Source organism: Primulina tabacum, chromosome 13 (genome assembly GCF_025594145.1).
Source record: "Primulina tabacum isolate GXHZ01 chromosome 13, ASM2559414v2, whole genome shotgun sequence".
NCBI lineage: Eukaryota > Viridiplantae > Streptophyta > Magnoliopsida > Lamiales > Gesneriaceae > Primulina > Primulina tabacum.
The window spans coordinates 23,790,263-23,862,351 of record NC_134562.1 but is presented as its reverse complement, the minus strand read 5'-3'; the positions used below and the strand labels follow the sequence as shown (position 1 = coordinate 23,862,351).

At 38.1% G+C, this 72,089-nt stretch overlaps 1 protein-coding gene and 1 long non-coding RNA gene across 3 annotated transcripts; both read right to left on the bottom strand.

Annotated features, from left to right (window-relative positions):
- Window positions 1-28,789: 28,789 nt before the first annotated feature.
- LOC142522867 (uncharacterized) lies at window positions 28,790-29,778 on the bottom strand. Of its 2 annotated transcripts, XR_012814541.1 has the most exons (3): window positions 29,697-29,778; window positions 29,428-29,599; window positions 28,790-29,342 (listed from the first exon to the last, which is right to left on the bottom strand). It is a non-coding gene; the product is annotated as an uncharacterized LOC142522867 (long non-coding RNA). The 2 variants fall into 2 exon arrangements; XR_012814540.1 differs by having other exon boundaries at window positions 28,790-29,599.
- A 17,333-nt stretch (window positions 29,779-47,111) lies between these two features.
- Window positions 47,112-51,408, bottom strand: LOC142522553 (protein LAZ1 homolog 1). Its single transcript, XM_075626002.1, has 9 exons — window positions 51,136-51,408; window positions 50,465-50,879; window positions 50,313-50,369; window positions 50,059-50,167; window positions 49,528-49,712; window positions 49,363-49,451; window positions 48,835-49,090; window positions 47,727-47,978; window positions 47,112-47,625 (listed from the first exon to the last, which is right to left on the bottom strand). Exons 2-9 carry the CDS (start codon window positions 50,678-50,680, stop codon window positions 47,329-47,331), a joined length of 1,461 nt encoding a protein of 486 aa, XP_075482117.1. The 5' UTR covers window positions 50,681-50,879; window positions 51,136-51,408; the 3' UTR covers window positions 47,112-47,328.
- Window positions 51,409-72,089: the final 20,681 nt, after the last annotated feature.

Genomic DNA, 72,089 nt, shown 5'->3' with positions numbered 1-72,089 from the left:
ACTGCAGATGTGGTGGTCAAGATTCAAAACAGAATGAAAACCGCGCAGAGTCGTCAGAAGAGCTATGCTGACAAGAGGAGAAGAGATCTAGAGTTTTCCGTAGGTGATCATGTTTTTATAAAGATAGCACCTATGAAGGGTGTTATGAGATTTGGGAAAAGAGGCAAGCTGAGTCCGAGGTTTATTGGACCGTTCGAGATTCTTGACAGAGTTGGGACACTAGCTTATCGTGTTGCCCTCCCGCCGAATCTGACCGGAGTACACAATGTGTTCCACGTCTCGATGCTGAGGAAGTGCTTAGCGAATCCTTCGCATGTATTGAGCTATGAACCGTTACAGCTTGCTCCAGACCTGTCATATGAGAAAAGATCTGTCCAAATCCTAGACAGACAAGAGCGGAAACTTCAGGAACAAGGTGACCAAGTTGGTCAAAGTCCGGTGGCTAAACCAATCGGTGGAAGAGGCCATTTGGGAGGCAGAAGCGGATATGAGAATTCGCTACCCGGGGTTGTTTGGTAAGATTTAATTTCGAGGACGAAATTTTTATAAGTGGGGGAGGAACAGTAGAGCCCAAAATCAGTACACGTAAATCCCATGCATTTATTTAATGATTAAATCTTTTATTTAAGTTTAAAATGATTTTAGTGGTCACGACTTATTTAATTTGCATTATTTTAAGTTTAAAATGATTTTAGTGGTCATGACTTATAGAATAGACCGGTGACGATTTTTGGTAATTTTAAAACGTGGTAATTTATTTTAAGTTAGGATTGGGGCATTTTTAAAAGATTTATAAGTTTTTAGCATTTTTAAAGTCTAATTGAATTATTTAGTAATTTTAAGATTTTAAAACTTTTAAAGATTTACTAAATTTGCATTTTTATTTTTAATTAATAGACTTTTAGTAAAGTTAGTGGTTGATTAACATTTAATTAGTTGTTAAATTTTAATTTAAGCAATTTTATTCCCCTAAATTTTACCTAAACTCACGCACACACACACACATTTACACACACACATATGTTTCAGTACACACAATTCACAATTCACATTTTTATTACATATCTTTGAGAGAAAATATTAGGGTTCTTAGAAAAGAACAGCAGCCGCCCCTTCCTCTCAAATTCCAGCAAGGTTTTGTTGTGTTTTCTTCAAAGAAAATCGTTCCACGTTCGTCCCGGATCAACCTGGCATCTTTCTCCGCGTCGATATCGTCGTTTCGGTACTTTTAATTATCAAAAGGTATGTATAATCTCTGTTGTTTCTGCATCGATCTCATTATATTACGTTTTTTGATGTTGATTATGCATGAAAACATGTGTATGTTATGTGAAGTTTGAGCATAAACTTGTCGAATCGATTTTTGAACATTTTTTAGATCTGAAATTTCGTTTTTCACTGTATTTTGAATTACTGCAATTTGTTGGTCGAGATTTTGGAAAAACTTTCAACATATGAAACGTAGAACTTTTTCATACCTTAGATTTGACATAAAATTTGAATTATTTGGATAAAAATTGAGTGAGAAATGATCAATTTCGTGGGACTGCTCAAACTGTGTTTTTTGAAAAATTATGTTATTGACGTGCTCTTGAGAATTTCTTGTTGCAGGCTTCGTGGGGAATCGTCGGAGGTTCCTTGCTGTGTTTAGGAGTGTCCATTGGGTTGATCATGTGAATTTTGAGGTGTTGTCTCGGGTTTGTTAAGTTGTGCATGCATTAGAAGTCATAGGGAACTCATGTGCAGAATTTTGGGGTATGCTAGCGCAGAACTAGCGCCACAGCGCCGCACTGCGAGCGTCATAGCGCTGCAGGTACATTCCAGCAAATGTCTAGGCACTGCAAAGCAGCGCCGCAGCGCTGCTGGTACGGATCAGGCAGCGCCTAGGCGCCAGTCTAGCGCTGAAGCGCCTAGGCGCTGCTTCGGGCAGATTTTTGACTTTAAATCTAGGTGTTCTTGCTTCCTTTGGGTACTATTAAGTCTTTATGTCCTAGTATACTAAATGTTAATTTAGAGGTCATGAAGTTTGATTTGGGAACGTCGAACTATGTTTTAAGCAAGGTCCGTACCTTCAATTAGGTGAGGAAATTCATACTTCTTGACAAGATTTGTTTCGGGGTTGAGTCGGGGGTTAGTATGTTGTTTATTACGGTGAAGTCCCGAGCATTTGTAGAAGGTCATAAGTTAGTAATTCATTGGGTGATGCATTTGATAGGCATGATTGAATTGTGGAATTTAAAGTTCATGGTAGCATGTTAGCATGTGCATCAATGTCCCGAACGAGATCCAACGAATCCCTCAATGCCAAGTAAATATGTTCGACGTGCAAAGAAAATACTTTTAAGTTTTTGAGGTATGCTAAATGCCTTGTGACCAATTATGTATGGGATTGGAAAGCGGTAAAGTATGACCAAGGATCAATCCACCCTGTTAAATCATGAATGGGTTTAGATCAGGATTGAAAAGCGTTAAAGCATGAACGGGGACCAATCCACCCGTTAAAGCATGAACAGGGATCTCATGTATGTAGCAGTGGATTTTTCCCTGTCAACCCAGTACTGTGGTTTAGTCTGATCAGGAGATTTATGGTATGGGTTACTCGCTTTGAAACATGCCTATACGCAAAATGATGAAGTTACGTATGTGCAAGTATGTACAAGTATGCAAGCATGTTTAAAAATTTTTTTATGACAATGACACGTCTATGTATGTATGTACATATGTTCAAGCTTTTGATATGCAAGCTCAAGTTTCAGTATGTACTTCCTATTTTAAAGTTGCTTGTGATTTTAATTACGTATTACTTGTTACTTTCAGTTTATACGTGTTGAGTCTTTAGACTCACTAGACTTGATCGATGCCGGTGAGGATGATTTCGAGGAGACTAGGGGTGGGGACCAAGGAGCTGACTTGGACTGAGCAGGAGGCTAGTGAAACGTCCTGCCCTTTTTATTGCTTTAAAAGTACTAGAATTATTTTTTTTTTTTAAAACTCACTTAGCATCGGCCGAACCATAAAATATTTTTGACATCATTTTAAAAATAAACATCCTACTGCTATTTAAAAATCCAAAGGAAAATATTTTAAGGCATAAAATCGTCAAATATTTTACCAAACCTAAAAAGCAATAATTTGAAAAGAATAGCCCATACTAAACCTCTCAAAACTCTCTTAAAAGCATGAATAAATAATATTAAAAATCTTTAACTTAAATCATAAAGCATAATGCGGAAAATGTAGCGCTGGTCCTCGGGTTGTGTGCGCCTTCAGTCCAGTCAAATCACTCATCAAGTCCTCCCTCAATACCACCTGCATCCATCACACCTAGTGAGTCTAAAGACTCAACACACTATAATCTTTATAACGAGTAATACGTAATACAGTCAACATATAACGGTGAAAAATATATGTACTTAAAATATCGTTTTCATGAAGATGCATAAACATAAACATTTTTGTAAATATTTTCATGATGCATAAAACTTTAAACGTAAACATTTTCATAAAATACTTTTTCATGACATGCAATCATAAACCTTAACCTTTTCCCTTTTTCCTCAACATGACATGACATAAAACATTTTTCATGATCATAAACATTTTTCCTTTTCCTTTTCCTTTTCTTTTTTTCCTTTTGTTGAATTCAGATCGTTAATTGTGACTTTCCTGATCATGCTCATGAGGGTCGATGGATCCATCTACATAAAACCACAGTACTGGGCGGCGGGGGACACCAGCAACACTCTCACCGGTCAACTGGGCCCTGGCCTATCATGATTCGAATAGAAATACGCTCGTCGGGGCTCCCTCTGGGGCCTTTTCCCATAAATGGGCTCCCTCTGGGGCCTTTTCCCCTCACGATATTCCCATTCTTCCGTTACCACAAAACCGTTACCACATATCCGTTACCACATATTCGCAATGATGGAAACACGATCGTCGGGCTCCCACTGAGACCATAACCCTCACGACGTCGCCAACATTAACGAATTAGTCACAATTATTTCACATCCTTCAATATTTTTCATTCACATCACTTTAGAAAAAATCATGAATATCATTACGTTTTTCATTTTTGAAACCAAGCATGCAACATGTATTTTAAATGTCTTCTTAAGTCATAAAAATCCCTTAGACATTTAAAAATCATAATTTAATCATGAACTTTTCATAAACATTTAAAATGACATATTAACCTCAAAACATTTACAATAACATTTTGACATATTAAGTCATAAACATATAAAGTTCTCTAAATATTTAAAAGATCATTTTAATATATAAAATTCCATAAACATTTAAAATATCATTTTAGCATAAAACAATTTCCATAAACATCCATAACTATAGAAATTAATCATATTAGCACATAAAACAGCAAATAGGGCACTGCCATGACGTTTACTAATTTCTAGGTGTATAATGACCGTTTTACCCCTAGACGTAAAATTCCTCGGTTTTGACATTTTCTTAATTCCATTGGTTCTAACATGTCACAAATAATTATTTAAGCCTACATGAATTTTCTCATATTTTTATTTAGCTTAAAACGAGGACTTTTAAATAAATCTTTAAATGTGACGTATTAATGCATTTTAATCTCGAATTAAACCAAACCTTAATATAAAATTCTCAAATTAAAACTTAGGCTTCTAATAATTATTTAAGCTTAAACCCTAATTTTTCATAATTTTATTAAGCTTAAAACTAGGCGTTTCAATTAACCCGTTAATTAGCGTTTCGTGCGGCGATTAAATCCCGAATAAATCCAAAACTCGTTATTTTGATCTTAAATTTTAAACATAACCTTTCTATGATTTATTCTACCCTTCCAAGTCATGAGCCACCCCCGTGGACCCATGGAATCAATTTTGGCTTAATTAGTCTCGTTTTTTGACCCTTCGACGAACACACCGAGCCATCTCCTAATTTACTCGAGCCACGCCCGAGCCGCCTTGAGCCAAAACCTAGCCAACCCATCTAGGGACCCTACTGTGCAAGCCCAAGCCCTAGACCAGCCCCTTAATCCCTCAAAAAGCATGCTGCGAACTACACCAGATTGCATGTGTGTGTGCGTGTGAAGAGTCCTACACTTGCCAATACTCCTAGCCAACTAGGACACCTCCATCTGGTTAGCCCTCGACCCATCCTGACCCTAACCAACCCTGGACCACGAAAAGCCCCTACCCAGACCAGCCCAAGCCCTGGACCCCAAGCCCGAAGCTTCTGAATCTGTAACACAACCTGCGCGCTAGCTGCTCTCTCACGGCTCCCTCACGGTTCCATCTTCTCCTCAAGCCAGCAGTGACCCATGCCTCTCTAGCCCCTACCCCAACCCTTGACCATCTCCCTTAGACCCTATCGGACCCACTTGGCTCGCCCCCAGGCCAGCCGCAAGCCCCTAACTTTCCCGACCAAAATCTGCGCGTGACTTGGGCGAGAGTCCCACTTCACGTGGGCTCTTCCCCAGCCCATGGCTCGACCCCTAGCCCTCCTAGGACTCTTCCTAGGATCTAACCATGACCCCTAGGACCCAAACACCAAGCCTGGTCGAGCCCCCTTCCCCCATGCATAAAACCGAACCCTCTTGAATTTGGCACACCCATCAACCTACGATTCAGGCCTTGTGTTTCAAGTGTGCAGTGTTCTTGACGTGTTTCTTGCCCCTTAATCTTGTGTAAAAACTTGCTTAATCATATCCTAATTCATGGCAGCCCCTTAAGATCATATTTAACATGATTTTGGATGCAAATACAAGCTTTAAAATTGACCCATGCCACAAAAACGAAATTGTTTCATGATGCACTTATTTCTCATGCAAAAACTCAATTAAATAAAATACTATGATGTGATAGATGTTTGAAAGAAAGAATATGGCGTGCCTTTGCGTTTTTAACGCACGAATATCCGTTGACGAAGCGAAGAACGGCGACGAGAAACCTTGGGTGAATTTTCCTTCAATTTCAAAACTTCCCTTTTGCTTGTTTTGGTGTGTGCCGTGAGATAGGTGGAGTTGGGAGAGAATATTTTTCAGAAAATAAAAGTGGCCGATTGTTTTGTGTGCAAGGTTTAGGGTTTTAGGTGTTTTAATCTCAAATAAACTCTAATTAAGTTACTAACTAGGCTTTAGGCCTATCAAGCCACAATTAAGCCCATTAGTCTTTTAATTAGAATTAAATAAAATATATTAGTAAAGTTTTGGTAAAAAGTTTATGAATTAAATAGCCGGGTTGCCAAAAAGTTCGCATTTTAGTTGAAAAGCCAACACCGATAAAATTTACGTCCCGGCGTATAAAATCACCTCTAAACCCCCTATTTTCAAAAATATGAAAAACCATCAACTTTGTTTTAAATAATTAAAAATAATTATTTAACAAAAACATTTTACATTTACAGCCCTCGGTCCCCATTCCTCGATCGTCACTTGAACATTCCTTAAAAATACCATTTTAATGCAACCATGTAGAAAAATATATTTTAAACATGTAAAAATGCACCACATAATTAATTAATGCAATTAAATTATTTAATTAAAATACAAGAGAATTTAATAATCGCATGCACATGGTTTGCGTGGACCTTAAAATTTTCGGGGCGTTACAATCTTCCCCCCTTAAATTGAATTTCGTCCTCGAAATTCGCTTATCCTAGATAACCCAAAGTTTATGCTTAATTCTAATATCCAAAAAAAAATCCACGCTTCCGCTGCGCTACTCTGATCAAACTTAAGTTCTAGAATGTCCTTACGTCTTCTTGATCCCAATTAAATTTTCCTTCTAAATCCTTATTTTCAAATCGCAACTTAAAAAGACCCATAATCACTTAATGCTATTACTATTATAACCTCGAATTTCAATTTTGCTTACAATTCCCAATATTAAAAGATGGATAATCATGCTTATCGTATATTATTTTCCTTATTTTATACCCAAAATATTAATCAACTTATCAAATTTCAATCTTAAAATCCCAAACGCATCCGCTAACGCTTAGATTTTTCTAGCCTAATATCGATTCATCCTTAAAAACCCCTGATTAAAATTCCTTATAACACTATATCCAAGATATCCCAAGGTTCAAAATATTCTTAAAAGTCTAAATCCTCAAAATTCTTATCATTTAACCCATTCAATTCTCGCTTATTGCTAAAACCAGTCCCCAAATTCCGTAATAATTACAAAATCAATTCTTAATTTCCTCAAAAATTATCTTAATTGGTCCTTAATTTCAAAAATCCTACAGTTAACCCATAAATTCTCGGTATTCTTAATTTTCTTCTACAGTTTTCCCATGACATAATTTCAATAAACTTAAACTTATTTACCCAAAAAATAAATTTCTATAACCAATCTTACTTTTCATCAACTTAAAATCCCAATTTATCTATTTTCTTATTTTCAAAGTCGTTGTAATCCTCGAATAATTATTCCTTATGTCTAATTCCCAAAAATTAATTCAACTAATAACCACGAATCATAAATATTTCCTTAGAAAATCTATGTGTCCCAAAGCATTCAAAATATTCACGATTAACTTATGGCCCAAAAAAATAGAACGTCAATACTAAAACCCAAAATCAACATCGTCCAATTCCACCACGAAGCCAACATGCGTTAAAATAAAATAATTTTTTTATTTCATATCGTATCATGTATAAAAATTCTAAAGCATGTAAGTCATACATTATCATGAAGCTATTAAACATGTGACGTGAACATATAATTCATTTACTTATGCATGTAACATCATAAAATCATATAAAGCATGTAAACTTACAAGTTTGAGGCTTGACGACTGATCTTCCCGGCGCTGATGGTGGCACAACCCTTTACAGGACCTTTGCTCTGATACCAACTGAAACGTCCTGCCCTTTTTATTGCTTTAAAAGTACTAGAATTATTTTTTTTTTTTAAAACTCACTTAGCATCGGCCGAACCATAAAATATTTTTGACATCATTTTAAAAATAAACATCCTACTGCTATTTAAAAATCCAAAGGAAAATATTTTAAGGCATAAAATCGTCAAATATTTTACCAAACCTAAAAAGCAATAATTTGAAAAGAATAGCCCATACTAAACCTCTCAAAACTCTCTTAAAAGCATGAATAAATAATATTAAAAATCTTTAACTTAAATCATAAAGCATAATGCGGAAAATGTAGCGCTGGTCCTCGGGTTGTGTGCGCCTTCAGTCCAGTCAAATCACTCATCAAGTCCTCCCTCAATACCACCTGCATCCATCACACCTAGTGAGTCTAAAGACTCAACACACCATAATCTTTATAACGAGTAATACGTAATACAGTCAACATATAACGGTGAAAAATATATGTACTTAAAATATCGTTTTCATGAAGATGCATAAACATAAACATTTTTGTAAATATTTTCATGATGCATAAAACTTTAAACGTAAACATTTTCATAAAATACTTTTTCATGACATGCAATCATAAACCTTAACCTTTTCCCTTTTTCCTCAACATGACATGACATAAAACATTTTTCATGATCATAAACATTTTTCCTTTTCCTTTTCCTTTTCTTTTTTTCCTTTTGTTGAATTCAGATCGTTAATTGTGACTTTCCTGATCATGCTCATGAGGGTCGATGGATCCATCTACATAAAACCACAGTACTGGGCGGCGGGGGACACCAGCAACACTCTCACCGGTCAACTGGGCCCTGGCCTATCATGATTCGAATAGAAATACGCTCGTCGGGGCTCCCTCTGGGGCCTTTTCCCATAAATGGGCTCCCTCTGGGGCCTTTTCCCCTCACGATATTCCCATTCTTCCGTTACCACAAAACCGTTACCACATATCCGTTACCACATATTCGCAATGATGGAAACACGATCGTCGGGCTCCCACTGGGACCATAACCCTCACGACGTCGCCAACATTAACGAATTAGTCACAATTATTTCACATCCTTCAACATTTTTCATTCACATCACTTTAGAAAAAATCATGAATATCATTACGTTTTTCATTTTGGAAACCAAGCATGCAACATGTATTTTAAATGTCTTCTTAAGTCATAAAAATCCCTTAGACATTTAAAAATCATAATTTAATCATGAACTTTTCATAAACATTTAAAATGACATATTAACCTCAAAACATTTACAATAACATTTTGACATATTAAGTCATAAACATATAAAGTTCTCTAAATATTTAAAAGATCATTTTAATATATAAAATTCCATAAACATTTAAAATATCATTTTAGCATAAAACAATTTCCATAAACATCCATAACTATAGAAATTAATCATATTAGCACATAAAACAGCAAATAGGGCACTGCCATGACGTTTACTAATTTCTAGGTGTATAATGACCGTTTTACCCCTAGACGTAAAATTCCTCGGTTTTGACATTTTCTTAATTCCATTGGTTCTAACATGTCACAAATAATTATTTAAGCCTACATGAATTTTCTCATATTTTTATTTAGCTTAAAACGAGGACTTTTAAATAAATCTTTAAATGTGACGTATTAATGCATTTTAATCTCGAATTAAACCAAACCTTAATATAAAATTCTCAAATTAAAACTTAGGCTTCTAATAATTATTTAAGCTTAAACCCTAATTTTTCATAATTTTATTAAGCTTAAAACTAGGCGTTTCAATTAACCCGTTAATTAGCGTTTCGTGCGGCGATTAAATCCCGAATAAATCCAAAACTCGTTATTTTGATCTTAAATTTTAAACATAACCTTTTTATGATTTATTCTACCCTTCCAAGTCATGAGCCACCCCCGTGGACCCATGGAATCAATTTTGGCTTAATTAGTCTCGTTTTTTGACCCTTCGACGAACACACCGAGCCATCTCCTAATTTACTCGAGCCACGCCCGAGCCGCCTTGAGCCAAAACCTAGCCAACCCATCTAGGGACCCTACTGTGCAAGCCCAAGCCCTAGACCAGCCCCTTAATCCCTCAAAAAGCATGCTGCGAACTACACCAGATTGCATGTGTGTGTGCGTGTGAAGAGTCCTACACTTGCCAATACTCCTAGCCAACTAGGACACCTCCATCTGGTTAGCCCTCGACCCATCCTGACCCTAACCAACCCTGGACCACGAAAAGCCCCTACCCAGACCAGCCCAAGCCCTGGACCCCAAGCCCGAAGCTTCTGAATCTGTAACACAACCTGCGCGCTAGCTGCTCTCTCACGGCTCCCTCACGGTTCCATCTTCTCCTCAAGCCAGCAGTGACCCATGCCTCTCTAGCCCCTACCCCAACCCTTGACCATCTCCCTTAGACCCTATCGGACCCACTTGGCTTGCCCCCAGGCCAGCCGCAAGCCCCTAACTTTCCCGACCAAAATCTGCGCGTGACTTGGGCGAGAGTCCCACTTCACGTGGGCTCTTCCCCAGCCCATGGCTCGACCCCTAGCCCTCCTAGGACTCTTCCTAGGATCTAACCATGACCCCTAGGACCCAAACACCAAGCCTGGTCGAGCCCCCTTCCCCCATGCATAAAACCGAACCCTCTTGAATTTGGCACACCCATCAACCTACGATTCAGGCCTTGTGTTTCAAGTGTGCAGTGTTCTTGACGTGTTTCTTGCCCCTTAATCTTGTGTAAAAACTTGCTTAATCATATCCTAATTCATGGCAGCCCCTTAAGATCATATTTAACATGATTTTGGATGCAAATACAAGCTTTAAAATTGACCCATGCCACAAAAACGAAATTGTTTCATGATGCACTTATTTCTCATGCAAAAACTCAATTAAATAAAATACTATGATGTGATAGATGTTTGAAAGAAAGAATATGGCGTGCCTTTGCGTTTTTAACGCACGAATATCCGTTGACGAAGCGAAGAACGGCGACGAGAAACCTTGGGTGAATTTTCCTTCAATTTCAAAACTTCCCTTTTGCTTGTTTTGGTGTGTGCCGTGAGATAGGTGGAGTTGGGAGAGAATATTTTTCAGAAAATAAAAGTGGCCGATTGTTTTGTGTGCAAGGTTTAGGGTTTTAGGTGTTTTAATCTCAAATAAACTCTAATTAAGTTACTAACTAGGCTTTAGGCCTATCAAGCCACAATTAAGCCCATTAGTCTTTTAATTAGAATTAAATAAAATATATTAGTAAAGTTTTGGTAAAAAGTTTATGAATTAAATAGCCGGGTTGCCAAAAAGTTCGCATTTTAGTTGAAAAGCCAACACCGATAAAATTTACGTCCCGGCGTATAAAATCACCTCTAAACCCCCTATTTTCAAAAATATGAAAAACCATCAACTTTGTTTTAAATAATTAAAAATAATTATTTAACAAAAACATTTTACATTTACAGCCCTCGGTCCCCATTCCTCGATCGTCACTTGAACATTCCTTAAAAATACCATTTTAATGCAACCATGTAGAAAAATATATTTTAAACATGTAAAAATGCACCACATAATTAATTAATGCAATTAAATTATTTAATTAAAATACAAGAGAATTTAATAATCGCATGCACATGGTTTGCGTGGACCTTAAAATTTTCGGGGCGTTACAGCTAGACTCGAGGACCGCCCAAGTTTTGAAGTTTTTATGAAATGTCAAATACTCTGATTTCACGCTATTGATTATGAGATTTCAAACAAATACTTTTGTCAAACTTTATTTTTAGATCTTTTGTTGTAACTACTTTTGGGACGTACGGCTTACGTTATTGAAATTGAAGTTTGATTACTCTTTTAAGAAAATTTTTAATTTTTCTGCAAATTTTAAGAGATAAAAAGTACGGTACGTTACATGATGATACCTTGATTGAAGATCTATCTTAGAGAACACTATAGCTCCCTGCAACTGAACGAACAAGTCCTCGATCCTTGGAAGTGGATATTTATTTTTTATCGTAACCTTGTTCAGTTCTTGTTAATCGATACACAGCCTCATGCTCCCATCGTTCTTCTTCACAAAGAGCACTGGTGCGCCCCATGGTGAGAAACTTGGGCAAATTAATTCCTTGTCTAGGAGCTCTTGAATTTGATGCTTGATTTCTAGCATCTAAGATGGAGCTAGACGGTACGGTGCCTTAGAGATTAGCACAGTGCCTGGCACAAGGTCAATGAAAAACTCCACCTCTCTCTCTGGCTGAAGGCCTGTGATGACATAAGGAAAGACGTCAGGAAAATCTCTGACCACTAGTACATTAGTTATAGACGGAGTGGGTACGTCAGGTGCAGAAACAATGCTGGCCAAGAAAGCCTGACAACCCTTGTGCATAAGTCTCCGCGCTTGCATGCAAGAGATCATGCGAGGGAAACTCCTCCATCTAGCTGGCTCGAAGAGAAACTGCTTCATGCCCAAAGGTTTTACCAACACTGACCTTTTCTGAAAATCAATCATAACTCTGTTCTTCGTCAGCCAGTGCATTCCCAAAATGATGTCAAACTCTGGCATCGGTAACACGATCAGATCGACGTACACTAGGTAGCCTTGCAGTTTGAGATCGATGTCTTTGACCACGCTAGTAGCTGACAATTCTTCACCTGATGGGACTGTCACTAAATAGTTCACATCGAGTCCAATAGACTTGACGTTCAGTTGACTAGCGAATGTCTCTAAAATAAAAGAGTGGGTGGCTCCTGAGCCTATCAGGGCCTTCGTGGCAACTCTCTTTATGCAAATATTTCCTGTGAGACGTCAGAACAACCCAAAAACTTTTATCCCAACAATTCTAATCTTAACCTCAAGCACAGTAGAAAACCTCTACCCAAGTCACCAAAATATTAGTAGCACACTAATAATCCCAAATAAAATTTCAAACATGCATGGCAAAACAATACTGCACTTATTTAAATAAGTTTACCGGTCAGTAATGTCGTATCTGGGTTAGCCTCTTGAACATGCATGGCGAACACTCTTCCCTGTGTCGGTTGCGTCCAATGTGGGGAGTCCTTCAACATGTGGTCACTGGCTCCACATTTAAAGCATTTCCCTGATCCCCATAGACACTGCCCCGGATGTTGGCGATTGCATTTCTCACACACTGGGAAATTACCAGGTCTCTGCGAAGCCTTCTGCTGCAGGATAGGACCCTTGCCTTTCGGCGATCCCTGGTCTGGCTTATTCCCTAGCTGCCCTTGGTAAGGCAACTTGAACTGGGTTCTATGCTGTTGCTGCTGCTGCGGCGCCTGATAGGGCCTATTGCCCTGTCTGTTAGCCTCAATATTCCTCTGATCCTGTTCTTCCGCCAAAGCTCTAGACACGGCAACTGCATATGTACCAGGACCAGCAACTCGGACATCTCGGCGCAAGAGCGGCCGCAACCCATCCATAAAATGCCTCAACTTTCCCTGGGCATCATTAGCTATCAGGGGCACAAAATGACACCCCCTCTCAAACTTCCACACAAACTCAGCTACGCTGCTGTCTCCCTGACGCAACGTCATGAACTCCCTGGTCAGTCTGGATCGTACTTCTTCAGTGAAGTACTTGGAGTAGAATACCTCCTTAAATCCACTCCACGTCTGTGTTTGCAAGTTAACTGACACTAATGCACTATCCCACCACGGTCTGGCTTCTCCTGCCAGAAGGAATGTGGCACACCTGACTCTATCTGCATCTGTCAGTTCCATAAAGTCAAAGATTACCTCGATGGACTTAATCCATCCCTCGGCTATCATCGGGTCAGTGGTCCCCGAAAACTCCTTAGGATTCATCCTCCTAAACCTTTCATACACCGCCTCTGGTTTGGGCCTAGTGCATGCCTCCACTGTCGCCTGGTTCCGCGCAAACTGTGCGAAGAACTGCATCATTCCTGCAAGAATCTGTGCCTGCATATCTGGCGACGGAGGAGGAGGAGCGTCTCTCCCCTCCTCTCGGGCCTCTCTGTCCTCATCCCTTGCTTCTCGATTAATTATGCGTCTAGGAGGCATATTGATCCAACAATTTACCCAACACGTAAACCCAATGTCACGCATGAACATAATATCAATAGCATACGATGCACGTAACTCGAACTTAAAGCATGTACATGCTGAATTCATGACTTAATGCTTATTACACGAAATAATTCAATACTTTTAAACTTACAGACTTGAGGTGTGGCTTCGTGAGCTTCTCGCAACTGGCAGTAGGCATAACCCTTTACAAGAACACAGATCTGATACCAACTATAACGTACCGTACTTTACACTACTTGAAATTTGCGGAAAAATTAAAAAATTTCTTAAAATAAATCGTGAACCTTCAAAATTCGAGAAAAAAACTATTCATCACAACATAGTTGCAACAAAAGATCTCAAAAATAAAGTTTGCCAAAAGTACTTGTTTAAAATCTCATAATCAGTAACATAAATCATAGTATTTGAAACTTTCATAAATTCTTAAAAACTGGGCGGTCCTCGGGTCTAGCCTCCTGCTCAGTCCAAGCCAGCTCCTTAGTCCCCACCTCTCGTCTCCTCAAATGCATCCTCACCTGCATCGATCAAGTCTAGTGAGTCTAAAGACTCAACACATATAAACTGGAAGTAAGTAATACGTAATAAAATCACATGAAACTTTAAAATAGAACGTACATACTGGAACTTGAACTTGCATACCCAAAGCTTGAACATACGTGCATACATACATAGACGTGCCATAACATGAAACTTTTCTTAAACATGCTTGCATACTTGAACATACATGAACATACATAAACTTCATCATTTTGTGTAGAGGCATGTTTCAAAGCAAGTGACTCATACATAAATTCGCCTGATCAAACTAAACCACGGTACTGGGCTGACAGGGAAGATCCACTGCCACATACATGAGATCCCCGTTCATAATTTAACGGGTGGATTGGTCCGTGGTCATACTTTACCACTTTCCAATCCTGATCTAAACACGTTCATAATTTAACGGGGTGGATTGGTCCTGGTCATGATTTACCGCTTTTCAATCCCATACATAATTTGGTCACAAGATATTTAGCATACCTCAAAAACTTAAAAGTATTTTCTTTGCATGTCGAACATACTTACTTGGCGTTGAGAGATTCGTTGGATCTCGCTTGAGGCCACTGTTGCATATACTAACATGAGTTCATACACTTATCTTTCATATCTTAGACGTAGGTACTCGGGCTCGCCACCGAAGTAAATAAATAGATTATGACATTCTGAATCACTCGAGACTTGACCTCGTTTAATCATCGTACTAAACCATGACATATACCCCAAGAAAATCAATAAAACTTTTTCCCAAACTGGAGTACACGGACCCCGTGTCCAGGTCCGGCTACGGGTCCATGTAGGCTCTGTAAAATTATAACCAAAAAGAAGTAAGGACACGGACCTCGTGTCAGGGTATGTAAAATTATACCCGAAAAGAAGTAAGGACACGGACCCCGTGTCAGGGTCTATCTAAGGGTCCGTGTAGGCTCTGGAAAATGACACTTCGAAGGAAACAAAGGCACGGACCCCGTGCCTGGGTCCGTGTACCTGCGGGAGGAATAAACTAACAAACATTTCTGTGTTTGTGACTTAATCTCCCAAACTCGATCATCCCGACCATGAATCGACACCTCGAGACCCATCCTAGGATACTATAACACTGACTCAAGCCTATACAATTGTCCTAAAACAACCACGCATGACAAGTAACACAATAAACCCGTGAACACGACTGTTGATAACAAAACAATTCTTACGACTACTCATTATCCCAAGTGCCTAACGACACAAAACGAAACGTCAATAACCATCCCAACATCATTAACAATATACCTATATGCAGCAGCGATCATCCGTCGATCCCCAACGAAGCCTGCAACAATAAAACTTCAAGAACACATCAATAGCATATATTTTCAGAAAAAGCAGTTTGAGCAGTTCCACAAAAATGATCATAACTCACTCAATTGTTGTCCAAATATTTTGAATTTATTGTCAAATCAAAGGTATCGAAAAGTTCTACGTTTTGTATGTTGAACGTTTTTCCAGAAACTCGACCGAAAAATCGCAGTAATTTAAATGACAGTAAATTACGAGTTTTAGATCTAAAAACGTTTCAAAAATCGATCCAACAATTTTCTGCTCAAACTTTTCACATCACACATGGATTTTTACGCATAATAAACAACACAACGCATAATATGACAAGATCGACGCAGGAAAAATAGAATATACATGCCTTTAAATCTTTAACGTTACCAAAACGACGACTCCGAAGCGGGAAGGAAGCGAGGGTTGATCCAGGACGATCGTGCAACGATTTTCTTGAAATAAAACTCACGAAAATTTCTGGAGAATAAAAAGGAGAGGGGCGGCTGCTCTAGCTTCAAGGAACCCTAGACTTTTTGCTCTCCAAAATATAAAAGATCTGAAAATAAAATGTGTAGGTGTGTGTTGTGTGTTTTGGTGTGTGTAAAAATATGTAAGTGTGTGTGAGTGTGTGAAACGTGTGTGTGTGTTTTAACTAGGAGAATTTATTGCTAAAATAACTAATTAAAATGCTAATAAAAAGGTTAACTCACACTAATTTTAAAAAAAACTCCCCAATTAAAATAAATACACCCTAATTCTATAAAATTCTTCTTTTTAACAAAATAAAATGCACAAGGCCAACTTTAAAAGTTTCAAAATTCTAAACTCACTAAATACATAATTTAGGCTTTAAAATGCTGAAACTAATTAAATTAAATAATATGCCTCAACCTTAACTTAAAAATGAAATACCACATTTTAAAATTATCAAATATTGTCCCCGATCTCTTTTCCTCGATCTCACATCGAATAATCGCCTGAAGCATGAACTCGAGAAAATATTTTAAAGTGCATCACATAAACATACATAATTTAAAATAATGTAATTTAATCAGGTCATGCATCACTAAAAATCATTTTAAATTTAAATAAATGATTTAAAAATTAAATAAATGCATGGGTTTTACGTGTACTGATTTTGGGCTCTACATTAACGTACCATAATCCCACATTTTGAGTGCATTTTAAATATTTGAAAATTCTTTTGGCAACAGTAAAATGTGATTGCTTAGGATTTGCTTGAAATCTAGCAGACATGCAAACAGCAAACACAATATCAAGACGACTAGCAGTTAGGTACAATAATGAACTTATTAAACCTCTGTAGTGTGACGTCTCAACTAATATTCCCCCTTGATCATTGTCTTGTTTAAATGATGAACTCATGGGAGTGCTTGCGGCTGAACATGTTTTCATGTCAAATTTCTTGAGCAATTCCTTCGTATATTTAGTCTGACTGATAAAGATACCAGTTTCCAGTTGTTTCACTTGTAGATCGAGGAAAAATGTCAGTTCACCCATCATGCTCATTTCAAATTTGTCTTGCATTAACTTAGCAAATTTCTCACATAATTTGGGGTTAGTTGATCCAAATATGATATCATGAACATAAATTTGCACAAGTAAAATGTGATCATTTTTAGAAAATTTGAACAATGTCTTGTCAACTGATCCAACAGTAAAATCATGATCAGTTAAAAATTTTGAAAGTGTCTCGTTCCAAGCTCTTGGAGCTTGTTTAATACCATATAAAGCTTTGTTCAAATGATAGACATGATAAGGAAAAGAGTGATTGATAAAACCTGGAGGTTGTTCAACATACACTTCTTCTTGCAACTGACCATTCAGAAATGCACTTTTTACATCCATTTGATAGACCTTGAAGTTCTTGAATGATGCATAGGCCAGGAACATTCTGATTGCTTCCAGTCTTGCAACTGGTGCATATGTTTCATCATAGTCAATTCCTTCTTCCTGCCTATATCCTTGTGCTACCAATCTTGCTTTGTTGCGTGCAACTGAACCATCTTCATTCAGTTTATTTCTGAATATCCATTTTGTACTTATAATTGTTTTACTAACTGGTCTTAGAACTAAGTCCCAGACATTGTTATGGGTAAACTGATTTAGCTCATCTTGCATTGCATTTATCCAGTTAGGATCAGCAAGAGACTCATCAGTTTTCTTTGGTTCCAGTTGTGAGACAAAAGCAGAATGAATAAACAAATTAAGCATTTGATTTCTTGTTCTTACCGGGTCAGATGGATTACCTATCACCAATTCTGGTGGATGTGATTTCTTCCATCTGAGCTCATTATGTGTTGCTTCCATATCAGCAACTGCTTATGCTGGCAACTAAATGTTTTCAGTTTCAGTTGGAGCTGTTTTAGTTGGTAACTGAATATCACCAACTGATTATCAGGAGCAGGTTCCTGTTCAACTGATTGATCTTAAATTTATGGTTCAGGTGTCTGAAGGATATTTCTATTGATATGATTTTGTTCTTCATTTTCATCCTCCAAACCGATCTCTATAAATCGATCAAGTAGCACAACTGGATCATTTGGCTTATCAGGTAGTACAGTTTCATCAAAAACAACATGGATAGATTATTCAACATTTAAAGAATTTTTATTAAAAACTCTATATGCTTTGCTAACTGAAGAATATCCAAGAAATATCCCTCTGCAAATTTAGCATCAAATGATTTTTAACTATTTTTATCATTATCAAGAATAAAACATCTGCAGCCAAATATCTTGAAATAGTAAAACACACATTTTCTACCATGCCAGATCTCATATGGTGTTTTCACATGATTCTTATTAATCATTGATCTGTTCTGAGTATAACACGTAGTGTTTACTGCTTCAGCCCAAAACTTTTGAGAAATACCAGAATCAGCAAGCATTGTTCTAGCTGCTTCTTTGAGGGTCCGATTTCTTCTTTCAGCTACACTATTTTGCTGAGGTGTTCTAGCTGCTGAGAGCTCATGCTTGATTCCAGTATTTTTTAGAAAAGTTGAAAGATTTTGATTGATGAATCCAGTCCCTCTGTCAGACTTTATTCGATCAATCCCAACTGATTTTTCATATAAAAGTCTTTTGAAGAGCTTAATCAGTTGTGCAGCAGTTTGGTCTTTTGATTTGAGAAAAATTACCCAAGTAAATCTTGAAAAGTCATCCACAACTACTATGGTATATTTTATTCCCCTAAACTCATGACTGATATTGGACCAAAAAAATCCATGTGCAACAGTTCTAAGAATCGGGAAGATGATTTACAACCTCGGTTTTTGAATGAAGATCTTACTTGTTTACCAAACTGACCTGCTGAACAAATTTTATCTTTTGAAAAATCTATTTTGAGCAAACCAGTTACAAGATCGTGGTTACTTAGTTAGGCAATAGATTTAAAGTTTAAGTGGTTTAATCTCTTATGCCACAACTAGTTTTTAGAAGATTTGGAAACAATAAAACAAATTGGTGCATAAGGTTGTTCAGTCCAACTGACTTTGTAAGTATTACCACAATGATTTCCAATTAGGATGACCTCATCAGTTGAGTCTCTAACTGAACACGCATGTCTGTCAAACTGAACTGAGAAATTATTGTCGCATAACTGACTGATGCTTATTAAGTTATACTTCAAATTCTCCACTAGCAAAACATCTTTAATTATAAAGTTACCATGGATAAGCTTACCCTTACCCACAGTTTTACCTTTGGAGTTGTCTCCAAAACTGATGTTTGGCCCTGTATATTTGATCAGTTGAGATATCAAATTTGCATCTCATGTCATATGTCGCGAACATCCACTGTCTAGATACCAAGTTGATTCTGTGCTTGTACCTGTTATCTGCAATCACACAGTATATAATTTTGGTACCCATATTCACTTGGGTCCTAAACTGATTAGTCCTTTAGGAACCCAGACTTGAATCAGTCTAACTGATTTCCCAGTTACTGTGTTCCAAATGGTTTTTCTCGAATTTTTGGCAATATGTGTGTGATGTGAGGATGAAACAGTATGAATTATTTTTTTTTTCAACAAACTGTTCTTTTGATACCGTTTTTGAAATGGCTTACGGTTGTAATAATTGTAATAGTCATTCTTTGAGTACTGATTCTTGTAGACCAGTATTTTGAGTCAGTTGAACTCTTAGGGCTATATTCAATTCCATACCTTTTGCCTTTGTTCTTAATTTCAGTCGATTGAAAAGTTGGTTTACTTGGTTCTGAATGTTCATTTACCATAGTTGATTTTACAAAGGTAATGTACTTTTCTTTGTTATTATTCAACCTTGGCTGAGAATCACTTGCAGAGTTTTCAACATGACTGTTAAAACCTAAACTAGTTTTATCAGCAACTGATTTCTGAGCATTCTGCATTTCAGTTAATGTAATTGAGGACTTGTTCCAATCTTGAATCAGTTCGGTATTTTTTGAAATCTCAATTTTTAACTGACATATCAAAGCTTGGTTCTCGATCAGTTCGGCTTTTTGCTTCGCAATCTCCCCTTTTAGATACAACATTTCAACTGACTTATCAGTTTCAGTTCTATTATCAATGGGATCATTTTGCTAAGCTTTGACCTTCTCAAATGATCGAGCAAGTTTGTGATACTCATTTACCATGTCATGCAATGTGGTAATGAGTTCCTCACGAGTGAAATCAGTGGAGCTAAAGTCAAATACTTGTTCACTTGCTGAATCCAGTTCAGCATCATCTGCCATCATACACTTGACTTCCTCTTCATCATCACTTGAGCTGCTTGGGCTTTCTGGTTATGAATCATCACTGTCAGTTTCAGCCCACTTTGATTTGCTCTCTTCAGCCAAGAGCCCTTCATGTTTCTTTTTGGATGATCTCTTGTCATCCTTAGTCCTTCTCCTGTGCTCATAGGGCTTCTTTCCCTTATCAGTTGATACTCAACTGTCCTTCCTTGTCTTAGGACTGTAGAGCCCAAAATCAGTACACTTAAATCCCATGCATTTATTTAATTGTTAAATCTTTTATGTAAGTTTAAAATGATTTTAGTAGTCATCATTTATTTAAATTGCATTATTCTAATGTTTATGTGATGCACGTTAAATTATGTCTCGAGTTTCATGTTTCAGGCGATTATTCGATGCGAGATCGAGGAAAAGAGACCGATGACGATTTTGGCAATTTTAAAATGTGGTATTTTATTTTAAGTTAAGAATGGGGCATTTTAAATAATTTATTTAGTTGTAGCATTTTAAAAGCCTAATTTGGTTATTAGGTGATTCTAAAATTTCAGAATTTTAAAAGGTGTACCTATTGTGTATTTTATTTCAATTTTTAAGATGATAGTATTTTAGTTAGTGTTTAATTAACTTTTAATTAGGGGTTAAATTTTAATTAAGCAATATTTTTATCCCTAATTTGACTAAACACACACACACACACACACACACACCGAGACACACACACACATACATGTTTTAACACACACAACACACACACACATATATCAATTCAGATTTTCATATTTTTGAGAGAAGAAAACTAGGGTTCCTTGAAACAAGAACAGTCGCCCCTCTCTTTTTAATTCTCCAGCAATTTTTCGTTAGTTTTGTTGCAAGAAAATAGTTCCACGTTCGTCCCGGATAAAGCCTCGCTCCGTTCCCGCTTTGGTATCGCCGTATCATGAGTTTTCATATCAAAAGGCATGTATATTCTATTTTTCCAGCGTCGATCTCGTTATATTATGCTTTGTGTTGTTTATTATGAGTAAAAATCCATGTGTGATGTGCAAAGTTTAAGCAGAAAATTGTTAGATCAATTTTTGAAATATTTTTAAATCTAAAACTCATAATTTGCTGTCATTTGAATTACTGCGATTTTTTGGTCGAGTTTCTGGAAAAAATTTCACATATAAAATGTAGATCTTTTTGATACCTTCGATTTGATATAAAATTCGAGTTATTTGGATATGAAATGAGTGAGTTATGATCGTTTTCATGGGACTGCTCAAACTATGTTTTTTTAAATGCGTTCTTGACATGTTCTTGAAGTTATTTGTTACAGGCTTTGTTGGGCACCACCGGCTTGTGCTACTACATTTAGATATGTTATAGGATATATTTATGTGTTATTTGGTGGTTCGTTTGGGTCGGGATTGGCTTGGGATGTAATAAAAGTCGTAGAAGTGAAACGATGTCGAATTACGGGTTATTGTTGTATTGAAGTTGCTTGTCGATGCTTGGGGACATTTGGGGTGTTTGTACGGGTTTGAATCAATGTAATAACATCCTAGGATGAGTCTTGAGGTGTTGGTGTATGGTCCTTATGCTTGGATTGGAAGGATGAATCAATAAGTTAGTGAATTTTCGTGAATTTCCAAATACAGAGGCTACTCGGACCCCGACACGGAGTCCGTGTCCTTTTTCGTTAAAAAATACGAAATTCAAGTGCCTACCCGGACCCCTACCCGGACCCCTATCCGGACCCCTACACGGGGTCCGTGTACCCCCCTTTAAAAAAAATTTATTTTTAATTTTTTTTAAAATATTATTATAAAGTATAGGATTTGTTTTGTGGTTATGAATATAAAATATAGGATTTGTTTTGGGGTTCTATGTCATGCTTTAGTACGATGATTAAACGAGATCACGTCCCGAGCGATCTAAAATGTCATAAGCTATTTATTTACTTCGGTGCTGAGCACGAGTACCTACGTCTAAGTTATGCAAGTTAAGTGTTGAAATTCATGTTAGTATGTGCAGCAGTGACCCCAAAAAAAATCCAACGACTCCCTCAACGCCAAGTAAGTATGTTCGACGTGCAAAGAAAATAGTTTTAAGTTTTTGAGGTATGCTAAATGTCTTGTGACCAAATTATGTATGGGATTGGAAAGCGGTAAAGCATGACTAGGGACCAATCCACCCCGTTAAAGCATGAACGGGTTTAGATCAGGATTGAAAAGCGGTAAAGCGTGACCAGGGACCAATCCATCCATTAAAGCATGAACGGGGATCTCATGTATGTGGCAGTGGACTTTCCCTGTTAGACCAGTACTGTGGTTTAGTTTGATCAGACATATTTATGTATGGGTCACTTTCTTTGAAACATGCCTCTACACAAAATTATGAAGTTATGTATGTTCAAATATGTACTAGTATGTAATGCCCGATATTTAATTACTGTAATCAGACGTTGATTAATTGACAGAATTGAGGTTATAGGAACTCAAATGAAGAAGCAGGGCATCGTTACAGTATAAGCCAAGATGTTGGACCGAACATCTGGGGCCCGAGCGGTAGAAATGAACCGCCCGAGCGCCAATGCACCATTGGACAGAATTTTTGGCGCCCGAGCGGTAATATATTACCGCCCGAGCGCCAGGAGATGATCGGCTGAGTATCTCGACAGAAACTTCCGCGCCCGAGCGATAACTTGTGACCGCCCGAGCGCCAACCGGGATTAAAGAAGGAGAAGACACGTTGCTTTAACATGTAAATTGGATATATATATACAGACCTTCCTTCGAATTCAGCAGAAAAGAAAGGAAAAGGAACGAGAAATCTTTCAGAAATCCTTACGCCTTTATATTTCGATCTGCCCGTCTGATTTTGAATCTGAGTACAGTACTGAGTTTCTATCGACGCAGGCTTCAACTGGACGTAAGTTTTATTACGTTTCGATATGTCTTGGAAGTATGGTATTGTCAGAATCGGATATGATTCATATATGATGTTCCTGACATGTTAGACATCATAGAATCGAAGTCAAATTGAGAAACAGATTGATTATGAAATTGTTATGATTTTTCAGAAGTATATTGATTGATATTGGAAAGATTTGGATTATTGATTGATTTTAGATGGTATTGGATATTGGTTATGGATTGTAATTGATATCTGTTGATATTGTATTGACGGGGATATCGAGATTATTCCGTTATGTCGTTGAGTTTGAGTTAAATTCAGAATTATATAGATATTGATTATAAACCGTGATATTATATCTGTGATGTTGAGATTGACGGGGTTACTGAGACTGTATTGTTATTCCGTCGAAACATCAGCAAATTGATATTGATCAGATTCAGTATTTATTGAGATTGTGCCGTATGTCGTTGACATTGATCAGATTGTATGTTGATTTGAGTATTGATCAGAACAGGTCTTGAATTGAATTGTACGTTGACACAGTATATTCAGTATTGATTTGAGAGTGTATACTGATATTGTGCCTATTTGATATTATCAGTGCCAGATTGGGTATGGACAGATTTGACTCCGAGACTTCGACTTCGTCAGACCGAGAAGAGAAAGGTATAAATCAATGTTGATTCGGGATTACACAACTCGAGTTTGATTCAACTTGAGTTTCCCAAAATCACATGCTGAATTATATTGCATTGATATTTGCAATTCTTGGGATTGATATCCTTAGTCTATTAATTTATAGCAGATCAGGTGTCAAGTCATAGGCTGATGTGCCTAGTCTTTGGCTGATGTGCCAAGTCTTTGGCTGATTCGCCAAGACACTGGATGTTTGGTTTATATCGATGTCACTTAGGAGTTGATTCATTCCTATCGCTGAAATTCGATATAGGTGCCCATATCCAGATACCGGGATCCCTAGATTAGAGATGAGTCGAGTCTGAGATGACGAGTCTAGAGTTTTATTTACAGCTTTATATCGATATATGTCTTCTGATTTGATACATGATATTCATATATGTTTCATTCTTTGATATATTCTTTTATCTGATTGCATGTATACATTGTTTATACTGGGATGTATTTCTCACCGGAGTTATCCGGCTGTTGTCTTGTTTGTATGTGTGTTTGACAACAGGTGGGACAGGATCAGGATCAGGATCAGGAAGAGGATGAGAGATTATAGTTAGCGTGGAGATCCGGGCCCAGAAGTAGAATAGGATTCAGTACTTGATGTATAGCTGTTGAACCTAGGTGAGATAGAGACATGTAGTACATGATGTGTACTTTTATACTGACATGTATATTAGATAGATTACATTACGTTTCCGCATTTATATTTAAAAAGAAAAAAGTTTAGTCCCACTTTTCTAAATTGTTGTATTTAACATTAACAATGATTAAAACATGAATTAGCGTCCGGGTCCCCACAAAGTATGCATGCATGTTTGAGAAAAGTTTCACGTTATGGCACGTCTATGTATGTACGTAAGTTCAAGTTTTTACAAGAAAGTTCAAATTTCAGTACGTACGTCCTATTTTAAAGTTGCATGTGATTTTATTACGTATTACTTGATGCCTCCAGTTTATACATGTTGAGTCTTTAGACTCACTAGACTTGGTCGATGCAGGTGAGGATGCATTTGAGGAGACGAGGGGTGAGGACCAGTGAGCTGGCTTGGACTGAGCGGGAGGCTAAACCCGAGGACTGCCATGTTTTTAAGAATTTATGAAAGTTTCAAATACTCTGATTTCATGTTTGTTTACGATGTTCTAAAACAAGTATTTTCATTAGCAAAATTTCTATGGTGATCTTTTATTGCAAATACTTTTAGATGGTTGGCAAACTTGAGTGTAGTTGGTTTATGGAAAATGTTTTTAGACGAACGAGACATTTTAATGCAAATTCATAAGTTTATTTTATATTTAAGAAAATTTTTATTTTTTCGTAAATTTTAAGTAGTGTAAAGTACGGTACGTAACAAGGACATTCTGCTATAAAATGACCAGATTTGTCACAGTTGTAGCAAAAATAGGATTGTTCTTTGGATAGGTTCTTCTGATATTGCTTTTGGAAGTTTCCTTGATTCCTCCTCATGAACCTTCCAAATTTCTCGACAAACAATGACATAGCATCATTGCTCTGCTGATCAGCAGATTTTTCAACTGAACCAGTTGGTTCCAGTCTGACAGCAGTTAAAGCAGTTGTGGCAACAGGTGTAGAAGATTCCCCTTCTCTGGTCTGTAGTTCAAATTCATATGCATTTAGATAAGCAAATAGATCATGTAGTTCAACTTTGTTAAGATCTTTTGATTCACGCATAGCCATGGTCTTGACATCCCACTCTTTGGGAACACCTTTTACCACCTTCAGTGCCACTTCTTTGTTTGAGTACACTTTTCCAAGTGCATTCAGTTCATTGATGATGCAGCTAACTCTTTCATCATATTTGTGCATAGACTTTCCAGCTTTCATCTTGATATTATCAAATATTTGAACAGCAACTGATAGCTTGTTCTCCTTGGTTTGTTCATTTCCTTCACACAGTTGGATAAGTTTTTCCCATATCTCTTTAGCCGTTTTGCACATTTCGATTTTGCTGAACGTGACTTAGTCCAGTGTTTTGTATAAGATGTCCTTGGCCACATTGTCTAGATTGGATTTCCTTTTGTCCTCGGTTGTCCATTCATCTCTGGACTTTTCTATGCTACGAGGTGCCCCGTCAATAATGGTAACTGGCAGTGTTTGCTTTTAGAATCTTCATGGAACTATCAGTGATGACATATCACATGTCGTCATCTTGTGCAGTTAAATGAACCTGCATTCTGATTTTCCAGACGTCAAAATCTTCTCTGGAAAACATCGGTATTTTGTTGAATGAAGACATGTTGATCAGTTGTAAGTAAGAATATTATGACACAAGATTCAACTGCTCTGATACCACTTGTTAGGATCGGTTGATTGGTTGAAAGGTGTTTAGAAGGGGGTTGAATAAACACTCACGACTTTTATAACCTTTTCCACGACTTTTATAACCTTTTCGAATGAAGTGTCAGTTTTGTGATAAACTGAAACTTAGGAATCTTGTCAGTCGATGACAATCAGTTTAACTGAATATAGTTGCGAAAATAAATGACTGAAGTAATAACACGAAGATTTATGGATGTTTGGAGATTGAATAACTCCTACGTCACCCCTTCTATCACAAGGATAGGATATGCACTAAAAGACTTTGATCAATACAAAACTTGTACAGACCCACTTCAGTTTGGACTTAACACTGCCAAAACTGAAACTCTTAGTTTACTAAATTTCTCACAGTTCTCGACTGGACTTAGCACAACTGATCTAGTTTAGATCAATTAAATAGTACAATGGTTTGTGCCAGTAAACTCGAAAGGTAGCCTCAAATGCTACGAATAATTCTGATAAGTGTGAGCTTTTTGAATCTCAAAATGAGAGTAGTAAATTTAGCAGGGTAACAACAAGCTTGAGAGAATAGATGAATCAAATTGATAAGTGTTGGTTAGTTCTCAACTGCTCTTCTCGCCTATTTATAGGCTTCCTTCCAACGGTAACATTAAATATAATTTGAATCTTTATATCCGTTGATTTCCACGTCAATATACTTCTGACATTCGTACACTGCAAGTTCTGAAATGCGGCGGTCCACTACGAGTTGCAGTCTGCTTTGTACTGTTGTCGGTTGAGTGTCCTTTTCAACTGATGACGTGTTCAGTTGAGTGATCAGCTGATATGTAGACGCTGGTAAGCTCACAACTGAATATTTCAACTGATCAGTTTCCAACTGATCAGTCAGTTGACTTTGTAGACTCAGTTCGGCTAGTTTCAGTTGCCTTTCATAACCTGCGCATTAATCTTCAGTTAGGCAACTGTCAGTTTGTGATCAGTTAGTTCAATAGATTTAATCTCTTATTTTGTCAAACCACCGAAATTAAGTTTCCAACAGGTCGCATTACTACTATAAATATAGATCAAGACCATCAACACATAAATAGGGTGGAAAAACAAGAGAGAAAATAAAGGGCACTCTTATTGCATATCAGCTTACAAAGAAGCAATCAGCTCAGTCGAGGGAACATTTCAAGTTATATCAGCTTAGTGTAAAAGCTTATTTCTCTCAGTGTGTGAGAAAACCTTTTGGGTTGTTTTCATAGATCAGTTCTCTGACACACACACCACCACTCAAATATCGTCTTGCACAAAGACGTAAAAGTTGTGTATGTAGTCTTTGGCACACAGACGTTAAACAAGTGTTGGCTGGAAGGTGATGCCTTCAGTCTAGACTAGGATTTTTCAATTAGGCAGTGGTTAAGTCCTAAGTTGAGTGGGTTTGTACAAGGTGTTGTATAAATCAAAGTCTTCTAGTGAATTCTACCCAAGGTGGTAGAAGGGGTGACGTAGGAGCAGTTTAAATCTCCGAACATTCATAAACATAACTTATGTATTAACTGCTTAATTGTTTTTTAAATTGACTTGATCAGTTCAGCTGATATCAGTTCAATTCTTTCTATAGCTGAACTGATAGAAGCCAGAACTGATTCCCCGTATTTTAGTCGATCAGTTTACACTAGTCTTTAAAATCATTAAATTTTTCTTAACTATGGATTACTTCGAGTGTTTTCCGCTTGATTTGAAACCAAACTCGATATATCTCATCGATGTATACATTCTTAGAACACGAGCTATTACAGCTCATTGAGATTATTGTGTTTGAAGTACCCTCGCAGGTGTCCGAACCGATCCATCAGCTTTGAATTACTTTCTCTTGGATTTTCATATAATATTTGGTTGTTTTTTTAAAATGGTGCAAAATATTCATATTTTAAACGCTTAGTGTTTCGGTCGAATGAATTAGAAAAAAATTTCTAGTAATTTTTAAAAAATGAATAGTAAACGTTTCAGATTTCAACAGTACATACGGTTATCAATCTGACAATGAACGAAGTGGAAAGTAGAGTGCAAGTCAAGCTGAAGAAATTTGTCAGGTGGCCGAACCACAGAATAATTCTTCATTTCTTTGCAATCAATACTCTAACGAATTTGGAGTATTTGATCGAGCTTAAAAGGCAGGTTTTGGAATCAACATAAACCAAGTGAGTGAAAAAACCCTTACGAGACAAAAATTACTAGCCATGATGTTGAGAGAAAGCGCTCTGCGACTTCTGGTAACATATAAAAGAAAAAAAATTTATTCTCACAGAACAATTTCATGGATTGACAAAAGAGATCTCGTCAAACCAAACGGACTTAGAAAAACAATTAAAACAGCTAGATCAGTCAGAAAATTTAATTCCTCCACGTCAAGAAATCTTGATTGATCCTATTCCATCTCAAATTCCAACAATTCAACAACCAGCTGAAGAACAGCTAGAATAAATACAAATCATATGTACTTATTTGAGGGACTTCCAAAAATCTCTTTGACTACCACAGCCGAGATGTTGCAATCACTTGGCAGTACGACTGTTCTAGAACTGATTCATGTTATCTGCCCCTCCAACAACATATTCAATAATTATCACTACTATTTCTCTCCAACAAATTGGCACAGAAGAGTCTACACCTGATTCGTCCTCTCAAGTTCTACCAAAGTACACAAAAACAGAAACCTAACAACAGAACATTTCTTCTCCGATGTCATCTGTCGATGATTTAATCTGCAATTTGTTTCAAGCTCATCCATCTCCAACAACAAAAGAGCTTCAAGATAAAAATGCTGACCAATAGTTTGAGCAGATTAGTCTGGTACATCATTATTACCATCCGTCCGATCAGCACGATCACTCAGAACAGTGTGTACTGCAGATTGAACCAACTTCTTACTCTTTGAATCAGTCTCCGCCATAAATAAACCTCACAGAACAGGAAAATGTTTCTCAAAATTTCAGTGACATCGATATAATTCATATATCTTTGTCAAATATTTAGAATGAGATACCTGGGTTGCCGGATCAAACTGTGATTTCTCTGGATCTCGAATTATTCAAGACTAAGATGCATGCTCAATCACTAATTTTCTCCATATTTTGAAACGAATCGAGAAACAAGAAGTTCTGCTAACAGGTCACATTGAAATACTTGGCAAACAACTTTCTGAAGTTGTTGACTACCTTCAAGAAGGGAATGTTGATGTCAAAAAGAGAGAGAGATGCAAAGAACTAGAAAAACCTAAGCCCTCTACCTCCTCGTCTCAGCACAAGAAACTACCTGGTAGAAGTTCTGGTAGTGGTCATCGTAGCAGCTCAAGTGGCGGATACAGATTTAGTAACTCTTCTCATCATCCTTTTAAAGACAAAGTCTTGCTAAAATTATTGTCAAATTTAGACCTCTTATCAAAATTTCTTCCCACATTTTCATATTAAAAAATTTGTAGATAGATTCTTAAAAAAAATTAGAATTGTTCGATAGATTTCGTAATTGAAAACTAATTAAAACTGAGAAGAAAGTCTTGCTAAATTTTTTTAAAGACAGAGCCTTGCTAATTTATCCAAAGGGAAGCGGGAGAATTGGAGAAGAATAAATGGACACAGATTCTAATGGTGGTGGCTTTCAGTTAAAACTAGTGCACCGACGCACGCGTTGCGTGTTTTTATAATATTTTTTATAATTCATTTGATTTATATTTAAATGAGGGTCAAAATATAATTATAAGAAATAGTGAAGTACTACACTATAATATTGATATATAAATTAAAATAAATTGAAAAATAAAAGTAAAAAGAATAACACCTTAGTGAGAATTGAAATTGTAACCTAAACCCCAAAAAACAATGACTCTAACCGCTGAACTACATGTAACTTGCATTAAAATTTGAACATTTTATTAATATATATAATTATTAGAACATACCATGACGCCAAAGTTAGTTACTCTAAGTGTCTCAAACTTAATAAAATAGCATAGATATGGGATTCTAGAGTTAAGAATATTGAAAAAATTATCCCAGTCGAGCCCGAGATTTATGTGGTCTCAATCGAATTTTAAAACTAAAGCCTTCAATTAATATGGTCATGTGTTCAATTAGTTTTCCCCAATTAAGGGAGTTTTCAAAATTAAATTTGTCGATTATAAAATCAGATATAAAAGATACATAAATTCAAAATACTTATTCTTTGTAAATTAAAATTTTTGATATCGTATTAATAGGTTCTTAAAATTTGGGATGATACTCACGGAAAATTTTAGGCTCCGTTTTCAGCAAGTGTCACTAGTCCAGATGCAGGTTTTGAAATTACCCTGAGCCTGAAATCACAAATAAGATCGTTAGAAGGGGGCCAAGAGGGTGTCCTGGCGTAGCCCTTCCGACGCTCAAGTCAGAGACTGAGGATATATGGGGGGAGCAGCTAAGGGTGATGCTGAGAATAATATAGTGAATGAATCAACTGAACACTCAAACCTGGTATTTATAGGAGAATACATGGGCCCTTGATGGGCTTGTCTTCCACTTGGGCTAGAGGATGGGCCAGGGGTAGTGGGCCCATCCATGGGGTATCACCAGTCTCCCCCTCCCGAGTCGAACTGAATCGTAGGTTCAAAGTTTGATTAATTGGGTTATCCTCGATTTATCGGCGACGAAGGCATACCGTGTTAGAGAAATTTACTTGGTACGGTCATTTGTCATCCCACATCCCTTCCTGGTAGTGAGTCAAAACTTAGGAATTTGTGGCACATTCATCCCTCACATAAGATCATCATTCCTACCTCTAAAGACCGACCCTATCTAGCTCCCAAGGGCTGCTACACCTTCTTTCAGCACCACCTTGATGCCGATCTTCGTTTTCCCTTATGTGACTTCTTCCAGGAGTCGAGCAATTATTATCAAGTGCATCTGGGTCTGCTCACTCCCAATGCTCTCCGCTTGATAAGCTGTTTCACTGTGTTATTCCGGGCCCTAGACCTCCCTTTGAATTGCATCACCTTCTCCTACTTCTTAGTTCTGTCCAGATCAAAAGAAGGACCATTTTATGTGACTTCTCGGTCTAGCCATAAGCTTTTCGAGGGGGCTCCTAGTCATGTGAAGGACTGGAAAAAATACTTCTTCTTTATCCAGCCACCCGAAGAATTGACTTGTTCTACCGATTGGTACCCTACTTTCACCAAGCCTGAACTTTCTAAGGGTTACAAGAAATATAAGAAATATCTGCAGATAATGAGTATACTAGGAGTTCGATACTTTAGCATTCCCCAACTTCTATTTGAAGATCTCCTGTGCCATGCCGGGTTAAGTCCCGCGAAAATTAAGCTGAAGGAGGACGCCAGTAGATATTCTCATCTCTTCACCCTTTCTGTCTCTCTTTTGATATTGTGTTCTTTGATAATATTCTCATTCGGTTCACTGTTTTTATTTGCAGGTGTTAGAATCATGAATGCTCCATTGCTTCGCGAGGTTGCGAAAAAGAAGGCTGGGACTTCATCCTCCGCCCCCCAGAAGTCAGTCATTCCAGCAGTCACGATGGGCATAAAGGGAGACTGTTATGCTGCTGAGAAGAAGAAAATAGGTTCTTGCTCTACTACTGCGAAGAGACCTGCTAGCTCCCCTACTGCTGTGAAGAAGAAGGCAGGCTCATCCTCCTCCACCCCAAAGCGAGCCTCCTCTCCACCTCCTCGAGCCAAGTCCCCTCCTTCGTCTGGTAAGAAGAAGGCGTCCACTGATCCTAGCCCGTCAGTCCCACAACATGGTAAGCGCAAGATTTCTGAGATCTCAGTCGTATCGGTCTCTTTTCCAGAAGGGTCCGGGTCGGAGGAGGGGCCTCCCCCTGCATCGGGGGTACATCCTCTATACACCCCGAATTCGACCATCGTGGGGCGGGGTCCTACTCATCTGGCTCAGAATATAATATATCAGGCTTCCCTCTGACACGGATGCAGCATTCATGAGTTCACTGGGGTGGTCTGAACTCACTCGCCGAACATGCAGCAGTATCACTGAGGTATACTTATCCTTCTAGTTTCTAGATTGATGTCCAATACATGTTTGATATTCTTGTTGTCTTTTCACTCTTGTCTACTTATTCAGGACATGATGTACGTAGGGGAGTTGGTTGAGCGCGCTAACGCCACTCGATCTAGCGCCTGCCAAGACTTACGCGAGGGCAAGGCTCTAAATGACCAGCTCCAGGTTACTATTGATGAGATGAAAGTGACACATGCTAAGGAGCTTCCGGAGTCTCAAGCTCGAGGTGACGAGCTTCTGAAGGAGAAACAGGAGCATCAGTGACGGGCAGGGGACCACGCGAAGGAGAACCAGAGGCTGAAAGAAGAGTTAAAGAATGCTCGAGCTGAAGCAGCACAAATCCGTAGGGACCTCAAGGACGCCAAGGCGCAACATGCTTCGAAGCTTCTTCATTCAAGGAAGAATTCCTCAAGTCCGAGGAGTTCACCGAGATCTGCGCCCCTAAAGGTTATCATTTCCTGGAGGTGGGTTTCGAGGGTGCAGTCAGGCCTTTTCAAGGCTCAGGGCTATCCTCCGCCAGACGCCTCTACTGACTTCATCGACATTGAGGGTTTCATAGCGAGTCTCTCCCATGATTCTTAAACCGAGCTCCTTTACTTATGTAATTTTTTCATTTATGCAGACATTGTATGTCTTCGGGCCATATTCTGTTATTTTCTGCACTACTTTACTTTTCATATATTATGCGACTATGGATTTTATGACGTTTATATCTCTCCTTTTGCGCACTTTCGGTATGTACGAACTCGTTTTCTGCCATATTGAGTATTTTGCATTTGCATTCACTGCTTCTTCTGAATTTATCTCTGATGTATTTAAATCACTAGGGTGAATAAAATCGGCGGAGTGCGAATTCCTCTGCTAGTCGATGCCTTAGGTTGAAAATAAAATTCAACGTCCTCGCTCTCTAACTCCTCTGCTAGGCGATGTCTTACAGGAAAATAAAAATTCAACACCCTCGCTCTCTAACTCCTCTTCTAGGTGATACCTTAGCAGGAAAATAAAAATTCAACACCCTCGCTCTCTAACTCCTCTGCTAGGTGATACCTTAGCAGGAAAATAAAATGTTTTTTCTTCTTCCCAACTATGCTCCTCTACTAGGCATAGCATAAGTAGGAAAATAAAAATTTTTTCCCGCCCCAACTCTGCTCCTCTACTAGGCACAGCATAAGTAGGAAAATAAAAATTTTTCTCCTGCACTCTGCTCCTCTACTAGGCGATGCCTTAGTAGAAAAATTTTAATTTTTCTCCTGCACGCTGCTCCTGTACTAGGCGATGCCTTAGTAGGAAAATTTTAATTTTTCTCCTGCACGCTGCGCTTCTACTAGGCGATGGTTTAGTAGGAAAATTTTAATTTTTCTCCTGCATGCTGCTTTTCTACTAGGCGATGCCTTAGTAAGAAAATTTAATTTTTCTCCTAGACGCTACTCCTCTACTAGGCGATGCCTTAGTAGGATAAAATAACTTTTCTCCCCTCAAAATACAACAACATTTATGAACTGAAAAGAAAAACTTGATTTTATTGAATCCCAAATGATTACATAGGAATATTCGAAATGAAATACATCAACAAGTAAATCAAGGATAATTTTTTCTAAGGTGATAAGCGTTCCAGGGCCTCTTCAATGCCTTGCCTTGCGCATTCTCCAAGTAATAGACTCCAGAGCTCATCCTTTCGATAACTTTGAAGAGACCCTACCACTTTGGGTCCAAATTTCCTCTCTGCTCTTCTTGCACCTTTCTCAGGACCAAGTCACCTACCTGAAAGTTTCTCTGAATGAACCTCCGATTATAAGACTGTGCAATGCGGTTCTTATAAGCTTCCATGTGAATGCTGGCAGTCTCTCTCTTTTCTTCCAGAAGATCAAGGTCAGTGGCGTGTCTCGCACCATTGTCCTCGTCATAAAACATTACCCTTGCCGATTCCAACTCAATCTAAGCCGAGAGCACTGTCTCATTACCATAGAACCAAACTGAAAGGAGTTTCTTTGGTTCCTTCTCTTGGAGTGGTTCAGTACGCCCATAAGACGCTTGGTAATTCATCCACCCAATTTTCCTTAGCATTTCCAAGTCGAACCTTCAGACCCTGCACCAGCGTCTGATTAGTCACCTCCACCTACCCATTACTCTGCGGGTAAGCTACAGATGTAAAGACTTGTTAGATCTTCATTTTTTTACACCAGGCTTGGATCTTAGCCCCTTGGAACTGTCTCCCATTATCAGATATCAATCTTCTACGCACCCCATATCTGCACACTATATTCTTGCACAAGAATTTCAGGACGTCATTCTCAGTGATTCTTGCCAACGGCTCTACTTCCACCCATTTCAAGAAATAGTCAACTGCCACCAATAAGAACTTCTTCTGATCATGAGCTATAATAAAAGATCCCACAATATCCATTCTCCATTGGTCAAAAGGACAGGCGGCCGTGATATCCTTCATCATCGCGGTCGGCCGGTGATGCAACCGGGCATGACATTGACAACTATCACAAGACATCACTAACTCTTGAGCATCATGCAGCACTGAGGGCCAACAATAACCGACTAGCAGCACCTTCCTTGCAAACGCATAAGCCCCCAGGTGATTTCCACAGCACCCCTCATGAACTTCTCGGAGTACATAATCAGCCTCTTGAAAACTCAAGCATCGAAGAAGCGGCCCTGCAAAAGATGTTCTATACAACACTTCTCCGACCATCACATAACACGAACACTTTGTCTTCAACTTACGAGCTTCGCGAGGGTTATCAAGAAGCTTTCCCACTTTCAGGTAGTTAATTATGCCACTCCTCCAATCCTCCTCCTCCTGTTCAACTGTGGGCGAACTCGTGTGAGGTGTGAATTCAACTTGAAATACCACATCTCTAGTCTTCCAACTTCCCATTGTTCCAGCAATTTTGGCTAGATTGTCCGCCTTTTCATTTTCTTTCTTGGGAATCTGTTCAAATGTAATCTCTGTGAATTTCTCTCTGACTCTATCCACTTCTTGAGCATACTCAATAAGTTTTTCATGTTTCACATCATACATTCCCTTCATCTGTTGTGATACCAGCTGTGAGTCAAAAAAAAATAAGTACCCGGTGTAACGCCCCGGAAATTTAAAGGTCCACGCAAACCACATGCATGCAATTATTAAATTCTTTTGTATTTTAATTAAATGTTTTAATTGCATTATTTAATTATGTTGTGCATATTTTCATGTTTAAAATATACTTTTCTACATGGTTGCATTAAAATATATTTTTAAAAAAGTTATTCGAGTTGCGATCGACGAATGGATACCGATGGCTGAAAAATAGAAAATGTTTTTATTAAATAATTATTTTCAATTATTTAAAATATGATTGTGGGTTTTTCTTATTTTTGAAAATATGGGGTTTTGAGATGATTTAATACGCCGGGACGAAAATTTTATCGGTGTTGGTTTTTCATCAAAAATGCGAACTTTTTAGCAACCCGGCTATTTAATCTACAAACTATTTTACCAAAAACTATTTTAATATTTTATTTAAATCTTAATTAAACTAATGGGCCTAATTGATGGCTTAATAGGCCTAAAAGCCTTGTTAGTGTTTAATTAGTATATAATATATGATTAGCACCCCAAAACCCTACAACTCCCATTGAAAACTCACGCCCACAATTCTGAAATCCTACCTAGACTACACGGCACACACTTGCTTAGTAATTGAAGAAATTTTTGAGAATTTGCCAAGGTGATTCAAGCCAAAGGCCTTGCTCCGTTCTTCGTCATCGCCAACGGTTTTTCGTGCGTAAATCTCGCAAAGGCACGCCTACTCTTCCCTTCTAAAACATCATCACACCATATTATATTTTTGTGCATGAAAAATACGAAATTCAAGTGTCACTTTGCATTATTTTCGAAATTTCATGTATATGGGTTCTAAAACATGAGTTTTTTTTTTGCCAATAACATGTATTTATATGGAATAAGGGACTGCCATGATATAGGATCAGACCATCATGCTCTCACGTGAATTTGGACACCAAACCATACGCACACACGCTGCACCGAATCGAGAAAAAAAAGGAGAAGCACTTTCCTGTGCAAACTGTCATGGAGTTCGGGTTTCATGTTGGAATGCCAGGGCTTGGTTGGCTCGTTCCAGGGGTTGTCCAGGGTCACGAGGGAGTCAAGGGTAGGGTCTTAATCATGCCAGGGTTCAAACTAAGGGGACTGGGAGGAGTCCTACCCACTATGGGCTCCTACCCGAGAGTGCATGTGAGGCGCGCAGGTTCAGTGCTTGCGTGGGGGCTATGAGGCTTGGCCTGGGGTTCAAGGGCTGGGTCAGGGTGCGTCCTAAGGGTCCTAGGCGAGTGCTGGAGTGGCTGGTTAGAGAGCCAAGCCATGGGTTAGAGTCCTAGGCACCAAAACGTGAGGGTCATACCTATGCAGTTCTCGGCCAGCACATGGTGGGACTTGGGGGACTTGGGTTTTTATGTTTGGGGGTTTTCTGTGGGTTCTTATGGTTCAGTAGGGTACCTAAGTGGTTTGGTAATGGTCTGGTTCATTATGATTTGGGGGTGGCTCGATAAAATCGAAAGATGGCTCGGGTTGAACCTTCAAGGGTCAATTAAGGGTTTTAACCACTAAATTAAATTGGAAAAGGGCTCACGGGGGTCGAGTTGCGGTCCATAAGGGCTAAAATATTATAAAAAGACTAAATTTAAAATTTAGAAATTTTATATTAAAGTTTGGGATTTTTCGGAATTAAAACACCTTCAAAACGACATGTTGAAAGATGTGAAGGGATTGTGACTACTGAATATGTTGGAAATGTCGTGAGGGTTATGGTCCCAGTGGGAGCTCGACGATCGTGTTTCCTTGGATACGGATACGAATACGAATATGTTAATACGTTGGTCAGGGTCCAGTTGACAGGTGAGAGTGTTGCTGGTGTCCCCCGCCGCCCAGTACTGTGGTTTTCTTTTGATGAATCCATCGCCCAATACGATCAAGAATACGAGTCACAATCACGATCTGAATTTAACAAACACGAACATGAATATGAATACGAATATGGACATGAATATGAATATGTTTAAGTGATATGATTATGTCTTTTGAAAATATTTTTATGCATCATGAAAATGTTTACGAAAACATTTAAGTTTAAGTTTATGAATCCTCATGAAAATGATATTTTAAGTACAAGTATTTTTCACCGTTATATGTTAACTGTATTACGTATTACTTGTTATCAAAGATAGGACGTGTTGAGTCTTTAGACTCACTAGGTGTGTTGATGCAGGTGAAATAAATAACTATGATATTGGAGGTCTTGACGAGTGACTTGCTGGACTGTCGGTGCACATAACCCGAGGACTAGCGCTTCTATTTCCGCATAAAAGTTTATGACTTTAAGTTAAAGTTTTTTTCAACATTTTACTTTATGCTTTTGAGAGATTTTTGAGAGGTAGTATGGGCTACACTTTTCAAATATTTATTGCTTTTTAGGCTTGGTAAAACGCTTTACGATTTATTGTCTTGACTATTTCTTTTTGCATTTTCAAATAGTAGTTGGGTGTTTATTTAAAAAAAAATAAGGGTGCAAAGGTATTTTATGAATATGTGGATGTATAACCGAAAGTGTGAGGATTTTAAAAAAAAAATTCTAGTACTTTTTAAGAAAATGAATAAGCAAACGTTTCACCCGGGTAGCTCCGACGTTCCTGGCTGCTCGAAGTCCTGCCAACACAGCCTCATACTCTGTCTCATTATTGGAAGCTCGAAATTCCAACCTTACCGCTAACTTCACCTCCTCCCCAGCTGGTGAAATCAGTACCACTCCCACCCCACTTCCCTCCTTTGAAGAGGAACCATCCACATATACTTTCCAAGGGTCCTCATTTTCTTGATGCACGGTCTCAGCTAGAAAATCGGCTAAGGCTTGCGCTTTAATAGCTGTTCTCGGCTCATACTGGATGTCATACTCTCCCAGTTCAGTAGTCCACTTAACCAAACGGCCATACATATCTGAATGAGTTAAGATCTTTCTCAATAGAATATTGGTGAGCACAACAATTGGATGAGACAAGAAGTAGGGTCTCAAACGTCTTGCTGTCATCACCAAAGCCAAAGCCAATTTTTTCAACCCTGAATATCTGATCTCGGCCTCTTTGAGTGCATGCGAAACATAGTAAACCGGCTGTTGCACTGATCCCTCAGGCTTGACAAGGACCGAACTCATAGCCCCTTCAGTGGCAGATAAATATACCCACAACGGCTCACCTGTTGCCGGTTTGGCCAGGACAGGAAGCTCAGCAAGGTACTCCTTCAATTCTGTGAAAGCCTTCTCACAATTCGGACCCCATTCAAATTTTTTCTCCTTACGCAAGGTCCGGAAGAATGGTTAGCTTCTGTGAGCGAACCTCGAGATAAAACGTGCCCAGCGCAGCAATCCTCCCTGTCAACTGCTGAACATCTTTGGGTCCCTAGGGAGAGACCATATCTTGGATAGCTTGAACTTTCTCAGGGTTGGCCTCAATCCCCCTCTCTATCACCATATAACCCAGAAAATTCCCACTCCTCACCCCAAAGATACACTTCTGAGGGTTCAACTTCAGCCCATAGGACCTGAGGGTGAAAAAGGTCTCCACTAAGTCAGGTATGAGCTGTGTTGAATCCTTAGACTTTACCATGATGTCGTCCACATACACTTCGACATTCCTTCACACCTGCTCAAAAAATACTCTATCCATCAATCGTTGATACGAGGCTCCGGCATTTTTGAGTCCGAAGGGCATGGCCATGTAGCAGAAAGTTACTTCAGAGGTGATGAAACTCACTTTATCTTGGTCCTCCACAGCCAAGGGAATCTGGTGGTACCCATGATAGGCATCCAACATGCACATATATTGGTGTCCAGCTGTCGAGACCACTAACTGATCTATCCGAGGCAAAGGATAAAAATCTTCAGGGCACGCCTTATTGAGATCTCTGAAGTCCAAGCACATCCTCCACTTCCCTGAACTCTTCGGGACTAGGACAACATTTGATAGCCAAGTATGAAATTTCACTTCCCGAATGTGCCCAGCCTCGATCAATTCTCTCGCTTCTTACTTTATAAATTTATCCTTCTCAGGCCCGAAATATCTCGTTTTCTATTTTATCGGGCGGGCATTCGGCAAGATGTTTAACCGATGCTCTGCCACACCCGGGGTCGTCCCGGTGAGCTCTTGAGCTGACCAAGCGAACACGTTGAGATTGGTCTGTAAGCAAGTAATGAGTTCCTCCCTAACCCTTGGGTCAAGGTCAGGGGCTATTCTGAGCATCTTTTTCTCGGGTCCCAATGCTATGACCTCCGATTCTTCATCCATCACTTCTTGAACCTTCCTTCCTCACCACAGGCAACCCGCTCCTCCCCCTCCTTATCATATCCACCTCCACCTGTGCCCTCTTTCCCTCTTCCTTCACTATTCCTTCATAACACCAACGTGCAACCTTCTGATCCCCGCACAGGACTCCAACCCCCTTCCCTATAGGAAAATTCAGCTTCTGATGATATGTGGACGCTACCGCTCTGAAATCTTTTAGGGCTGGTCGCCCCAGAATTCCATTATAAGCGGATGGGGTGTCCACCACGGTAAATCTTGTCATCTTTGTTACTCGCCGAGGTTCATGTCCCAAAGATAGAGGAAGAACAATCTGACCCAGCGGCGGGATGGCATGTCCTGCAACCCATATAAAGGAGTAGAGATCGGTTCGAACTCAAATCCTTCCACCTTCATCTGATCCAAAGTACTATTGAACAAGATATTCACATAGCTTTCATTATCAATGAAGATTTGTTCCACATCGTAATTGGCAACGATATTCGTCACCACCAAGGCATCGTTATGTGGAGCCACAATGCCTCGGAGGTCTTCCGTCCCAAAACTGATGACAGGATCCTGGGGTAGGTCCGCACACTAGATATTTCAAAATTTTCCAACTTCCTCCCATGCGCTTTCCGAGCTTGCCCGGAATCTCCATCAGTAGCACACCCCGAGATCATATGAATAATTCATCTCGTAGGGTGATTATCCTCATTCGTTCCCCTCCTCGGTTCAACGGGCTCCCGAGGGACATCCTGACCTCGACCTTCTCTTCTCGGCTCCTCGACCCTCTGATTTATCCATGGAGTGCCTCGACCCTGCCTAGAAGACGGTCGAGATCTCAGTTCACTTTCGGACGAGGATCCTTCTTGTCTGCCACACGACGGAGGCCGAGCACTGCTCTCAACCCTCTGCGACTTCTCCTCCCTCTCCCCTGACTCACTCACTTCCATCAATTTATCCTGATTCCTATTCAGAGGAACATGTGATGAAAATTGTCCTCTACTTCTAGTTTTGTCCTCTTCTCTTCCCCCCCACCCCTCTTTCTTCCTCCTCTCTCCGCTCCCTCAACTCTACTTCCTCCGGGCCGGTTCTCCATCCTTCTGTACCGTTGGGCATCTTCCAAGATTACATATTTCTCAGCTCGAGCCAACAGATCATCATAGCTTTACGGAGGCTTCTTGACCAGCGACTTGAAAAACTCCCCTCCCATCAGTCCTTGTGTAAAGGCATTTATCATGATGTCAGGGGTAGCCGCCGGTATCTCCAGCGCTGAACCGTTGAAACGCTGGACAAATTCTCGCAAGGTTTCAGCCTCTTGTTGTTTCATCACGAACATGCTCAAATAATTTTTATGGTGCCTTTTGTTGCTAGCAAACCGGTGCAGGAAAGCGGTAGAAAAATTCTCGAAAGACTGTATGGAGTTGGGCTGCAGGGTATTAAACCATTGCTGGGCGGATCTCACCAACGTGCCCAGAAACACCCTGCACCTGACTCCATCCGAATATTGGTGCAACATAGCCGCGTTCTCAAATCTCCCCAAGTGTTCTTTGGGGTCCTTATGTCCGTCATATTCTCCCACGTTTGACTGTCGGAAATTTGGAGGAAGCCCTTCTTCCAAGATGGCTAGTGAAAAAGGACTTCCTCTCTTGGGTACCGGCGCCCTGCTTCCTACCTGATACCTCAACATCCGTATTTTCTTCCACATCTCCCCCATCTCACTAATCTCCCCACTTTGGAGGGACTGTGTCTCTTCAACCCTGCTCTGGTGGGCTTCAACGTTTTCTTCTCGCTCCTGACGAGCGGCATGTTCCTCTACAAACATAGACTATTTGTAGAGCTCAAAATCAGTACACGTAAAACTCATGCATTTATTTAATTTTTAAATCATTTATTTAAATTTAAAATGATTTTTAGTGATGCATGATTATTAAATTGCAGTATTTTAATGTTTATCTGACGCACGTTAAAATGTTTTCTTGAGTTTCATGTTTCAGGCGATTATTCGATGCGGAATCGAGGAAATGAGACCGGCGACGATTTTTGGCAATTTTAAAATGCGATATTTTATTTTAAGTTAAGATGGGAAATTTTAAATAATTTATTAAGATTTAGCATTTTAAAGCCTAAAGTATTTATTTATGTGATTTTAGAATTTTAAAACTTTTAAAGTTAGTGAGTGTGCATCTTATTTTAAATTAGGGGATTTGGTGTAGGTAGGGAGGATTAACTTTTAATCAAAACTTTTATTTTTAATTAAGAAAATTTTTATTCCCTAATTTACTAAAACACACGCACACACACCACTAACACACACATATACATGCTAAACACACAACACACACATACACATTTCAATTACACAATTTTAATAGAAAAACTTAGGGTTCTAAAGGGAGAGCAGCCGCCCCATTCCTTCAGCGTTCCAGCAAATTTTTGTGAGTTTTATTTCAAGAAAATCGCGTCACGTTCGTTCCGGATCGTCTCTCGCATCCTTCCCACTTCGGTGTCGTCGTTCGGTAACGTTAAAGATTTAAAGGCATGTATATTCTTTCGTTTCTGCATCGATCTTGTCATAGTAAATATTTTGATGTTTATTGTATGAAAACCATGTGAATGTTATGCAAAATTTTGAGCAAAAATGCTTGGATTGGTTTTGAAATGTTTTTGGATCTCAAAACTCAAAGTTTGCAGTCATTTTAAATTCTGCGACTTTTCGGTCAACTTTTTGGAAAAACTTTCAACATATGAAACGTAGAACTTTTTGATACCTTCGATTTGATATAAAATTCGAAATATTTGAATAAAAATTGTGTGAGTTATGGTGTTTTTTCGTGGGGCTGCTCAAATTGCGTTTTCTGAAAATTATGCTATTGATGTGTTCTTGAAGTTTATTTGTTGCAGGCTTCGTTGGGAATCGTCGGGTGATCGCTGCTGTGTTTAGGTATATTGAGTATGAGTTTGGGATGAGTTTTGATGTTTCGTTTCGTGTCGATAGTTGTTGGTTGCATTAGAAATCGTAGGAAACAATTGGTGTCAAAATTGAGTTTATGGGTTTTATTGCGTTGTTTGTAGTGCGTCGTTTCTTTGGGAACGTTTGGGGCGTTTTTGCGGAGTCGGGTCAGGGTCATAGTGTCCTAGGACGAGTCTCGATTGATTGGTTCACGAATCGTATTATTTTAGTTAGGAGTATTAAGATGCTAGTCGCGGAGTCCAGAAGACTCAGCGCCCGAGCTGTAATATTTTACCGCCCGAGCGCCACTCCTTCTGTCCGAGTGTTTTTCCCAGAAGACCTGGCGCTCGAGCGGTAAAGTTTTACTGCCCGAGCACGGCCCCATCTATGAGAGTGTTTGGGTTCTTCCATCTTTTCAAGTTCAATAGTGAGTTCATGTCTTTTATTTTTGGGAAATGTTCACAAGTCATTTTAGAGCTTGTTTCGGGGTTTGATGTCATGGTTAGTATGATTAAAAGATGTCAAGTCCCGAATTTTCTAGAACGTCATAAGCCACTTATTTACTTCGGGGTTGAGTACGAGTAGTACGTCTAAGTATGAAAGCTAAGCACTTGTTAATGTGTCAGTATGTGTAGCAGTGGCCCCAAGCGAGATCCAACGAATCCCGCAACGCCAAGTAAGTATGTTAGACATGCAAAGAAAATACTTTTAAGTTTTTGAGGTATGCTAAATGTCTTGTGACCAAATTATGTATGGGATTGAAAAGCGGTAAAGTATGATCAGGGACCAATCCACCCCGTTTATAGGATTGGAAAGCGGTAAAGTATGACCAGAGACCAATCCACCTGTTAAATTATGAACGGAGATCTCATGTATGTGACAGTGGATCTTTCCTGTCAGCCCAGTAGTGTGGTTTAGTCTGATCAGGCGTCTTTATGTATAGGTCACTTGCTTTGAAACATGCCTCTACGCAAAATGATGAAGTTTATGTATGTTCAAGTATGTACGATGTAAGTATGTATAAGAAACGTTTTATGTTGATGGCACGTCTATGTATGTATGCACGTATGCTCAATCTTATTTATGCAAGTTCAAGTTCCAGTATGTACGTTCTATTTTAAAGCTGTATGTGATCTTATTACATAGTACTCGTTACTTCCAGTTTATACATTTTGAGTTTTTAGGCTCACGAGAATTGATCGATGCAGGTGAGGATGAGTTTGAAGAGACGAGAAGTGGGGACCGGTGAGCTGGCTTGGACTGAGCGGGAGGCTAAACCCGAGGACCGCCATATTTTAAGTTTTATGAAATGTTCAAAATACTCTGATTTTACGTTTTGGTTTTGATTTATAAACAAGAATTTTCTTTAGCAAAATTTATTGTGATCCATCTTATTGTAAATACTTTTGTTGGACAGTTTATTTATGAATTTGAAAGTTTATTTTATATTTAAGAAAAATTTTATTTTTCCGCGAATTTCAAGTAGTTTAAAAGTACGGTACGTTACACTTTTGGTTCCTCTTCATGGCCTCATCCACTGTCCGTGTGGGGACCCGAACCTAATCCATCTTCTTAATCATTATTAGGATCATTTAATTAATCTGGGTCTAAATTTTTTTTTTAAAATACAATGCGGAAACGTAAAGTAATCAATCTGATATAAATCTCAATATAAAGTACAAATCATGTACAACATATGTTTATTCCAACTAGAGTTCAGCCACTACATCAAGTACTGAAATTCCCTCTACTCTAAGTCCGGATCTCCACGCTAATCTGGAATCTCTCATTCTCTTCGTGACCCTGATCCTGTCTCACCTGTTGTCATGCACACATACAAACAAGACAACAGCCGGGTAACTCCGGTGAGAAATATATCCCAGTATAAACAATATAAATATGCAGTCATATAAAAGCATATATAAAAGCATGAAACATATATCAACATCATGTATCAACTCAGAAGACATATATCGATATGAGGCTGTAAATAAAACTCTAGACTCGTCATCTCAGACTCGACTCATTTCTAATCTAGGGATCCCGGTTCCTGGATATGGGCATCTATATCGAATTTCAGCGATAGGAATGAATCAACTCCTAAGCGACATCGATATAAACCAATCCTCCGGTGTCTTGGCGAATCAGCCAAAGACTTGGCACATCAGCCAATGACTAGGCACATCAGCCAATGACTCGACACCTGCTCTGCTATAAAGCAATTGACTAAGCAAATCAATCTCAAGAATTGCAAATATCAATGCAATATAATTCAGTATGTGATTTTGGGAAACTCAAGTTGAATCAAACTCGAGTTGTGCAATCCCGAATCAACGTTGATTTATACCTTTCTTTCTGTCTATCTGACTCTGTCGAAGCCTCGGATTCAAAGCCTGTCAATATCAATCTGGCAATAACAATATCGAGGGTATCGTATTACTATACAACTTAAATCAATACTGGATATAATTAGAACTGAATCAAATTCTGTTTCAACAGCATAACTGCACAATCTCGATATACCCAGCAATATAGTCTCAATCGGATGTCAATCCCAACATCTCATAATCAATAACGATACAAATCTGATATCATATCTCAATCAATCCAACTCAGAAAATCATAACAATTCTATATGGTATCCGTTCTTCAATCCGGGTTCCCATATGACTCGCGCATATGCGCGCACTCACATCGCGCATATGCGCGAGAACTTCTGCCTATTTCGCGCATGTGCGCGCATCGTGTCGCGCATGTGCGTCAATGTTACTGCCCTCGCACACATTTCATGTATTTTCTCGTCTTTCCCGGTCCGATCATTTCCGCCCATAATAACAACAATTTATAAATCAATAATCGCAATTTATCAAATAAGATTCCGGGCATTACAGTCCGGGTGATAAATTGGCCCAATTGCTCCAGGATCAAGTTCCCCACATTCTCATTGGAACGGGTTTGCTCGGCCCTGGTCTTGTGATGGGACTGCTCGGCTCTGGTCTCTTGACGAGGTTATTCCGACCTCGTCTCAAGACGCAGGCTTTGAAATTACCCTGAGCCTGAAATCACAAATAAGATCGTTAGAAAGGGGCCAGGAGGGTGTCCTGGCGTAGCCCCTCCGACGCTCAAGTCAGAGACTGAGGATATATGAGGGGAGCAGCTAAAGGTACTGCTGAAATAATATAGTAAATGAATCAACTGAACACTCAAACCTGGTATTTATAGGAGAATACATGGGCCCTTGATGTGCTTGTCTTCCACTTGGGTTAGAGATGGACCAGGGGATGTGGGCTTATCTTTAAAATAAGAAATAATAAATTTCTAAAATAAAATTATTCTAAAAATAATTCTGAGAAAATAAGAGAAATAGTGAATGGTTCAACCAATTCTTGATCAATTTGACTGTTAAATGATTTTTAAGTATGGTTCAGACCGAACAAGTGACCACTTTATAAGTGATCAGTTTATGGTTGAACCGACCAATCTGGTCTAGTTTTAAACATGAAATATGATCACGTAGATTATTAATTAAGATAATACCAAATATTATAATTATAATTTATAAATAACAATGCAAACAAGAATGAATGTGAATAAATAAAGTAGGATAAAATAAATAGATTATTCGTGAAACATAAAAACAAAAAGTATATCTCGGATAATTTAAACAATATACGTTAACAATAAAAAAAATTTGGTAGTCTTATTTGTTTACGCTCAATAACAGGCATTATGGACCACAAATTTACCAGTTTACCTTTTTTTTTGTAAACATAAAATCTAAAAATTATGTACTGATTTTGTTATCCCAAGCATTAAAAATAATTTCCTGAATGGCCTAATCGTTCAAAAATATTCTTTCTTGGAGTACGCCTCTGGGATGCCTAAAGGTTTATGAGATAATTGGGTAGAAAAGGTGCATGTAAACATGATGGCAGGCTCAACGTGCACTCCGCCAGGAGTACATCGCAACGCCTCACGCGTTCTGGACCAGTGGCAGATACGATCCAAAATTATTCCCAAGTTCATAGATTGGGCGTTGCCTTGTTTTTAGGCAGAAAGCGGCACCATGCCCTTTCTAGCACACGCCGTATTTCTCACCAATATCAAATGTTACAAAAGTTTAAATAGCAAAACAATGGCTAAAATGATTGAACCATTCGTAATCTTTTGTATATGCAGAATAATCATGTATGTAAACATTAGCATTAATGAGCTGTGTAAAAAATGTCAAGTAGCCATCAGTAATACATCAGCATAGCCAAAATCGATCTTGCTAGGCACTTCTGTAGATAGGAACCTCTTTGAAATCAAGTTCATTCAACGAGTTCACCCTGTTCGAGACTAATCAAAATATCTCGGCAGTGATTCCCAAAATAGTTAGCATCTTCCTAAAAACTTGAAGTGAGTTTCTGACTGGTTGATATACGAAGAAAATCTAATGGTAAGCGAGTAAGAAGCGGAAAAAAATGAAAGGCAGCACATACACATGTCCACGTAGGAGGTTGGAAATGGCAGCTTGTGCTCGTTTCAAAAGTAGGTTGAAGGATATGTCGTCTGTGTTCATTTCGAAAGCAGGTTCAAAGATATGTCATCTGTATCTGAACCGGGAAGATTGACCTCTAGATTGGTAATGCGGTCTCTTACTATTAGATACACCGCTATCGCTGACACTCCCTTCAATGAGGTCATCATGAACATCGGAGAACTCTGTTGTCCATGGGTTTAAGGGGACAAGACAGCTATCATCTTTTGAATTCTTATTCTTATGTTCCTCGTGTCGTTTCATGTTTTCTGATATCTGATGGAAAGTTCTATTCATTTTTGCGATTCCTCTTTCGAACGGTTCCACGACATGCGAAACTGTGTACTTCATGTCATCAACAATCTAAGAGCATATGACAACCACATTAATAGCAAAAGAATGATTAGCACCTAGAAAAACTCTATGAAAGGATTATTTCAAAACGGAAGGGACATTATTCTCACAATTTCACCACTTCCAAATACCACATCACGAACGCTTTGATGAAGTTTCGGACGCTTCTCTCTCTCTCTCTCACCATAACGAGAAATGCGTACTCTTGTAGATCTTTCGGAGTCTTGGACCTCTTCAGGATCAGGCGGGGTTCCTAAAGATGCATAATCAGCCATCACAGAAACATTCCTAACACATCTTTCTCCTCGCTTGTATGGGACAGCAGGGAACACATAAAGATGTACCACAGCAGCTATTCCCATCTGAATCACAACAAGATTTAAATCGAGAAAACTTCCTCAGAAAGGTCTTGTCGATTAAATGTTACATACTGGTTTTCTTCTCAACAAAACGCTGGTTTTCTTCTCAACAAAAAATTCACAGCAGATGGAGCGTTAATCTCAAGATGGTAAACATTGTTAAAGTCATAAAGATAACGAGAAAAATAGAAAAAACCAACCACCTATACAACCAAAAAAAGTTGCAAATTATACAGAATTCTGTGTGTTAACACAGAGCAGTGGATCTAAGGTTTAGAAATCTACCATCAATACACTCTATCTCCAACATCGAGTAGAGGTGTTAATAACCTCACTTTTTTTTAAATTCTACAAGTATGACTAAAAATGAGACTATCTGGAAACCAACTGCTTCAGCAATGTTCCTACATGGTTAAAACTGGTAATGCCCTAAATGGAGAATCGTGTCCCTAGTCATACCTTATATGTTAACATAATAATCACCGATAACAATAATAAACAAAAAAGGTACAAGAATTATAACAGAAAAAAAAACATGTCTACACTAGTATAGATAGTGGAAAACTCAAAATTCGAATGGCAAGTTAACTTCAAAACTAGCATCTTGGTCTTGGTCTAGAAACAATTTATCACACATGGTCCCCAGTACAACATAGTAACTTCACCACCTAGACATCATATATAGCGGCAATTTGATGTCATTAAGTTCATGATGATAAAACCTTTTAAATTCCATTACTTCCCGAAGAATAAAACCGAAAAAACTTCCAGTCAACACACAATACAACAACCAGATGCATAACCTACACAACAGAAACAAGAGAGAAAATCCAAACCAATTCAATACTTTAACACACACCTCAATACATATGATGTAGTCTTGTATGCGTGTTTTTAAAACCTGTGCCAATGACCCCTTGAAGGCTCCAAATGATAAAAGAAAGGCAACAGCAATGCCTTGCCACCATGTAAGGAAAACAATCGACTTGAATGTCAAAAACTTGGCCAAAGGTTTGATTGGTGCCAACTTATTCTTTGTCACAGTATAGAACTGCACAAGGCAGTAAAGGGCCCAAGTCTGGCTGAAATTCAGAACAACTGCCAGATAAGGATAGCTGCAAGTCAATCACAGAATTTGCAATTACAAGCAAGTAATATTTAATTTTATCCGAAAGTAAAGTAGAGAATGTTTTAAATCAAATATCTGCGTGATAATAACAATAGTGGGATTTTTTTTATTAGAAGTCCTGCTGGAGTGATCAGTTGCTCAGATAGTCAGAAATAGAAAATAACTAGACTATCACTCCAGCATTCTTAGATAACCAGAAATAACAAATGACTAGAGTAAATTTTCAGGTTGAGTGTGCCGAAAAGAAGGGTAACTTACGCAAATGTCCACTCGAACTTCCCTTCCCCGTAAACCCCAAAAGCTTCACAAATCATTGCCAGTAATGCACATATCATCTTCAATATCATCTGTGAAACAGATACTTTAGCTAATGACAAAAAGAAACAATGAAACATGGGAAAATTCCGAAAACATAGAACATACATATTGAACAATGCCAATTTTTACAGCCTGATAGAAGTCAGGGCCAAGCTGCCATTCACTCAAGAAAAAATTCAATGGAAAAGGATGTTCGACAACACCATAAGCATAAGCTTCATCTAGGAGAGGTACACAAGAAGTGATCACGCTTTGACTTTCCATAAACTCAATGGTGCTTTCTTCTCCACCTGCAAGGCATGATATGCTTGTCAGACATGATACTCACTTCAAGAAACCAAAATGCATGTGTGTAAAAGATTTTCAGACATTTGACAGATCCCTGTACAATGGGAAGCATCTACTTCAGCATTATCATATATAATTTATCTATAATCTATCATAATTTAGCAGCCTACTTCATATAATACAAATTTCAAAAGAACCATTAATAGAACCAGATCCAAGTCAAAACACCATCCTTAAGCATGAGCATGAGTTGCCAGAACCAGCAACCATCATAAATAAAATGCCTAAAATGTGTAAATGAGTTCCAGGCCAGGTTTTAAATCCAACAGGTTTAAGGAGAATACATACCTAAGCAGGCTATGAGATATCTCTCGAAGCAATACAAAGCAAAAGCTTCATAGCAATCACGTATGATCTCACAGTTGAAAGCAGCATCAGAATTTAGCAGTGATAGAAACTGTTCACAACATAATAGAACATCAATAAGTTTTATGAAATCCTTGACATCAGAGCCAAGAAAATAAAATAAATCCAAAAAATTTCCTAACCACACAAAAAACAATTTATGATGCTTTAAAGCTTGAAGGAAGAGCTATAATTACCGATTCCACTGCATAAACTGGAACCATCAGAATGAGTCCAATCAAGAACTTCTGCTCCTGGAATGGAACAAAAGATGATAAGTTTTAGGTCCTCTACTTTATTACCAAGTTATTATAAAATCCAGGAAATAGAGACATAGCAACAGATGAACCTCCGGCTGGTTATATGCAGCTAAATGCTCAAAGATGAGAAACATGGAAAGAATAAGAGCCACCACAACAAATATCGCAGCACTGGTAACTGCCCAGCTATAGAGAGAAGAAGTTGCAGCATTCGAACCTTCGAAAAACAATCTTCCTGCTCTGCCAGTCGATTCAACTAAAGTGGCAAGATACAACAATGACAGAAAAACCCCCTTCCATCCCATTACAGTAGCTCGCACAAGTTTCCCAACACATCAACAAAGGCAATTTTTTTATCAACAGAGCACGATAAATTTAGCAAACCAACCTCACACCACCAGATAAACTAGCAAGATTTCATATACAGTAAAAATACGTGCATCAACAAAACCCGGCTCACTTGACCAATTATGCCCGATAATTACCAGGGATAGCTGATTTTTCCTAGATACCAAAAGAGAAAGAAAAAAGATTGAATCGTCAATATGTTTAGTGCAATATGCCACACTGAATACAGATCATAGTTCATGATAAAATCAAACAATATTAGATTTCACCAAAAAAACCCTAGAAATCATCCAACAACAAATTGAAAAAATTACTTCGACGGTAAGCAAAACAAAATCCTAACACAAACGATCGAACCTCATAACTACAAAACCTTAAGCCAATATATTGAGTAATTAGGGTAAAATTGAACCTGTATTCTGGTGGATTCTCCCAAATAACTGTTGGAGAAAAAAAATAGGTATCTCCTTTCTCCTACTTCAGAGAGAATTTCAATAAAAGTGTTTTGGATTAAAGAATTACAATCCAGATTATTTTTAAAAAAAAAACAATCAATTTATGCAAAATTTATGTTTGCTTCGTTAGCTGGGAAACCCGAAAATCAAACGCGACCCCAGTTGTGGCGGTGTTGGAGCCTCTAGGTGTCGACGTGTCGTGTAGTGGGAGAAAAGATGCGGGCCCACGACCTGACCAGATCATTTTTCTATACGAATATTGGAAATAGTTGATCACACGTGCCTGGAGGTATATATCCCTCGGGGGGAAAAATTTAAGGAAAAATTAGAATTAAATCCTTAAACTCAAATTTAATTTTATCAAAATTTTCTGTGCCTACAAAACTTTGCTTAAACTCTCTAAAAATGAAAAATTGACAAAAACACTCTTATATATTATAATGATCGAATTTTTGGATGAAAATGATATCAGAGACGATGTAAATTATTTCAAACATACAAATTTATTATTATAAATTAATTAAATGTTTGATGAGGATAATTTTCTCAAATTACATGAATCCGAACCCAGGTTCGAGATTAATTATTTACAAGAATTATTCCAGAACTCTGGAATATTTGTGAAATGTCCACTACTCGTTTTCTTTAAAATACACTAGGAATTTTTTTTATTCTATTAATTTCCTAGTCTCGGCCGAATTTTAAAATGCATAATTACATATACTAATAATATTTTTGATCCATTTTAAAAATAAACAACCAACTATATTTGAAAATTCAAAGGAAATAGTTCAAAGCATAAAATCGTCAAACGTTTGCAAATCCTAACATAGCAACAAAGCTAAAACTAACAACCTCTCAAAAACTACTCAACAACATAATAAAAGTCGTACAAATATCTTTAACAAAACATTGAATCATAAGCCATAATCATAATGCGGAAAATCTAGCGCTGGTCCTCGGGTTATTGCACCTTCAGTCCAGAAAGATCAACATCAAGACCTCCACTACCATCAATGTAATGCCCGGTTACTCATACAAATGATAATACTGCGTTTATGTCATTTAATATGTAGTTATTTAGCTCATTATGTTTTACATGTTGATTGAGGTATCAATATTGAGATTGAACATGATTTTTATATTGTCCATGGTTTATTGAGAATCAATAGGTGTCTAAATAATGATAGTAAGATGTGTAGGTAAAGTAGTGTAACGAAAGTTGGTATTGGACTGCAGGAAATGATATTAAAATATGGTAGTTCTTACGGATTTTAGCATAATTATTTGAATATTGATCCAAATTGTGTGATGCCACAACCATTAGAAAGCTAAGATATAATTATACAACTTTCATGTTTTGGATTTTATCCAAATCATTGTGGAAGATAAGCCAAAAGTGCTCCGAAGTGTGTCGTGTGTATCGTCATTCCTACAATGACATATTTTGATAGATGGAGAATAACTTTTTCCTCAGACCTCCCAATGACATGAAACCAATTGGAGATTCAAGCCAAGACATAGCGATACAACTCTCATGTTTATCTCTTTTTCAGATTATGATGGGAAGAGACATTTCTGGAGTGATCTTTGACGACACTGTGCGCAGAGACAGAATATCCCGCGCTCGAGCGGTAAGATTTTACCGCCCGAGCGCCGGTGCACGAAATTTTCATCTCTTGGACAGAATGTTCCGCGCTCGAGCGGTAGAAAACTACAGCCCCAACGCCGCCTTTCGTAAAAAAAGATAAGTTTCGACTTCCTTGAGTTTCTTTACCATTCCACAACCTCATTTCACAGCTAAACACGAAAGATATCAAAGAAATCTTCCTCCAAAAGCTCCTTTCATCCTTTCCTCCATTATTTTGAAGTTAGAACTTAGTTCTCCATCTCAAAAACTTCCTAAGGGTGTAAGTTTTCTTCTCTTTTAGTTGTTCTACATGTAGAGGGGTAACTGTCACCTAGTATAGACATAGTAATTGAATTATTGATACATTTGATAGTATAGGAGCGAAAAACATCTTCTCAAACAAGTATTCGTACGCTTGGATTGTAAGTAGGCATGTTCTTGAAGTAATATATGAATAATATTATGAATTTCAAATGCTTCCCATTGTTTATTGATATATGTACATTGTTAGTATGTTTATTGATGAAAACATAGCACCATATTCCATTATTATGTATTAAATATGAAAGAACTCATGAATATTGAAGATAGGTGCTATGTCATGAACATGAAAGGAAAAGGATTGATTTTTACATGATATAGAGCTTGTTGACACCATGGGTAGTTTTAAGTCCACCAAACCTATTGGCCAATATATGTTCATGGGGCGTGGGGTTGCCAAAGGTGCTCCCTGACGTCCAACACAGTAGTAGCTATATAATAAAGCAAGCAAAGTAGTACAGGTCAACTAATGAGGCTCAAGTACTTAAATGAATATGAATATATGGTATGATATAACATTGTTTAAAGTTTCATTGTTGATCATGACTTGATATGTATGTTCTTTCTATGCATATTGATACGTATAAGTGCCAACTTATTGAGTAGGATGTCGGTTCGCCAATAGATGCTTGTGACGTGCCTCACCTCGAAAAGAACCTGGATATCTTATTGTATAGCTTCCGCATATGTATTGTAGTAAATGTTATGTCAGGGTTTGAAACAAGTTCCACTATATGTATGATGATACAATGTATGTTTATAAGTGTGTATATATGGTATTGCTTGAGTTTTTGGCTTAGACAAAATGTAGGGACATCATGTCAAAATTTTTATACACCGTCAAGTGATGCCCCTTGTTTAGATATAACATTCAAATCATATTTTTATTATCATATAACATTCAAGTTATATTTTGATTATGGTAATCATGTCAAGTATAGAGTAAGGGTGTGACATTTTAGTTGGTATCAGAGCCCACGATTCTTCAACAGAGAAGACACTAGCACTTCATCCATACATGGGGACTCGGCAAGTAAGTTTCTTTGTATTCCATAGTTTATGCTAAGTTATGTGCTTTTACGTATCCTACATGTAGGTTAAGATAAAAGACGATGCCACCTAAACAGTAAAGTACATGAAGGAGAGTCATCTAAGGGCAAGGCCCCAGCAGTCGAAGGTGAAGGCAGTGCGCCACGGCCTATAGATGATTTTGCTCAGCTACTCCAACAACAAGCGAAAGTTCATGGGAAGCAGATACAACAATTACTTGAGATGCAACGGACTACTCATGAGCAAGCACGAGCCATGGTACCCAGACATGTGCCTGTTCAGACGGATGTATATGATCGCTTTCGACGTCTGAATCCTCCTGAATTAATGGGAAGCACCGATCCGACAGTAGCAGAAGAATGGATTAAGTCATTGGAGTACATCTTCTCCTACCTTCATATTGAAGATACTGACAAAGTAACTTGTGCCATCTTTTTGTTAACAAAACATGAAAGGATATGGTGGGAGAGTGCAAGGGTGGTATTATCTATAATACCATTGATGTGGGATACATTTAAATCAATGTTTTACAGCAAATATTTTAGCGAAGATGTACGAGCCAAGAAAGCCAGTGATTTCCTTAATCTGAAACAAGGAACCATGTCAATGACTGAATACATACAACAATTCGAGGCTGGAGTCCAATATGTACCATATATTGCAAAATATGACACAAGTAAGGGCGAACACTTATACGAGGACTTCGCTCTGAAATTAAACGAGATGTACGGATGTCGAAAGTTGTTACTTATGGGGAGATAGTGGAAAGAGCACTTATGGCTGAACAGGATGAACAAGACATTGACAGAGACAGACAACAGCGAAGGCAGCAGTACTTTCAAAGGAACCAAGCAACAAGACAAAGCAAAAAGACCGATAGTAAAGGTACTCGACCAGAGGAACCCCGTGGTAAGGGTCCCCCTCCACATAAAGAACAAGACAGACCACCTTGTCCTAAATGTGGCAAACTCAATGGAGGTGAATGTATGCAAGGCTCCAATGTTTGTTATCGTTGTAAAAAGCCAGGGCACCTTGCCAGGAATTTTCCAGAAAGTTCTGAGAAAGTACATGGACGCCTTTTCTCCATGACCAAAGAGGAAGTGTATGCGGATACATCGATGATCACTGGTATGTTCTTGATTTCTGGTATTACTGCTATTGTTTTACTAGACTCAGGAGCCACACATTCCTTTATTTTGGAATCGTTTGTAAGGAAACTGGGCATTACAGCAAGTACAACAGAGACACAACTCACCAAAACCTTACCTTTCGGGCAAGAATTACAGACAGATCAAATTGTGAGAGGGTGCCCAATATATGTCCAAGGCCATCAGATATATGCCAATTTGATAGTTCTGAACATGAATGATTTTGATGTGATATTGGGAATGGATTGGCTCTCGAAGTACAGAGTTACTATTGACTGTGGCATGAAGATGATCAAGTTTGCACCAGTAGGAACTGAACAATTCACAGTAGCAAGTGCAAGTATATCCTTACCTCTTCGGATAATCTTTTGTATGAGGCTTGTAAATTACTACAAATGGGGTGTCAATGATATTTAGCATCTGTGTTAACTATTGACTCACTTGTTCGTGAATTAAAAGATATAGATGTTGTTTGTTAATTTCTAGAGGTATTTCCTAATGATATAACAAGCTTACCTCCAAATAGAGAGATCGAATTTGTGATTGATGTTGTGACGGGAACTCATCCGATCTCAAAAGCCCCTTATGGATTAGCCCCTACAGAAATGAAAGAATAAAAAGAACAGTTACAGGAGTTACTTGATAAGGGTTTATTAGACCGAGCTTTTCACCGTAGGGTGCACCTGTTTTATTTGTGAAGAAGAAAGATGGTACCCTTCGTCTATGTATTGATTATAGGGAGTTGAACAAAGTGACAATCAAGAATAGATATCCTACTCCCTAGGATTGATGATTTGTTTGATCAATTACAATGAGCTGCTATCTTTTTGAAGATTGATTTACGATCAAGCTATCATCAACTAAAATTAAAGACAGACGATGTCTCAAAAACTGCCTTCCGAATGAGGTATGTGCATTATGAATTTCTTGTAATGCCATTCGGACTAACGAATGCACCCGCTGCTTTTATGGATTTAATGAACAGAATTTTCAAGCCATTTTTAGACAAGTTTGTGATTTTGTTTATATACGATATTCTCATCTACTTATGAACTGTAGAGGAGAATCGAGAGCATCTGAAACTAGTTTTGCAGACTTTGAAAGATAAACATTTATATGCTAAATGGAAGAAATGCGAATTTTGGCTTGAACAAGTAGCATTCTTGGGGCATATCATCCCAAAAGAGGGCATATCTGTGGATCCAAGCAAGATTGAAGCTGTTAATAACTGGTTACGACCAACTGCTATTACTGATGTACGTAGCTTTCTTGGGTTAGCTAGCTATTACCGTCGGTTTATAGTGGGATTTTCTAAAATAGCATTGCCTTTGACTGCTTTAACACGAAAGAATGTGAAATCTGTATGGAACGAAGCATGTGATCACAGTTTCCAAGAATTAAAGGCAAAATTGACATCAGCACTGGTCCTTGCTATACCAGAAGGACCAGGAGATTTTGTGGTATACAGTGATGCTTCGAAACAAGGTTTAGGAGCAGTTTTAATGCAGCACGGGAAGGTCATTGCTTATGCCTCAAGACAATTGAAAGAATATGAAAAGAACTATCCCACACATGATTTAGAACTGGCAGCAGTGGTATTTACGTTGAAAATATGGCGCCATTATCTGTATGGTGAGCGGTGTGAAATTTACACGGACCACAAGAGTTTGAAATATTTATTCACACAAAAAGAACTGAATATGTGACAACGAATTTGGTTGGAATTAGTGAAAGATTATGATTGTGTTATTAATTATCATCCAGGTAAAGCAAATATTGTTGCAGATGCGTTAAGTCGAAAATCCAATTCTATTTCTGCAATGCAAGTACAAGAACAAATTTTATGGAATTTACAGAACTTGAAGATTGATGTTATTCCAAAGGGAGCTGCAATCCAGTTATCATCTCTCATGGTTCGACCAACACTTGCAGACAGGATTAAGGTCGAACAAAGTGCATATAATGAATTAAAACAACTGAGATAGAGAGATGAAGAAAAAGGAAATTTGAACTTTGAATTTAATAGGGAAGAAATATAGACATATCGAGGGAGATTGTGTGTGCCAAAATAAGGAACGATAAGAACTAACATTCTTATTGATGCTTATGCTACACCATACTCGATCCATCCAGGAGGCACGAAAATGTACAATGATTTGAAACCATTATTTTGGTGGCCAGGTATGAAAAAGGACATTGCTCAATTTGTTGCACAATGTCTAACTTGTCAACAGGTCAAGACTAAACATCAAAGACCAGCAGGACTCCTGAAACCACTACCCGTTCCTCAATGGAAATGGGAATATATCACAATGGATTTCATCCTTGGTTTGCTAAGAACACAAAAAGGAAGGATTTAATGCTATATGAGTTATTGTGTATCGACTTACGAAATCAGCTCACTTTCTTCCGGTGAAGACCACATACACGATGAATCAATATGCTGAAGAATACATCAAAGAAATAGTGAGGCTTCATGGCATCCCGGTGTCCATTGTATCTGATAGAGATCCCAAATTTACGTCTGCATTTTGGAAGAGTTTACATCATGCTATGGCAACTCGATTGGCATTCAGTACATCATTCCACCCTCAAACTGACGGACAATCAGAACGAGTAAATCAAATATTAGAAGATATGTTGAGGGCCTGTACTATTGACTTTCCAGGCAGTTGAGACAGTAAACTACCGTTGGCCAAGTTTACATATAATAATAGTTATCAGTCAAGCATTGGAATGGCACCATATACTTCATTATATGGTAGAAAATATCGCTCTCCAGTACACTGGGATGAAAAAGGAGAAAGAAAGTTATTAGGCCCTGAATTGGTACAACAGACAGCAGAATTGATAACCAAGATCAGAGAAAGAATGCACACTACCCAGAGTCGACAGAAAAGTTATGCTGATGTGCGACGTCGTCAATTGGAATTTTAGATCGGTGACCATGTATTTGTAAATATATCGCCATTGAAGGGCATTTTGCGTTTCGGTAAGAAGGGAAATTTGAGTCCAAGATATATCGGTCCATTTGCAATCTTGGAAAAAATAGGAGACAGAGCCTACCGAGTTGCTTTACCACTGAACTTGTCAAATGTTCATAACGTTTTTCATGTTTCCTTGCTACAAAAGTATTTGGCCAATCTTTCTCACGTTCTTCATTACTAACCATTGGAGCTTGAATCGAATCTCTCGTATGAAGAAAGCCCGGTCCAAATCCTCAACAGGAAATCAAAAGTATTACGAGGCAAAGAAATACCCTTGGTGAAACTGTTATGGTGCATCATGCAATTGAAGAAGCAACCTGGGAGCGAAAAACGAGATTCAACAGAGATATCCTGAACTATATGGTATGTTAAATTTCGAGGACAAAATTTTTTGAAGGAGGAGAGAATTGTAATGCCCGGTTACTCGTACAAATGATAATAAGGCGTTTATGTCATTAAATATGTACTTATTTAGCTCATTATGTTTTACATGTTGACTGAGGTATCAATATTGAGATTGAACATGATTTTTATATTGCCCATGGTTTATTGAGAATTAATAGGTGTCTAAATAATGATAGTAAGATGTATAGGTAACTAGTGTAATGAAAGTTGGTATAAGACTGTAGGAAATGAGATGAAAATATGGTAATTCTTACGGGTTTTAGCATAATGATTTGAATATTGATCCAAATTGTGTGAGGCTACAACCATTAGAAACCTAAGATATAATGCTACAACTTTCATGTTTTGGATTTTGTCCAAATCATTGTGGAAGACAAGCCAAATGTGCCCCGAAGTGTGTCGTGTGTATCGTCATTCCTACAATGACACATTTTGGTAAATGGAGCATAAATTTTTACTCAGACCTCCCAATTACATGAAACTAATTGAAGATTCAGGCCAAGACATAGGGCTACAACTTTCATGTTTATCACTTTTTCAGATTATGATGGGATGAGACATTTCTGGAGTGATCTTTGATGACACTGTGCGCAGAGGCAGAATGTCCCGCGCTCGAGCTGTAAGATTTTACCGCCCGAGCGCCGGTGCACGAAAACTTTCATCTCTTGGACAAAATGTTCCGCGCTCGAGCGGTAGAAAACTACCGCCCGAGCGCCGCCTTTCATAGGAAAAGATAAGTTTCGACTTCCTTGAGTTTCTTTACCATTCCACAACCTCATTTCACAGCTAAACATGAAAAATATCAAAGAAATCTTCCTCCAAAAGCTCCTTTCATCCTTTCCTCCATTATTTCCATCACAAGAACTTCATTAGAGTGTAAGTTTTCTTCTCTTTTAGTTGTTCTACATGTAGAGGGGTAACTTTCACCTAGTATAGACATAGTAATTGAATTATTGATACATTTGACAGTGTGGGAGCGAGAAACATCTTCCCAAACCAGTATTTGTACTCTTGGACTGTAAGTTGGCATATTCTTGAAGTAATATATGAGTAATATTATGAATTTCAAATGCTTCTCATTGTTTATTGATATATGTACATTGTTAGTATGTTTATTGATGAAAACATAGCACCATATTCCATTGTTATCTATTAAATATGAAAGGAACTCATGAATATTGAAGATAGGTGCTATGTCATGAACATGAACATGAAAGGAAAATGATTGATTTTTACATGATATATAGCTTGTTGACACCATGGGTGGTTTTAAGTCTGGCCAATATATGTTCATAGGGGCGTGGGGTTGCCAAAGATGCTCCCTGACGTCCAACACATTAGTAAGTATATAATAAAGTAAGCACAGTAGTATATGTCAACTAATGAGGCTCAAGTACAAAAATGAACATGAATATACGGTATGATATGACATTGTTTAAAGTTTAAATGTTGATCACGACTTGATATGTATGTTCTTTATATGCATATTGATATGTATGTGCCAACTTATTGAGTTCTATATACTCACGTAGCTGATGTATTACAAGATTAGGTAATGAAGATACATAGGGTGCCGGTTTGCCAATGGATGCTTATGACGTGCCTCACCTCAACAAGAACCTGGACATCTTATTTTATAGCTTCCGCATATGTATTGTAGTAAATGTTATGTCAGGGTTTGAAACAAGTTCCACTATATGTATGATGATACAATGTATATTTATATATGAGAATATGTTTATAAGTGTGTATATATGGTATTGCTTGAGTTTTTGGCTTAGACAAAATGTAGGGACATCATGCCAAAATTTTTATACAGTGTCAAGTGATGCCCCTTGTTTGAATTACTTCATAATATAGATGTAACATTTAAATCCTATTTTGATTACCATATAACATTCAAATCCTATTTTGATTATGGTAATCATGTCAAGTATAGATAAGGGTGTAACAATAACCATCATACTCACCTGCATCGATCACACCTATTGAGTCTAAAGACTCAAAAAACCATAATCTTGATAACAAATAATATGCATACAATCACATGCAACAAGTGAAAATACTTATACTTAAAATAACATTTCATAATCATGCATAAACATAAACATTTTTCATATCATCATAAACATATTCATATTCATCACATATCTTGAAGAGCTAGTCTATACGCTTATGACTTACGAGACCACCATAAAGCAGATAAATGTTTTTTTCTATGGGCTTCTAATCAGGGACGAAAATGTCCCACAAGGTAATGGAAAAATTGTTCTGCCCCTCACAAAAAAACAAGCCCAATAAGAGGCAAATTCCAAAAGATACTTAAAGGGCCCAAAGGCCTGATCACATAGAACATGTTTGTTTCACTGCAAGAAGTCTCGACATAAGAAATTATCTAGGCCAGAAACGTTTTGGCAATGACAAGTGAATGTCCAAGTAAACGAAATTTCAACAAAGACAAACAAAAGAAAACAAGATAGTCTAAACTAAGCACAATTGTGGCACGCTAGGCTAGGACATATTTTCCAAACAAGGATGCACATGCTAGTGGGAGAGGTCATGTTTGACTCGTCATACATAAACTCTCTAGAGACATGTGAGTCCTTTTTGAAAGGAAAATTGACCAAGGTCTCTAGAGACATGTGAGTCCATACATGTGGAACGTGCACATGATCTATTGAATTTTATCTATACAGATGTGTGTAGCCCGCTAAATGTTAGCACGAATTGGCCATTTCTGCTTCATTACCTTTACCAATGACCATTCGAGATATGGGTTTGTGTATTTAATAAAATACAAGCTCGAAACCTCTGAAAGGTTCGAATAAATCAGAGCAGAAGAGAGAAACAGTTAGGAAAGAGTATTCAAACACTACTGATCAGATCGAGGTGAAGAATACTTGAGTACTGAGTTTCAAGACTACCTTAAAGAGAATGCGATTCTCTCACAGTGGACTCTGACTGCCACACCCCACTTGAATGGTGTGTCAGAACTTCGTAATCGGACATTGATGGACATGGTCCGATCTATTATGGGATTCACTAAGTTACCGCCATTTTTTGGGATATGCACTTGAAACAGCGGTAAGGTTGTTGAATAAAGTCCATACAAAGGCAGTGGATAAATCTCCATATGAGATATGGATGAAATTTCGGCCCAAATATTCTTAATTAAGAATATGGGGATGCCCTGCTTACGTGAAGCAGGTAGTGGGAGACAAATTGGATAGTAGAGGCAATTTGTACTATTTTGTGGTATATCCAAACGAATTCTGTTGGATACTACTTCTATTAATCCTAGTAAAACAAAAGGGTTTGTTTCAGGGAATGCCACCTTGAGTTTCTATTAGATAGAAAAGAAAGATGATAGAACTCGATGAGATTCGAGAACCACCCACTATACAAGTAGTAGAATCCACATCCCAACAGCCAATCAAAGAAACACAAGCTCCTAAGAGATCCAAAAGGATTTCAAGGCCGCCTAATAGGTTGAGCCTGCTTCTTGAAGAGGACCTGTCAAACCCTTACTCTATACTTGACATGATTACAATAATCAAAATAGGGTTTGAATGATATATCTATATTATGAAGCAATTCACACAACAGACATCAATTTGACGGTTTATAAAAATTTTGGCATGATGTCCCTACATTCTTGTAAAAGCCAAAAACTCAACTCAAGCAACAACATCAACGCGTATATACAATCGTATTTTTACATACAAACATATTCTGTATCATTATACCCCTAGACATAAACATTGTAAAACTTGTTTCAAACTCATACATTAAATTCATTATAATACATATGCGGAGGTTATACAATAAGAAGTCCCGGTTCTTGTCGAGGTGAGGCACGTCACTTGCATCCATTGGCAAACCGGCATCCTATGTCTCTCCTTTACCTGATCCTAGTAATACATGAGCTACGTGAGTTTATAAAACTCAATAAGTTGGCACTTGTACGTATCAATATGCGTCGAAGGAACATACATATCAAGTCGTGACAACAATGAAACTTTAAACCATGTCATATCATAGCATATATTCATGTTCATTTTTTTACTTGAGCCTCATTAGTTGACATGTACTACCGTGCTTGCTTTATTATATAGCTACTGCTGTGTTGGACGTCAAGGAGCAACCTTTGGCAACCCCACGCCCCATGAACATATATTGGCCAATAGGTTTGGTGGACTTAAAATCACCCATGATGTCAACAAGCTCTATATCATGAAAAATCAGTCATTTTCCTTTCATGTTCATGTTCATGTTCATAACATAGCACCCATCATCAATATTCATGAGTTTCTTACATATTTAATACATAACAATGGAATATGGTGCTATGTTTTCATCAATAAGATACTAACAATGTACATATAGCAATAATCAACGGGAAGTATTTGAAATCATAATATTACTCATGTATTACTTCAAGAACATGCCAAGTTACAGTCCAAGCTTAAGAAAACTGGTTTGAGATGGTGTTTCTCGCTCCTATACTGTCAAATGTATCAATAATTCAGTTACTATTGTTTAGACTATGTGAAAATCACTCCTCTACATGTTGAACATCTAAAAGAGAAGAAAACTTACACCTCTATGATGTTCTTGTGATGGAAAATGAACTTCTAACCTCAAAATTGAGGAAGAATTGAAGAAAGAAGCTTTGGAGGGAGATTTATTGGAGTTTCTCTCGAGCTTATGCTGAAGAATAAGCTGTGGAATGGTTGGAATGCTTAGAAAATTCGAAACTTATCTTCTTAAATACAGGGCGGAGCTCGGGCGGTCATAAATTACCGCTCGAGCACGGTACTTTCTATCGGCGCTTGGGCGGTCATTTCTTACCGCTCGGGCGCCACTCTGCGCACAGCCACTTCAAATATCGCTTCAGAAATGGCTCTTCCGTTCATAATCTGAAAACGTGGTGAACATGAAAGTTGTAGCTCTATGTCTTGGCTTGAATCTCCAACTGGTTTCATGTCATTTGGAGATCTGAGTAAAAAGTTATGTTCATTCTCCCAACATGTGTCATTGTAGGAGTGACGATACACACGACCCACTTCGTGGCGTTTTTTGCTTGTCTTCCAAAATGATTTGGACAAAACTCAAAACATTAAAGTTGTAACCTTATATCTTAGCTTTCTAATGGTTATGGCCTCACACAATTTGGATCAACATTCAAATTATTATGCTAAAACCCGTACGAACTACCATATTTTCCTCTCATTTCCCATCACTTCTATTACACTATTTCTACGTACACATCTTACTATCACTATTTAGACATATTATCAATCTCAAAACACCATGAACAATATAAAAATCATGTTTAATCTCAATATTGATACCTCAATCATCACATGAAATCTACTGAGCTAATTAACTACGTAATAAACGACATAAACGCATTATTATCATTTGTACGAGTAACCGGGCATTACAATTCTCCCCTCCTTCAAAGAATTTCGTTCTCAAAATTTGACGTACCATATAGTTCAGGATATCTTTGTTGAATCTTGTCTTCTCGCTCCCAAGTTGCTTCTTCAATTGCATGATTGTGCCATAACAGTTTCACCAAGGGTATTTCCTTGCCTCGTAACACTTTGATTTCCTATCGAGAATTTGGATCGGCCAGTTCTTCATACGAGAGATTCGATGCAAGCTCCAATGGTTCGTAATGAAGAACGTGAGAAGGATTGGCCAAATATTTCCGTAGCAAGGAGACATGAAAAACATTATTAACATTTGACAAGTTCGGTGGTAAAGCAACTCGGTAGGCCCTGTCTCCTATTCTTTCCAAGATTTCAAATGGACCGATATATCTTGGATTTAATTTTCCCTTTTTTCCGAAACGCAAAATGCTCTTTAATGGTGATATCTTTACAAATTCATGGTCACCGACTTGAAATTCTAATTGACGACGTCGTACAACAGCATAGCTTTTCTGTCGACTCTGGGCAGTGTGCATTCTTTCTCTGATCTTAGTTACCAACTCTGCTGTCTGTTGTACCAATTAAGGGCCTAATAACTTTCTTTCTCCTATTTCATCCCAATGTATCGGAGAGCGACATTTTCTACCATATAATGCAGTATATGGTGCCATTCCAATGCTTGACTGATAGCTATTGTTATATGTAAACTCAGCCAACGGTAGTTTACAGTCCCAATTGCCTGGAAAATCAATAGTACAGGCCCTCAACATATCTTCTAGGAAATGATTCACTCGTTCTGATTGTCCATCAGTTTGAGGGTGGAATGCTGTACTAAATGCTAATCGAGTTCCCATGGCATGATGTAAACTCTTCCAAACTGCAGATGTAAATTTAGGATCTCTATCAGATACAATGGACACTGGGATGCCATGAAGTCTCACTATCTCTTTGATGTATTCTTCAGCATATTGATTCATCGTGTATGTGGTCTTTACCGGAAGAAAGTGAGCTGATTTCGTAATCGATACACAATAACCCATATAGCATTGAATCATCTTTGTGTTCTTGGCAATCCAAGGATGAAATCCATTGTAATATGCTCCCATTTCCATTCAGGAATAGGCAATGGTTTCAGGAGTCCTGCTGGTCTTTGATGTTCAGTCTTGACCTGTTGACAAGTTAGACATTGTGCAACAAATTGAGCAATGTCCTTTTTCATACCTTGCCACCAAAATAATGGTTTCAAATCTTTGTTCATTATGGTGCCTCCTGGATGTATTGAGTAGGGAGTAGCATGTGCATCAATAAGAATGTCGGTCCTGATTGTTCTTTGTTTCGGCACGCACAATCTACCTCGATATGTCAATATTCCTTCCCCATTCAATTCAAAGTCCGAGTGTCCTTTATCCTCATCTCGCTGCCTCAGTTGTTGTAATTCAGTATATGTATTTTGTGCGGCCTTGATTCTGTCTGAAAGCGTTGGTCTAACCATAAGAGATGATAACTGCATTGCAGCTCCCTTTAGAATAACATCAAGCTTCAAGTTCTGCAAATCCCATAAAATTTGTTATTGTACTTGCATTGCAGCAATAGAACTGGATTTTCGACTTAACGCATCTGCAACAACATTGGCTTTGCCTGGATGATAATTAATAACACAGTCGTAATCCTTCACCAATTCCAACCAACGCCATTGTCTCATATTCAGTTCTTTTTGCGTGAATAAATATTTCAGACTCTTGTGGTCCGTGTAAATTTCACACCGTTCACCATACAGATAATGGCGCCATATTTTCAATGCAAATACCACTGCTGTCAGTTCTAAATCATGTGTGGGATAATTCTTTTCATATTCCTTCAACTGTCTTGAGGCATAAGAAATCACCTTCCCGTGCTGCATTAAAACTGCTCATAAACCTTGTTTCGAAGCATCACTGTATACCACAAAATCTCTTGATCCTTCTGGAATAGCAAGGACTGGTGCTGATGTCAATTTTGTTTTTAACTCTTGGAAACTGCGATCACATGCTTTGTTCCATATAAATTTGACATTATTTCGGGTTAACGCAGTCAAATGCAATGCTATCTTAGAAAATCCTGCTATAAACCGATGGTAATAACCAGCTAGTCCAAGAAAACTACGTACCTCGGTAACTAGTGGTAGGTCGTAGCCAGTTATTAACAGCTTCAATCTTGCTTGGATACACTGATATGCCTTATTTTGAGATGATATGGCCCAAGAATGCCACTTGTTCAAGCCAAAATTCGCATTTCTTCCATTTAGCATATAAATGTTTATCTTTCAAAGTCTGCAAAACTAATTGCAAATGTTCTCGATGCTCCTCTATAGTTCGTGAGTAGATGAAATATCATCTATAAACACAATCACGAACTTGTCTAAAAATGGCTTGAAAATTATGTTCATCAAATCCATAAAAGCAGCTGGTGCATTTGTTAGTCCAAATGGCATTACAAGAAATTCATAATGTCCATACCTGGTTCGGAAGGCAGTCTTTGAGATATCATCTGCTTTCACTTTAAGTTGATGATAGCCTAATCGTAAATCAATCTTCGAATAGATAGCAGCTCCTTGTAATTGATCAAAAAAATCATCAATTCTGGGGAGTGGATATTTGTTTTTAATTATCACTTTCTTCAACTCCCGATAATCAATACATAAACGAAGAGTACCGTCTTTCTTTTTCACAAACAAAACAGGTGCACCCCACGGTGAAAAGCTCGGTCTAATAAACCCTTTATCAAGCAACTCCTGTAACTGTTCTTTCAATTCTTTCATTTCTATAGGAGCTAATCGATAAGGAGCTTTTGAGATCGGATGAGTTCCTGCCACAACATCAATTACAAATTCGATCTCTCTATCTGGGGGTAAGCCTGTTACATCATCAGGAAATACTTCTGGAAACTCACACACAACATTTGTATATTTTAATTCACGAACCGGTGGATCAATAACTAAAACAGATGCTAAATATCCTTGACACCCCTTCTGTAATAATTTACAAGCCTTCATACAAGAGATTATCCGAAGAGGTAAGGATATACCTGCACTTACTACTGTGAATGGTTCAGCTCCTACTGGTGCAAATATGATCATTTTTATGCCACAATCAATAGTAACTTTATACTTCGAGAGCCAATCCATTCCCAATATCACATCAAAATCCTTCATCCTCAGAACTATCAAGTTAGCATACATCTGATGGCCTTGGACGTATATTGGACACCCTCGCACAATCTGGTCTGTCTGTAATTCTTGCCCGAAAGGTAAGGCTATGGCGAGTTGTGTCTCTATTGTACTTGCTGTAATACCCAGTCTCCTTACAAATGATTTCGAAATAAAGGAATGCGTGGCTCCTGAATCTAGTAAAACAATAGCAGTAATACCAGAAATGAAGAACATACCAGTGATCATCGATGTATCCGTATCCACATCCCCTTTAGTCATGGAAAAAAAGGCGTCCTGGTACTTTCTCAGAACTTCCTGGATAATTCCTGGCGAGATGCCCTGGCTTTTTGCAACGATAACAGACATTGGAACCTTGCATACATCCGTCGCCATGGAGTTTACCATATTTTGGAAAAGGTGGTCTATCTTGTTCTTTACGTGGAGGGGGACCCTTGCCACGAGGTTCCTCTGGTCGGGTACAAATAAGTGTAATTTATTTCACTTTTATTACTTGTTTTTAACTTAGAATTATGTGATTCTTGAGCAGTTTATTTGATTTGTTGTTGTTTTTGTTGTTATAGTTTGGAAGTATAGAATAAGAGTGTGAAGTATTAAAAGTGTTGAATTGGAAGGTGCAAAAAAGATAAAAAAATACAGTAGCTACAGCGCACCCGCGCTACATTTTATACCGCACCCGCGGTAAGCTAGTGCACCCGCACTGACACAGGCAGCGCACCTGCGCTCATACACCAGAACGAGGACCGCACCCAGCGGTCTGTTCTTCACCGCACCCGCGATCTTCGAAAAACAGAATCCGGAAATTCTGTAACTTTGTGTGTTGTGCGTGGAAGTTGAAGACTTTTGTGTGCTACGATTCCTATCTTGTCTGGACTATATTAAGAGATCATTTGCTACTATCTAGGGCATTGTGCAGCCAAGGAAAGAGTGAAGGAGGCTACTACCTGATTGAAGATCAAATTCATCAAGTTTGGAAGAAATCTTTTGTACAACTCCGGGAACGGAATCAGCACTTCAAACTCTTGTTCTAAGTTCTTCTTTCCTTTGTTTTTCATTTGTTATGCCTTATTTTAAAGCCATGTTTTTTTGTTTTGATTGTGTTATTATGAACTAAGTTTTAATTCTAGAGGAATGATGGAACAAAACTAGAAACCATGTGTTAGAAGTTATAAATTAAGTTATTTAAGTTCTTCATATTGTTCATTTGTATTGTTCTAATCTTAATGCTTTCAATTTATTGGCCATATTTTGAATGATTTATATGTTTACAATTTATCACTCGGAAGAGGAAATTATAAACAAGAAAAAGATCAAATACATCAATGGTATTTATAGAGTTCGGAAGGCCTATAATGCTATCGAAGCCTATAGAGAATTTATTGCTTGTTGTGTTATTTAATTGTAAATTGTTGATGGGAATGTCACAATTCATTTTTAGATAACAAATATCTACTTATTACTTGGAAGAGAGAGTAGATAATAATAGGATTCTTTGCTAATGAATAAAAAGGGACTTTTATAACAAACTAATAAGTATTACACATGGTGGATAGTTGCGTGAAATCGGACCTCTAGATCTTTTATCTCATTGTTATTTGCTAAATTTGGTGTTCTATATATCTATATTTAATTATTTTTAAATCCATTTTCAATTTAGTCATTCATAAAATCAAATCCTTAAATTGATTTTTCTAAATAAAGTCAAGATTATTTTAATCACAAGCATTAATATACGTTTATATACACACTCCTCGTGGGATCGACACTTGTACTCGAAAATATATTTTACTATAACTTGTCGTCGTGCGCTTGCGAGCAATCAAGAAAACACGCAACAAGTTTTTGGCGCCGTTGCCGGGGAGTGTTTATTTTAAATTTATATTAGTATTGTTACCAATTAGTCTTGATTTTAATTTAGAGTTTTTTTTATTGTATTACATTAAACATTGATTTGTTTCTTATCCTTGTTTGACAGTGCATGCGAAGATCGCAAAATCTTGACTTGCTTATATTTGATCCTGAGATCGAAAGAACCGCAAGAAGATTAAGAAAGGCAATAAGAGAAGAGATTCAAGCAATGGCTGACAACAGAGATAATGAAAATCCACCCCCTGCAATACCCATCAGAGATCATTTTAGGCCGGTTTTAAACACTCATTATTCAGGAATAGCACGAGGGACTATTAATGCAAACAACTTTGAACTCAAGCCTGCATTAATAAACATGGTTCAACAGAATCAGTTTGGGGGAGCAGCTACCGCAGATCCTCATCTACATCTCAGAACATTCCATGAAATCACTGACACGGTAAAAATAAATGGTGTTTCTGATGATATAATTCGATTGCGTTTGTTTTCTTTTTCTCTTAGGGACCAAGCAAGAGGATGGCTCCAATCGCTTCCTTTGGGGAGTATCACTACATGGCAGGAGTTAGCAATCATGTTCCTTGCTAAATATTTTCCACCTGCGAAGTCTGCACAGTTGAAAATTGAGATAAGTACTTTTAGGCAGACTGACTTTGAGCAATTATATGAGGCATGGGAACGGTATAAGGAATCGTTGAGGAGGTGTCCAAACCATGGTTTTGAAGATTGGGTACAGATTGAATTGTTTTACAATGGTTTGAATGGACAAACAAGAGACACTGTGGATGCAGTAGCTGGTGGCACGATATTTGCCAAATCACCTGATCAAGCATATGATTTGCTTGAACAGATGACCATTAACAGTTATCAGTGGCCGTCTGAGAGGTCAGGAGTAAAGAAATCAGCTGGAATTTATGCCGTAGATCCTATTACATCACTCACCGCTCAAGTTTCAGCTTTAACAACTCAAATTGCAGCTATGAATAAGGCTAGTACAGCAATGGTTGAAAATGCATCGGTTGTTATTGAAGAACGACATATTCCTGATGAGGCTCATTATATCAACAATAGGAATTTTGGTGGCTACGGAGGATATCGAGGGAAACCATCATTTGAGGATTTGGTTGGAACATTTGTTGCTGAATCTGGCAAGAGAATGGCTAGGACTGAGTCTAGACTTGACAACCTTGAGACACACATGGCGAATATTGGTGCTTCTTTGAAAATCCTAGAGTCGCAAGTTGGGCAAATAACGAAGCAACTCACGTCTCAATCATCAGGTGCATTACCAAGAACTGCAGATCCAAATATGAAAGTAAGCGAATGCGGTTTTCATACAACATGAGGGGGTTGAAATAATAGAAGTAGAAGAGAAAAAAGTGGATCATAAACCCAGGTGGGAAGATATGCCGACTCCAAGCAAAGGAAATCGAGGTAAGAAAAGTAAGAGTTATGATTTTGATCATTGCATTGATATTTCTTTACTTCCCTATCCCCAAAGATTTTTACAATTGAAAGCTGAGTTTCAAAAGAAAAAAGGTCTTGAAGATCTCAAGAACCTACACTCTAACATTCATTCAGTCTGTAGAACAGAAAGAGGTTGATTTTACTGGAGGAGATGATAAGGGGAGGCAAGGAGATCTTCTTCGAAAGCTGCAAGACCCTGGGGAATTCATTGTACCATGTGAAACAGGGGGTCAATAGTGGAAAAAGCTATATGTGACTCAGGAGCGGGCGTAAATATAATGCCAAGTTCTCTCTACGAGAAACTTGGATTGAGCATGATGAATCCCACAGAACTAAGTTTACAAATGGCAGATAAATCAATCAGGACACCATTGGGCATTGTGGAAGATGTTGAACTTAAGATTGATAAATTGAGACTTCCAGCAGATTTCGTGGTGCTTGACATGGAGAACAATCAGAATGTTCGTATTATTCTAGGACGACCTTTCTTGGCTACTGCGGGCGCCGTCATTGACTTGAAGCAAGAAAAATTAACCATGGAGGTTGAAGGTCAGAGGGTGGAAATCAAGGCATTAAAGGGATCACATGACCCACCATGAACAAGATTGGTATAGTCGGGCTGACGACGTTAAACCAAACGCTTTTTGGGAGGCAACCCAAATTTTTTTGTTTCTTTATTACATTTCGTTTTTGGTTTAGCTTTTACTTTTGTATTCTTATTTTAGGATGTTTATTTTTTATATAATGTGTTCTTTTATCTTCCCAAAATCTTATGAACTAAATTGTGTTTTTCAGGATTAAAATTTGAGGAGAAAACCATTTCTGATAGTGCACCCGCGCTGGAAAAACACCGCACCTGCATTAGTTGATGAAAGAAAAAATAAAATTTTCCAGTACCTACACCGCACCCGCAGTAACATTTACACCGCACCCGCGGTTGTTGTGGATTCAAAAAATTGAAAATTTCCAGTAGGCCACGCGCACCCGCGGTCATTTTGTCACTGCCCCCGCGCTGAAATTCCAGAACACACACCGCACCCGCGGTACCAAAAGCAGCGCACCCGCGGTCGCTGAAGATCGAAACTTAAAAATTCCAGAGTCCTGACCGCACCCACGGTGTGTTTAGGACCGCACCCACGGTCGATGTTTTAAAACTCTGAAACAAGTAGAAATTGGACATAACCGTAACCATTCTTCAAAATTCTCTCCTCCACTTCGAAATACATCTTATGAAAACACACTCCACTCTCAAATTTTGTTCTTCAAGCACAAATATTCCACTACACACCTACATAACTTCAATAATTCCAACTGATATCCATCTTATTGCATAAAAATTCAACACCAAACCTAGGGTTTGAAAGAGGGCTCGAAAATTTTCACAAAGAATTGAT

Bases quoted from the DNA above. Each gene is read 5' to 3' on its own strand.
- LOC142522553 (XM_075626002.1), bottom strand. From the start codon at position 50,680: ATGGGATGGAAGGGGGTTTTTCTGTCATTGTTGTATCTTGCCACTTTA. The intron at 49,713-50,058 runs GTATGTATTCTC...CATGCCTTGCAG, and splicing joins ATATCTCATAGCCTGCTTAG to GTGGAGAAGAAAGCACCATT. The intron at 49,091-49,362 runs GTAAGTTACCCT...ATTGACTTGCAG, and splicing joins AAGTTCGAGTGGACATTTGC to CTATCCTTATCTGGCAGTTG.